Genomic DNA, 72089 nt, shown 5'->3' with positions numbered 1-72089 from the left:
TTTTGGGTAAGAACTATATGGTGGCACATAAATAAATTTGAAGGCACTTTCCTCAGGACCAACATTATGTTGTTGACTTCGTTTAACAATTTTAATAAAAACATGTTAATGGAAAATGACATTGTGTGATATAAAAATTTCTCTAGATATGATACCAATAATAACATAACCTTTGGTTCCTAGTTTAAAACCGACATTACCTTGCTCTATTATAAAGCTTGTTTCTATTACTCTCCGTAGTAGAAGCAAACCAAAGGCACCCAAAAATTTTCAAGTTAAGCAGATTAGAAACATGAGTATATAACACTTAAAAATGAATTTTGTTTTCTAAAATAGAAGAAGACAACCTATTTATTATATATACAATGTGAATAATAGCATAAGAGTGAAAGATTTTTGGAAGATCAAATTGATGCATTATGGAGTGAGTAACATTTAAAATATGTTGATGTTGTCTTCCTACTACGCAATTTTGTTGAGACATTTCTATGCAAGTTGCGTGACATATATGATTCCAAGCTTATTATAAAAGTGTTCCCATCTAAAATTTTGTCTTTTATAAGTTTTTATAATATTGTTTGTTTTATAGAAGCAAATAAACTATTTCTAGTTTCACTTTCTGTTTTTCATAAAGATATATCTAGATATGTCTCTTATGATCATCAACAATGATAAGAAAATTTTTTGTCCATGAATAAATGTTAAACTAAAAGATCTCCTTATATCAACATGAATGAGATAAGTTATTGTTTATTTTGTCTATTTTGTTTACGAGTGATTTAAGCTACAAAAAGATTTAATTTTAAAAAATGAACCCATTTCAATAAATTTAATTAAACACATTTAAAATATACTAACAATATTTACTACATTCTTTTAACAATATATAGTCTGTAAATTTTTTTATTAATATTATAGAATTTAAATCTATTGAATAAACCAATAATAATAATAAATGTAATGCATTTCTTGCCTATAACTATACACATATAAACCAATAATAATAGTTTATATAGAATTTTTTTATAAATTATACACATTTTAACAATTATTGCCTATAACTATCTATATTTTGTAACGCATTTCTTAAAACAAATAGGCACATTTTTGTTATGTTCTCTAGATTTAAGGCAAATAAAACTCAATATATAAGCAACAATAAAAATTGGGGCTTATTCCTATTTCAGACATTGGTTTATTGGTTGCCATGTAAGTGTTGCCTAATATATAGGTGTGAAGGACACTCATAGTGTATAATATAATTGAGAAGGAAACAACACAAACAAGAGACCACAATTTTATTGTTTTGCCCACCTATTGTAAGAGCAACATTTTAAAAAAAATATTGCCTAAATAATCAACTGTTTATAAAATGTGGCCTTTAGTAGTTTTGACTCACCTATATTTCCATGGCATTTTTTATGAGTAATAGTTTTACATGTGAGCTAGTTCAGTATGGTCTAAAGTAAAAATTGTGTAGTGAGTGAACTAAGGACTAATCTTTTGATCCATTATACAGTATGTAACATGCATTTATGTACTTGTATATAATTCTTGAAAAATAAATACTATAAGTTTATCAAATAACATTATGATTATGTAGCTCTCATGTTACTATATACAACATTATTTGTTATCTTGTAGAATTATATATGATTAGTGTAGTCCATAAACATATTAAACATATCTATCACATTATCACATTATCAATATTTCATATACAATACAAATTATAATTGAATCATTTTAAACTAAGATATAAGAATCGCCAACATCTTAATGAAATATTGTAATTTATCATACTCAACATCTTTTAGGAGATTCGTATAAGGTACGTCCAATAAGAGACGATAATACCTAACTCGTCAGAAGCATATTGAAAATTCATTTGAACTTTCTATGTTAGGGTAGTTCATGAACGTACTTGGCTCAATCCACAAACTTCCTTCAATTTCTGAATAGCTAATGTTTTAATATATTTTGTCAAACGATTAGTGAATCATATGACATGTCTTTTTCTTAATGAGCGAAGCATATGATATTTTATCAGACACAAGTAGTTCATGAACGTACTTTACTCGATGCACAAACTTTCTTCAATTTTTGAATAGCCAATGTTTTAACATATTTTGTCAAACGATTAGTGAATCGTATGATATCTCTTTTTCTTCATGAGTAAGGCATGTGATATTTTATCATACACAGGTAGTTCTTGAATGTACTTTGCTTGATACAAAAACACACACACACACACATACACATAAACACACATACACGTCACACACGCACACAAACACAAACACAAACACGCACACACACATACACAAACACACACACACACACACCACACACACATACACAAACACACACAAACACACACACACGGACACACAAACTCACACACACACACATACACACAAACACACACCCATTTTATCACCAAGATTTGAAAATCACATATAAACATCAATGTTATCATTATCAAATTTGTATTGCTTGAGCAAGCTTCTCCCTCTTGAGTGATTATTATTCTTCAACTTAGAAAAACTTTTTTCCTTGCACGATTCATGCTTCTTGAATTAAACAATTTTAGAGATGATAATTGATTTTATCTCTATTTTGGTACTCCATACTTGAGCGTCCTTGTGATGCTTGAGCAATTTTAAACACTAGATTCACCAATTTTATCACTTTTTTACAAGTTATATTCTTTCAATTTTTCATTAATACACACATAATGCATAATCATTCTTCCAATATTTTAATACCATTCATACTAATACGGTTCACTCATATAATCAATCTTATCGAATATATATAATAATCAATTAACATTACTCAAAGGTAAGGTACCTACAAGTAAACCTTTTAATTTTTTTATCTTGAAATATCAAATATTTTGTCAATATCATTTCCCCTCTATAAAAGACCAAAATGAAAAAAGAAAAAAAGAAAAAGAAACAATCCTTAGTCCAACATTGTAAATAGTGATAGTCCCTTATTTCTAATGAGTTAGATGGAGTATAGTATCAACTCCAATCCATTTATCATTCAATCTAATGTTAATATTTGGTGCCACACAAATTAATTTATAAAAGAAGAAACCACTTTATAAAAAGAGGTTTACGAAATTGTATAACTGTATTCAATTTATTTTGATAAATCCTTCTACGTAAAATATTTTGGACGTTCTATATTAACTTATAGACATACAATATGAGAACTTTCAGCATCGATTACGAACGGATATGAAAATAGGACATAGTATAACAATTATCTCACCAATCAATATAATACATCATTTGAAAAAGAAAAAAAAAACTTTCTACATTAATTCTATTCACAACCAATATTAAAAATAAACAAAACTACTAGTGCCATGAATGCATAGAAGAAAAAAAATTGCTTTTAATAATATTTTAAAACAAACACTTAACCAAACAGCTAATGCAAATATAGGTCCATAATGTTTTTGCTAATAAGTTCAATTAAAAAATGATTGCCCATAATAATATTTTATCATTGCAATTATATAATGACCTAACACAACAAAGCATTGGGTTTGCCACTTAAATCACACTCAGAAGGATGACGAAGCTTACCCTTACGCAATCGGATCCTGACCGACACTTATTGCTTACCTCTGCACCTTTCATTTCTCTCTCTTTCTCTCTTTGTTTTCAATTTAAATAAAAATAAAATAAAATAAAATAAATACAAACACAAGAATTTGCTTTTCTTCCCACATACTTTTGTCCATGATGATGTGCTAATAATCATGATTTCTGGGAACTTGCTAGTGGAAAGATGAGTAATGTCTTACTCGGCCACAATTATAATATTAATGATAATACTAACATTCTTCTCAACTTCAATTTGGATTTGTGGAATGAAGATTAATTATAATAATTTTTCAAAAAAGGTGATAACTAATAAGGGCAATTGGGCACACCATTTTATAGTCATGCTTCCCTTTGGTAGAAGAGCCTGTAGTTATCAATTTTTTATTATTTATTAATAATCTAAACGCCCTCCAATGGATTCTACTTATATATTTCTTTATCCAATTAAAAAAAGTCGGTGTTTAAAGTAATAATAAAAATCTGAAAGTCGTATTTGCTTTATCCAATTACCTAAACATGTATTAATTCGTTTGCATATCGATAACCTAATCTTGATTTTTTTTTTTTTATATATTAAGGAATGTTTTAGTGGTAAAAGTTAACTAAGAATAGGGATGGCAACGGGGCGGGGCGGGGACGGGTTTCGCTATCCCATACCCATCCCTGCATAAAAAATTCATCCCCATCCCCATACCCAAACCCAACGGGTATCAAACTTTTTTCCCATCCCCATCCCCACCGGGTAACGGGTATAATCTCGTACCCATACCCGTACCCGTGTTCTAACTACTTCAATATTAATTTTTATAAAAGAAAAAAAATTACGGTAAAAAAAACATAATATTATGAAATATTCAATATTAGGAGGATTTTCTTCGATGCCAAATACCTTAAAATAAATTATAATTGTTTACATTTTATATTAGAATACCAAATAAAATTTCATGTGAACCAAAACATTTGTTAAATTTGCAAACTACAACATTGATGAACTTAGTTGATAAAATTAAAAAATATTTCAAAAAATATAAAAGGAAAACAAATATTTAAATTAAAATATATTTTAAATGTTTGTTTACTTCAATTTTTTAAATTCTAATGAATATCTTTTTTATACACTAATAAAAGTTATAATATATCACTTGATCAAAATGACACAAAGAATAAATAATAAACATAATAATAAAAGGAAAACAAATATTCAAATTAAAATATATTTTAAATGTTTGTTTACTTCAATTTTTTAAATTATAATGAATCTCTTTTTTATACACTAATAAAAGTTATAATACATCACTTGATCAAAATGACACAAAGAACAAATAATAAACATAATAATAAAATTTTGACATAGATTTTGTATCTTTTGAACTTCAATATATGTTGGATAGTGACAAAAAAATATTCATAGCAATTACATTAAATTTTTATATTGTAGTAAATAAAAGTTATTTATACAATTAAAGTGGAAAAAATTACAGTATGATTAATAGTGAGTTATAAAATAACAAATAATTAGATAGAATATATCGAAATATTATTCTACATGATGAAAATAAACAATAAATAAAAATATTAAAAGACTAACAAATGTGTGTTTTAGAAATAATTTGAGAGACTATCGAAAGAAATCGCACAAAGGAAATCAAATGTATAATTAAGGTATGATAAAATGAAAAATACCTTACAGAACTAATTATTAAATTATGTTTGAAGTGGTTAAAATTAAATAGAAATATCATTAGTGACCAAAAAATTTGTCATTAAATTACATATAAATTAGTAATTAAATTGGTCACTAAATCAAGTACAGATTCGATCATTGAATCGGTCACTAATTTAGTCATTGATTCAGACAATAAATCAACTACTACCACCAATGACGAAAAATAGTGACTGATATGGGTTACTGACTAAATCAGTCACCATTTCATGTTTTTCTTGTAGTGAATTATCATATACTATTCCTAAATATCATTATATATATATATATATATATATATATATATATATATATAAAATTTTAACCACTTCAAACAGAATTTAAAGTGAAAAAATTACATTATGATTAATAATGAGTTATAAAATAAAAAATAATTAGATAGAATATATCGAAATATTATTCTACATGATGAAAATAAAAAAAATAAATAAAAATATTAAAAAACTAACAAATGTGTGTTTTAGAAATAATTTGAGAGACTATCGAAAAAAATCACACAAAGGAAATCAAATGTATAACTAAGGTATGATAAGACGAAAAATATCTTAGAGAATTAAGAAAACTTTTCAAATATTAACATATAATTAATGGTTGAAAAATAACGAAAATTATTTTAATGAAACAAAAGAGTTCTTCAAATTAAACAAAAATTAATAATAATAATAAGTAAAGAATTTTTTTTATATTATCTTAAATTGAGAGTATAAACATTCTCATGTGAAAGAAAAATTTATAATAAATAAAAATATTAAAAAATAATATAAATATTCAAATGTGAGGCATAATTTTTTTTTAATTAACATACATCATTTTAACATAATTACATAAAGGTTATGATAAGATAAAAAATATATTGGAGATGAGAATGAGTTTCATGACAAATGAAATAATTAAAAGAAATAAAAAATAGAAAAAAAAATATATATAGGGGTTACTTGATTAATTGTGAATATTTTAATAATTTAAACGAGAATGGAGATATGGCGGGGACGGATATTATGGCGGGTATATGTACATCCCCATACCCATCCCCATACCCAACTGAAAAAGTCGGGGATTCCCCATACCCATACCCATACCCAGTCAATGCGGGGATTCCCCGTCAAAACGGGGACGGGTTCGGGCAATACCCACGGGGACGGGTTTATTTGCCATCTCTAACTAAGAATACCAATAAGATTAATATCTTTTTATGGATGAATAATATCTGTATATATTCTCAAGATTATGAAATATATTTAAGATACTTATAAATAACATTTGTTAGTATAATAATTTATTATTAGATTTTATGATATTTCCGATATATTATAACATAATATTTGATATATAATAATTAATTATTTAGTATACTTAATTACTTACAAATAACTAAATTTTTTGCTCATGGCCTATGAAATCTAAAAATATGTATCTAAAAATATGAAATCTAAAAATATGTATTCATTCTTAACCAACTCTTTAGGACCTTGATCTGATATATATTTAACTGTAAAAGAACTTGTATATGATTAGAGAGAATGAAAAAAGAGGAAAGTTTTCTAAAACTGGAAATTTTAAAATAAATTAAATAAATAAATATATAACTTTTATTAACTTCATTTTTAATTGATTTTAAATTAAAATGTTATGAATCTCACATCAAATCTAAACTCTAAATTTTTTTTTATGGTTGATTCGACCGTGTTAGGCCAAGAAGTTATTTTGCCATGCTTTAAAAAATTACAATTAAAAGTAATTTTAAATAAAAATAAAGAATAAAAAATGTGTTTTTAAAATTTAAGTCATATTAATGAAACTAATTTTAATTTTAAATATAATGATTTGATATATAAATATAAATTATGTACATATCCATGTTTTAATAGAATATTTTTTAAAATAATTTTATTATAATGGTTTTATTTTCTTAAATGTGATTGTTATGTTATAAAATGTATGGGTGCATGAGTTTACGACTGACTCAACCTAAACTTCATCAGACCACATGTTATATAAGTTAGGCAAAAAAAATGACAGATTAATGATTTAGATCACAAATATTCATTGGAGTTTCATCGTACTTTCTTATATGGATTCTTCAGAAACTTCGTGCAGAGTGAGAAGTCTAATGATGAATTAAGCGTCATCTAATATATTTCATTAACTTGATCACTTATGCAAAGTGTTCATTCGTGTCGATTTAAGAGTATTTAAGAGGGTAGATTATTGGGATGATGACCTTATTCAATCTCGTTTGAAGTAATTGAGGATATTAAATGTACTTTTACAATGTCCTCGAATCCGCTCATATTACGGAAGGGTGATGTACCTTTATAATAGCCATGGTAGTGTCACAATGGTTGTGGAAAGCTATGGAGCTACCAAACACACGAAGTTTGGAGGAGGAAATAGGCTTGTGTGGACATTGGAATGAAGTTGGATTCGATCCCAATGATCTTGGATCCAATCCAATGCAACTAGATCGATCCCAATTAGGAATGTCAAAAAAATCTGTACCAGTGGATAAAAAATGGATATTGAAAATGGATACTCGAGGGTAACAGGTATGAGTATTTTTTATACCTGCACCGTTAACAAGCGGGTACAGGTATCATAATATATGTACCCGTGGATACCCGTACCCGCTGTACTATGATTTAAATTAAAAAAATTATTAAAATATTAACACATTGATTTTGAATGGGTTATCTTTTATCAATTGGTTTTAAAAAATGTCCATTTATTTGTAAATTGTCATTCAACACTATTTAAATGGGTCATTTTCACTTTGTGTTGAAATTTATAATTGTTCCTGCGTAAACAAATAAGGAATGTCAGGGAATACATATAACATCTTACCCCAATCCTCGACCTCTCAAACTGGTTTATCCTTGACTTGTACGTGTCGTCTCCTAATATTGGCGGTTCGGACCCTTAAGGGGTTACCTACAGAAATGGCTTCGACGATCAAGTCAGCAAAAGTCAAATATCAATGAATTAATGAAAGCGTATCTTTAATTTTTGGATTCCACGTGTATTTATAGAGTCATTAATTGTGTCTGCTCCCATTTTGTGGGTTGGGCCCCTTCTAGCCATTTTGGGCCAATATTCAGATGATTCGATGGGCCTGGGCTGAGCCCAAGTTTTGAGCATCTGTGAGGGCCTAAGCTTGGAGTTAATGACTTTTTCATTATATTGTATCATTTATAGTAGGCGACCTAGGCTGTCATGTATGTAACCTTATTTGGTTGAATATTTGTCTACTGTTTACACCACTCAAATTCATCCTCTCACTCTCCCTCAAATCCATCTTTTGAAGTGAATAGAGTCTTAGGGTGTGTTCTTATGTGAATGATGATTTGAGGGAGAGGGAGATGATTGATTTGGGTTGATTAGAAGGTGAGGTTTATGTTGTTCTTTTTTAAGGATTTGGGCTGATAGTGGAATGTATTTGAGAGTAATTTTTGTGAAAGTTTGTGAATGATTTGATTGATGCGAATAATAAAAAATTAAATTTAATAGATTAAAATATAAAATGACCTAATTGTCCTTGGTGTTAAAATTAATATAAAGTGGTATTTAAATGAGTTTAGAAATATTTTAGTAAATTTATTTTTTAATAATGAAGTTTAAAAAAATTGTTAATCAATATATATATATATATATATATATATATATATATATATATATATATATATATATATATTTGACATAAAAAATTAAATATTTAAATTTTATACACTAAAAATGAAAAAAATAAAACTATTGGAATCGGTTCCAACCATAATAGAACTGATTCCATCTCCCTTTAACCATAATAGAATTTGTTCCCAAAAAATAGATCTAATTCCACCAGAGCTTTATGTCCACGGTGACTGCATCATTTCATACGTGATAATATGAAAATAAAGCAAGACTATTTATGTAAAATGACTTTGTCCATTCTCAAATCTCTTCAACCTAGTGGGATCCCCTCAAAACATTAATCTCACAATTTCGTGCTTCACATCGCCTCCAAATTGATCTAAAAAAACAAATCTCATATCGCAAATCAATGCTTGATAATTTCTTTGAATAGTAAATGAATGCAAAACAACACGGTCTTAGGCTATGCTCCTTTGTTACAATAGATTTAGGGAGAGTGTGATGATGAATTTGTGTGGATTTGAGTGGATAAATATGTGTATTTTTAGTAGATTTAGAGGGTAAAGTGAGTGGATTTGGAGATGATTTTTGTGAAAGTTAGTGAGTAATTTGAGTGATGTGATATATTAGAAAGAAGTTTTAATAGATAGAATTTGAAGATTACTAAAATATCCTTGATGATAAAAATATATGAAATGATTTTTTGATTAGTTAAAAATATTAAATTTTAAAAATAATATTCAATAAATTTTACTAAAAATTAATAATAAGATAAATTATATTAAATTATTATTATTATTATCATAATAATTACTATTATTTGAAATTATCATTAATAATAATAATTATTAATTATTATATATAGTACTTCTATTATTTATTTTTATATTTAATTACTATATATATATATATATATATTATTTATTATTATTATTATTTAATTACATATACATATTATTTAATATATTCATATTATATATATTTAATTATTAATTATTATATATATATATATTATTAATCTTCAAATTACACACACAACAACGGTTACATAACCGATGTCACACACTCATAACACCGGTTACGTAATCAGTGTCACACACTCACACAACACTGCACCGGTTATGTAATCGATGTGCACACACTCACACACACAACACCGATTATGTAAATGATGCACTCACTCAATCACCACCTTGTTTCACTCTTGACACACACACGAGTTCACTCACACATAGCCAAACATTTTTAGATAGTGCTTCATGTACCATAACACCTCTTTCATGTTCCATAACACCACTACACTCACCTTCAAACTTCACTGTTGTAGTGGTGCAGCACAACTTCGTCAAGAATCTTTGCAGCACATAGCAAGCAAAAATAGTTGTTGAATCTAGAATAAGCATCATGTGATTGCAAAATAACACTCACCTGCAGGTTATATTGGTAAAGTGTGAAGAAACACCTTTAAATCTGTGCTTGATAGGGAGGATGGGATAATCTTGCGATCTTGCAAATCCACACTTCCATTTCTTCGCATATCAACTAAAAAGGACACACGTAATTATCGTAATCCATCCTCGTAAATAACTGTTAACAGTGTCATCACTTCAAATGAACATCACATTAATAAGACTAGAATATATGATTGTTATGAAGTAAATGATAATTGTTCTGTAAGGTGTATTGAGTTTCAACACTCTTTCTCTCTTTGATGATGTTTATACAAAGAGTATATCTTTTCCTTTTATGCAAATACCAACACCATTTTCAAAAATGGTTTCAAATTAAGCTGAAGGATTCTCGAAGAATAACAAATTAAGGATAAGAAAAATTATTCATTTCATTTAAGTTAATTACTATATGATATATAAAGACCTTCAACTAAAACTAATTAGTGTTGGACTTTACTTTATCTGTTCACAAATATAACTTAATTTATTAGATAAATTTACAATTAAAACACTTTTGTCTATATACATCAAAATTAAAGGTATTAACCTTCTTACATTCAACAACTTTCATTTTTCAATTCAATCTTTTTCATGAAATTGATTTCTTTGTCAAGAAAACCAAAGAAAAAGTAAAATAGAAAAAGACTGAAAAATAAGAATATTATCAAAATGTAAGAAAAATAAATGCCACAAGAAGATTTAGAAAAAAATTATTAATACCATTTTTTCAATGAAAAATTGAAACGAATAAATGTTAATTACATAGTATTTTATTTTCCAATTTCATGTAAGTTTAGAATTCCAAATTATCTTATTCTCAATGTAACGCCCCATTTAATCAATAATCTTAATTAAAGAAAGTGTCACACAAGGTAATACAGAAACACTACTCCATATAATCCAAGGCACACAACTATGCCAGAACTAAACTAGATACAATGTTCATCAGCAATCAAAATAGGAATTTAAGAGATAGACTAGTACATGGGCCATAGCCCTAAAATAAAGCCCAAAGCAGAAGAATCCGGCCTAGTGGGGCTACGCAGCGGAACCATCACCTCCATGTTGGCCACACGTGTTTCTCACATATGCTCACATCAATAAATTGATGATCATCACAAAAGGAGAAGAACCACACACAAGCAATCAAACAAGCAAAAGGGTAAGCCAGAGTATAAAAACATTTTGTCATGCAGTCACATAATATTACAGAAACCAAGTAGTACTTATCAACCAATCATGTTATGACTTCTCAAGCAATACACTAGACTCGGACTCGACTCATCCAAATTATCAACCAATCATGCTTGCACTTGTGGTGGATTACCCTGCTCACCCCGAGCTGCTCACCCCCGAGCTAAGTGTTACAAGTGTTACAATGTTTCAATCCCCCACACATAAGGTTAGCCCTTAATGAGTTTCAAGCCTCCTGCTACTCTCACCACAAGAGTCAGTCCGCTCTAAGTGAGACTAACTGACTCCTTAGAGTGTCAGGATGCAACTTTACCTTGAATCCTTACCAAATTATATAGATGGGACACCACCATGAATTCCCACTAACAGGGTCATGGAATTACGTCCCGACCACTGAAGCACGATCCTGAAATCTCAACTAGAGATTTCAAGGAATTACGTACTGACCACATACCAAACATATTCAAACAACCAAGTAATATATATATATATATATATATATATATATATATATATATATATCATGCATAGAAACTTCATGCCAACATCCATAACCAATCCTCATTCATATCACATGTTGAATCAATACCAACTCGTTATTCCCAAACCATGAGTATAAGGCTTCCTCTCATACCAATACCATACCTCTTGATTACTAACCATCTCATTAGTTTCACATGCCAAGACCACACAAGCACATCAATCCAATTCATAACCACAGATTATACCATGCATTTCACAGGCCTCATGCATTAAATAAGGTATATCATAAATTCAAGCAATCCACAACAAAAGTGAAGTAGACAGCGTGGCCTGCAGCGGATCTCGCTCAAGCCAGAAGCCCTGGGAGGTTCGCATACTCGCTTAGGCGAGCCCTCCCTCGTCTGAGCGAGACAACCCCTCGCCCAAAGGTGAGGTTCCTCGCCTGGGCTAAACTGTAGCGACACCCTAAGACTTCCACGCCTTCTCGCTTAGGTGAGAGTCTCTCGCCTGAGCGAGACAGTGCCTTGCTCAAAACAAGAGCACTCTGCCTGAGCGAGAGTTCGTGTGTGTCACCCTGGTCTGCTCCTGCAAGTCTCGCCTGGGCGAGTCGGTCTCGCTTGGGCGAGAGCAGCAAATCTCGCCACTGTCTTTCCTGTAATAGTCATATTTTGCATCCAAAATAATAATACAAGGCATCTCATATATTCACAGCAACGTATAGTCTATACAAGCACCAAGTAAATTCCAAAACAGGCCAAACATAACTTAAACTCGAAACCCTAGCTTCCCTTACCTGGAAAAGGGTTAAAAAGGGGCTTTGGCAGCCAAGCACAGAGAGCACAACAGCTCTAGGAACGAACTGAAGAGCTGAAAGAAATAACGGAACAGACTAAGGAGTGGTTTACCATGAAACCCTAACTGGAGTACGAAGATTGATTAATGGGGACCAGAATGAGCTAGTAAAAATACTTACATGGAGTAGAAAACGGATCTGAGTTAGATTGCAAATGACGGAGCTCAAAACCCTAGCAAAGCTTCTGTTTCAGAAAGGAAAGGGGTCAAGGCTTGTTTTTGGCAAAATGAGAGCAGAATGGAAGTCTAGGCTGCTTTAGGGGCTTTGGCACCCTATGGACCAACCATTAAGCCCATCTGCTTAGGATAACCCCTTAAAACTTAGGGCAGAAAAGGAATAGAAATAAAATGGGTCTTACACTCAACATCCAAAAATAAAAGTTTTATAATAATTAAAATTAAAATTAATTTCATTGTAAGGTTATATATTTATCAACATGTGGGAATGTTTAAAAGGATTACGCCTTCAATAAAACTTTAAACACTAAAGAAAGCCCAAACACTAAACCCAATAAGCAAAGTAAGAATAATTATGCAATTGTATAGAAGTTAGGATGGCAAAAATACATACAGCTATTTATAAATAAAATTTGCGATGGATATTCTTGAATATATATATATATATAAATAATGGATAGTGATATTTTAATATCATTTTATAAATAGGTCAAGTGTGAATATCATACTACTCGTATCTATAGAGATATGTTATTCACATAAAATTAAAATTAAAATTAATTTATATTTAATTTAATTTAAAATCTGTAAATATTTTTGAAACAGATATTGAACAAACCGGTAACGAATGATTATTTTGTTTGCAATGCGTATAACAAGTAGACGTTATCCATGTCTGATCCGACCAACCATTTACCATCTCTCATTTAAGATAACTTTTTAAAATTTCATTAACTTTCAAAAATCATGTTCGGTCAAACTAGTAAAAAATAATAATTAAGTCAAACTTACGTAATATAATTATTAATTTTTTTTGTCTCTTGATTATTATTTAATAATTTTTTTAGTGTATTAATAAGAGTATTTGAGATGTTATACATACAGAAAAAAGAAATACATATATCTGTTTATATAACACCATCTTGTTTATCAAATCCTCCCCTAACACATGTATTTACAAAATACTCTAATACCCACACCACCCTTGATCAATATGTTAATTGTGTTATAGTAAATTACTTTATTAATTGAACCCTGCAAAAGTTGCAGTAAATGATGAATTACTTGTTTTAATTGATCAATATGTTTTTAAATCCTTTTATGTTAATAGATTGTAAATAATACATCATTCATTGACCAAACATAATATCTATAGTTTTTTTTTTTTTTCACTCTTCATACAAGCAAACAAAAGCATAGAACCCTTCTTACTAACACAAACTAAAATATTTTAAAGCAAACTCCTTTATGCTTTATACCATGACATAATAAAGTTCAGCACTAATTGATATATCAAACAACAAAGAATCAAGCCCTAATAAGAAGGGAGAAAAAGGCTTAATATCAAGCTGATGATTTGCGCAACAAACCTAAAAAATTAGGTCTCTTCACTGAACAACAAATTTTATGTTTCAACTTGCGTGCAATTTTTTCTCATGATTGGCCTAGCCTCTGCATAGACTTTCTCCTAGCTGTAGGAAAAGTCAAGTTTGGCAATGTTTTTTTGTTGGTGGTGCCAGTAGTATCTGTAACTGTTTGTTTGCAGAGTCTTTTGCCCTACAATGCTACAAAAATAATAATGAAAAACAAATCCCTAAAAAAAAAAAACAATAGATTTTTAACTTTTTGCATCACCAAAGTAAAATAAAATAACAAAACATTTTTTATATAGATAAGTGGTATCATTCATCATATTCAGATTTACTTAAAGAAGATAAAGCTGCTACACAATAAATTCAGACACAAAAGTCATGTCTTAGACACTTTTATCTTTCAAATATTTCCCTGCCGAAGATACTTCAATATTTAAGTCCGTGTTGGTTTGACTACAAATTATATTGAATGCTGTAGTTATTGTATCCAACTGTTTTATCTGAACCTTCTTTTTATACTACTCATAATAGATTTTTACTTTTCATCGATTTAATTATAGTCCAAACAAACATGTTTTAATGTTGACTATTTCATTGATTCCTGATCTATCTTTTGCTAAGTCACACCGATTTGAGCTTGTCCGACCGATCGAACATCCTCAACATAGACGACCAAACTTTCCGAACGGTTTCAGTTTGTTTGACAGAGAGGTTCATACCATACAGATATTGTAGATGACAAAACATGTTTTTTAATGAGTCATACAAGAACGTTATATGCAACATATATATATAAAAAACTATGAGTCTTTAAATTATGCAGAGGTTGATCTATCACATAGTTAATAGTAAAACAGAGACACATATGATGTTGAATGGATCATAAATCTATGTTTAACTTCATCTAATACTATGGAACCAAATATATACTACAAAACTTTTATGATCAATAATGAAGACATGTAAATTAAAAAGGCAAAAAGAAAAAAAAAATAATAATATCAGGAATTTTCACCTTCGTGGAAGTATCATAAAGAAGAAGAGAGAACCCCTTCTTACTTACACCAAGTAGAATATGTAAAAGGAAGCCCTTTATTCTCGATACCATGACATAATAAAGATCATCAGCACTAATTGATACTATAAAACCAGCAGGAATCAAGAATATAAAAAGGTGATTGATATATAGAATAATAGCTCTTTTTTTCTTTTGTTTTGTTTTCTTTTCTTTGGTTTGTTCCTTGATGGAGCAAGGAAGCATGTAACATCGCAGCAAGTCCTTTTCCCCCGCGACTTGGCTTTCCGAACATTAAATGTGTGGGCCAGTGCCCTCTGGTCCTCTGCTGGGTACACATGCCTCTCTTGTTTCATGTGTATTCGTCAAAAACGACTCTTGCGGCTACCTTTCGTGATAGGGTTACAAGGTTTTTGTCTCTGTGTTTAGACTAACATTTTGAACAAGAAAAGGTCCTAGCACATGTTGCTGCCAATGAAAAATCATTAGGGTATTATAATACTTCTGTGAAATCTTTTATCAGTATCAATCTCTCTGCACAGCTATCAATTCATATCAACTGTACTAGCTAGAAGTTAATGTTGACTATATGTTCTTGTTGTTCGAATCATCATGCCAATAAATAAACATCTCTTCTATATATGTGGTATTGTTTAATGTTGCTTCTACCAATACTTCAAAACTATGCCCGCATTATTGTTGTTCATATGCTACAAATTCTATCACCAATATCATCATCTTGGTTAGAGATACTTCATATCTAAGAAAAAAGAGCTCCTAAAGTTTTAAATTCATTACTCCAACGAAGATATTAGACTATGATTATTTTGAATATTAAACTATGAGAAGATAATATAAAACAAACATTTTAGATTATAATTTTAAACCGTAGTCTGAGTTCTATAATAGCTTAAAATTCACAGGAACCATAGCTTATTTGTAAAGTAGTGGTAATATGAATTGAAGTTATGTTCATTTTTTTTTCTTGGAAGAATCATCCATTATATAACGCATAAATAATATTTATTTGAGATAATTTATATAAAAAACTTTTATTATGTTAATTCAATATTTAAAGAATAAAGAATAATTATTGTTAATTTGGAGAATGTTCCGATACATTCAATATCTCACATCGTTTAGGAGTCAAAGTCAACCGTAATTTAAATATTTTTTTCACTCTTTGATATGTTTTTTAAGGACAAAATTGCGATGAAATTTCACGCTCCAAAACAAATAATACTTCAGGAATGTAGTGGTTGATCATAATGATATTATAACACTTGTAGTTATATTGGTGTCATCTCTGAAAATGCAAACTCCTCTTACCCTCAACTAAGGTCTTGTTTCAGTACACTTAATAGTTTTACATCATTTGAAAGTCGAGGTCAAAAGTAATTTAAATATTATTTTCATCTTCTGATGAGTCTTAAAAATAAAATTATAGCAGAACTTCACACTTTAAAGCGAAAAATACTTCAAAAAATACTTCAAAAATGCAATAATTGATCTAACAATATTACCATATTTGAATACGAAACAAAGAACATGATTAATAAATCAAAATCTATAAAATAAACTGCAAACTTTATAATAAGGAGACTAATTCCAAATTCTGTGCCGAATTGACAGAAATGTATCCAAGTATTCAAATTATACAGAAAAAACAACTTATGCTTATGCAAGATTGTTGACTTAAAGTTAATCATTAATAGTATAGTTTCATCTATACACACTAAACATTGTAAAGATGGTTTTAAGTAACTTTGGGTCTCGTGTCATACATTCTAGGTCAGGTCATTTATTCATGTAGTAGGTTTGGTTAATTAGATCTGACACTAATATAATATGTTTCCAATGTCATTGAAAATGTACACTCATTTATTATTGTTAAAATCATTTACTATATATAATTACTAAACACTTGGTGTAGTTGTCTACAAACTTAAGCATCCAATTGTCTTTCTACAAGTGCCTTTATCATTGACTACACAGGTTTGGATTTGTGGAGTTAAATTAATGCATTAGCACACACTTTAAGAACATTCATTAGTTTTTATAGTCTTGGTTGTCTAATCCCGAGAGGTGGACCACCACACTTATAAATAAACTGTAAGAAATAAATAAATGTACCATTGCCCAACAACTTTATTTTAGTTGAATAATCATTATTGCAATTTGTAAGTGATAAAATTTACTTTTCAAGTAAGATGATGTGATTATTAATTATCTATAATTTAAGTTTATAATTTAAGTTTAAAAGTACTGGTTAAATTAGGACAGGGCCAGTTAATACTGCAACATTCTGTATTTCTTTTATTGAAGATGAATGTCTTTATTTTATGGTGATACACTTGATTAACCTAATTCTGAAAAGAAAAAAAAAAGTTAAATAACGAGGGCGAGTTTTTGTCTAACATCTATATTAAATAAGAGATATAGGTTAGAGTTAAGTATAATTATTTGAGAAAATTATCATCTTTTGTTTACTTTATGTAAATTTTCTTATTTATGGAGATTTAAACTCTTTGCAAAGATGTTACTCGGCTAATATTTTGTTAGCATCTTACAAAAAATTCAATACTTAATATATATACTTAATATTTTGTTAAAGTAAGTCAATCCCTCAGACCAGTTGGCTACTCATTATACTACAAGAACACTTTTAATTAATAACTAATTTTAGTGATCAAAAATATGTTTAGAAACCAATTTAGAGATCAATTTCTTAATTAAAGATCAATTTAGATACCAATTCTTTTGGTAGTCAAAACCTAGATAACAAATATTAGTGACAAATTTAAAAATCAATTCATAATAAAAACTATTTTGCTTATAAGCTAGAGACCAGTTATAACTTTTTGAAATTATTTTATTTATCAATATATTTTAGTTTATAAATTAGTATTTAAATTGGTCACTATAGTAACTAATTATTTTTCATCACTAAAATTAGTCATTATTTAAATATTTTCTTGTAATGAGATAAAAATGATTCACATTAACCCAATTCATTCTTTTGTAAGTTAAAAATTTTATAACTTGATTAAGTGAACTTATTAATGCATAGTAGTATGATAAAAATATGGGTTAAGTATGTTTTTAGTCCTTGAACTTTGGTCCAAAATTGGAATTCGTCCCTGGTCGAAACTTTGATAAATTTCGGTCCCTAAACTTTAAAAATGAATGAATATAGTCCTTTTAACCCAATTTTGTTAACTTTTTTTTTAGGTTTCGAACACATTTCTTAGTAAATATTGGAGTTGTTTACACCATTTGACACATTCTCAACTCAATATTTATTGAGAAATGTATTTGAAACCTAAAAAAAAGTTAACAAAATTGGGTTAAAAGGACTATATTTATTCATTTTTAAAGTTTAGGGACCAAAATTTATCAAAGTTTCGATGAGGGACAAATTCCAATTTTGGATTAAAGTTCAGGGACTAAAAACATACTTAACCCTAAAAATATTTATCTATTTCTCCAAATACTATTATAAAAATAATGCTTATAAATGAAGTGACAACCTATATATTTTAATAAATAAATAAATAAATTATTCAAACATTATTAAATAATATTTTAATTTTGAAAAAGTCAAATTTTAGTAAATAATTATAAAAAAAAACATTTAAAAAAATGGTAAAAGATACTAACAAGGTAATTGGTAAATTACGTATCAACCCAACTAAAATTTATTTAATCCATATATTAAGTGACAGAGATACAATTTGACCCATTTTTCAAAAAAAAAAATGAATCTTTTTTACTCACATGTTTGAACCCTTTTTACATCTGTATATAATAGTTATAAACATGTTAAAAAAGTAAAGGTTGACTCGAACCGAGACTTGGAGATGGGTGAAGAGTGGGAAAGTGTACTTGGTTGGTGGAATTAATTGGAGACCAAGATCGAGTAATCCCTCACGAGATTCACTTGTCGACATGTTCGAACTAAAACAAGCTCGATCATGGGGAAGTTTTTAGTTTTTCTTGTGTCTTTTTTTTTTCATCTTGCTGTTGGAACCAATTTATTTTGTCACTTTTTGTCCGTGTCATCGATTAGGTTTATATATGAAAAAAATTTGGCAGAAAATGATGATGTGATTAATCAATGTCCAAGTGGACCTACCAGTTGTCACCATCAATAGTTGCAGTGCAACCAACTAGTGAAGTTTATAGCAACAACTATGGCGTGGTGTGGGAGCACGAACCAAACCAAGAACAACTTGCATTTTTCTTGACCCTGCTTGAGAGAAGCATCTATAAAGTCAATGAGGTCATAATTATGCAAAAAATAAGAAAATAAATAAATAAATGGAGTGTGAACGTAGGCATCAAAAGGTTGCTAAATAAATAGCATTTGATTAAAATTCCAACGTGGTGGACCAGTTTGGTTTGTGTGTCACTTTGGTACTTACGTTGCTCAACTCGTAGTGGAAATTAAGGTATGTAACAATGTATCACCCTCAACCTCACCAAATTCTTCACCCATGCTTTCACACCAACAACCATGTCTAATATGTAATTACTTCTTTCACCTATTATTTGTTTCTAAAATTATATTTATATTAATTGCACAATATTATGAGAAAAGTATTTTGTTTTTACTGGTATTTTGTTTCTAGGTTTTTCACCGCTTCTGTACTGGAAATGATATTTTAAATTTTGGAAGTGTTAGGAATTCAAGTGTGAGTCTAAGTCCCACATTGACTAGAATTGAAAAAGTAGAGCACTATATAAGAATAAAGACCCATAAACCCATCGCCTTAGGTTTTGGATTGAGAGTGGTGTCAATGTCTTATATGGTTGGGTTCACGTCTCATTGGTGTTGTATTTCCCCATTGAAACCCTTCCTGTAAATCCTAACAAGTGTGGGTCAGATAAAACGTGTAATGATTACCAAAATAAAAATTCGTCCATGGAAAATATAATTGTATTGGGGGGAAGATATTAACGGGGGTAGTATCGGGAAAACTCATTATTTAAAGATCATACATATTTTATAAGAAGTCCAATAAGTCATGTATGAGACAAAGAGTATATTTTTAATATCTATACTGCAAGTGTTTTTTTTTTTTCTTTATTAAAGAAAAGAATATTGTGAGCACTTTCTTTTGGAAAAAATGGATGATAAAAAATCATTGTTATCTGTAAACGGAAGATAAACGTTTTGAAATAATCAACAGGATCAGAAACACTCCTTTAAGCAGATAATATTGAGACATGGAAGGATAGAAAAATATTTTAAAACTTATTTGAAACTAATTTATTTTCCTAAAATTACTTTTACAGAATTCATCTATATCATCGAGACAGATATTTCATGCATAATACTAAATATTTATGAGTAATTTAATAACGATATAATAGTAGTAATAGTAGGTGATATGATAAATTTCATAATCTTATTAGAATTATTATACTTATATTATATTTAGTGATGTGAAATTTCTAATACTATTATTTGTTGTTATTGAAAAACTTGCACAGGAAAAAATATTTTTGTCTTTGAATTAGGTTTTGAAATGTGTGTGACTGGAAAAGAAATAATGTGTGTGTGTGGCTATGGAAGATGAACACAAATTCTTGCAACGGAAAAACAAAAGAACAACATAAAACAAAACTTACAGACATTGAGTCAGCTGAAATTGAGAATCCAGTTCCATTTTTTCTCTTTTCTTGACCACAATCATTTCACATCATGCTGCAAGTTGTAACCATAAGAAAATAATGGTAATCCAAATATTTCTTCTGCAATTTTTATTGTTATAGAAAAACATGTGCACCAAAGTCCAATAAAATATCTATTTTCTAACACCTTTTGGAATTAAATGCAAATATAACATCACGTTTTCTTTAAACAAATTATTTTACATTCTAGAAGAAAATATGCAGGTTGAGATAAGAAAGAACCTAACGATATTTTTTTTTTTTAATTCTCTTTCTCAATTGCTTCCTTGAGAAAGCCTACGATGCCATTGGGATAAGAAAGAATCTAATGATATATGCATATTTTGGGATAGAAAAGAACCTAAAGATATTTTGGAATTAAATGTAGATATATTGTTAGATTCAATTTAGGTTCACTATGCAATTTTACATCTAACTAATGCCCTATAATTTATTTTTCTTTTCATACTTTAATTTCAATATGGCAAACATAAAGGATACGTGTACTTTATGATTTAGCATAATTCTGTGGCTATCTAACAAATTATTAACAATGTGAATGCAAAAAATATATATAAATATAAATATATTTTACAATGCAAAGTTTGAAAAGAATCACAAGAAAACTAAAGTATTTAATATTGATGATAATATATTAATATATTGTAGACAATCATAGAAAGGATAACAGAATATTAAATAGTTTACTTGTAATGAAGTTGGAAGAAATATTTTTGATATGTGAAGTATAACGATGTTAAATAGTAGACAATCATAGAAAAATAACAGAATATTAAATAGTTTACTTGTAATAAAGCTGGAAAAAAAACATTTTTAATATGTAGAGTATAACGATGTTAATTGTAGACAATCATAAAAAAGATAACAGAATATTATATAGTTTATTTGACTGGAAGCATTCTTTTATTGTAGTTTGTAAGGGTCTAGGGTGAAATAGCTTTGAGATCTGAATAAATTTTGAAATATAATTTATAAAAATTTGAGAAGATTTGAAGACTTTACACATCTATAAAAAAAAAAAAAAAAAAGGTGTAATCTATAACAATATATAAAGGGGATTCCCCTCTTTGTGTCCACTTTTCAAAATACCGATTTTACCCCTTTAAATATAATAATTTATTAAATATTTAAAAATTGACCTACTTTTACAAACTTTTTATAAAATCAGATATTTCTATTTTTTCTCTTTTTCTTTATTTATCAATGGTTATTCTTTTATTTGTTCTGATATATTTCACTTTATTTTTAATAAATATAATTTATATATATATATATATATATATATATATATATATATATATTAACTTAATAACATTATAATATTATCACCTATTAATATAATATCATGCATATTTAAAAAATGTAGACACACAGCCGCGATAACGCCTTTACGCTAGTTTAATATAAAGTGGATGGAAAAACAACTATAAAAATGTTAATTAATAAGAGAGTATTCCACACTTTGATAATAGGTAAACCACTAGAATGCAAATTGGGGAGTTAAGAAGATTTTTACTTTTATTTTGAAATATTAATTGTCATTTAAACACATATTATGAAGACAACTACGCTACTTTTAAAGGTAAAACATTCATTTATATAGAAATGCAAATTTATTTTATCCTTTTATGTTCATTATTACTTATTTCTATAAATTATATTAATTAAATGTTATGGTAATGATTTCATTCATTAGGTAAATATTTTTATTTAAAAAATTTAAGAATGATAAAATACATTTTTGTCTATATGCTTAATTGAAAATCAAATTATTTATATTAATATAAGTGCAATAGTTATTTATTTAAATCTAAATATTTATCCGATTTTTCAGAAATAATTATTTGAAAACAATTAAAAAAATGAATCTTAAATTGAAAGTAATAAAACTCAAGTGAGTCATTTCAAGAATCTACTTGTCCCATAAAACAACCTGATACCCAAAACTTATGAACATTTTGTTAAAGAACTACTGCATCACTATCAGTTGAATAAAAATTGCATACCCAATTCTCCTTTAGTAAATTGTATATGTTGTGTTAATTGAAATTGCTATTTGATATTGACAAAAAGAAATATTATATAACAGAAAAATCAAAATTTAAATTATAATAAAAATAGAATCTGTTTCTTTTTCTTTTTCGTAAAGTGTGAATAAAGGGACAAAATTATAAGACTGAAATAGAATCACGCAAGAAATAATACATCCAGTGGAGGAATCTGGGCTTCCATGATCATGAAATTAATTAACAAGGTTTTAAATAGATATTATCCAAGATAGAACATACATTTTGTTACTTTCCTTTTTCACATTCAAACTATAAATGTAAAGTTTTTAGTGTTAAATTAAACATACACTAGTTAGATTATATAAATACATGTAATAGTAATATAAATAATTGTGTATAACATAAATATTAAAGTTGATGTATACCTACGATGTGGTTACTTCTTTTCGTGGTTAAGCATGTTTGAGTGGGTTATTCTTGTACTTTCATACAGGTGCAGATTTATATATAAGATAAATATTAATTTTCATATATAAATATCATATTAGTTTTATTTGGTTTAGTTGTTATTCGATTTGATGAGTGGTTTAGACTAGTTTCACCATTAATTTTTTTTTATTAAACTATATGTCTGAATCGACTTTTAAAATTATACTGTTATAAAATTTGCAGTTTATTTATTATTAATTAAGATCATATATAATATTGTTAGAATTCCGATTTTGCCCAAAAACAAATTGTTGATAGGGTTTGATTAAAAGACTAACCCTTGAAATATTAAAAAACTAATCATGTCTTTGAAATTATCCATATGTCACAACAACAATTAATTACTATTATACATTGAAAATTCAAATTACAATATATAATGAAAACCCAAATGTATGAAAATGCAAAAAACTCCTAATAATGGAAATAGAACAGTGATTTTATAGAGTGTACTTTGGTCAACTCACGTGTCGATTTTAATAATTTAGAATAATAATAATAATAATTATGTCCTTATCTTTCTATCGTTACCTCTTACGGCTTTATCATGATTTTGTTTTCTTTTGATCTTTGTTTTCTTTTGCATTAATTGGTCTTTGCCAATTGGCTCTTTGGTAGAACACCAAATTAATGATGGCTGCATGTGTGTTAAGCAAAATAATCAAACCAAAGAATAATCCAAAGCAAAATTGGAGTAATTTAAACGCAATGAATTCACACTAATTTTGACTTCAATGAATGCATTGGGATCATTCGTTTTAGTTCAAGAGAGCAAAGTGAAGAAAATTTTGGATCAGAAAGTTGGAAAATTCTTATAATGCAAACATTCTAGTCAATAAAGTTTCTACAATGAGACCACATGCATAAGTCTTGGATTAGCAAGTTGGGAAACTTTGGAAATATTTTAATGTAAACAACATTAGTCAATAAAGTTTCCGTGACATAAATGTCGTGCTTATGATGATAGATGTTACTACATTGACTAAATTGAATAAAACAGTTCATATGAAATCATGTGAAATCATGTTATAAATAAATAGTTTTTAGGAAGTTACTCGGAAGATTTTAAATGAATATATATAAATTATTTGATGATATGGGCATTTCTTTTTCAAAGAAGACATGCCACATGGTGGCTGTATTTTGTCATTGTATTATTTCTGTTTTATTTTTTAAACTTATTTTGTTAAGCAATAAAAGGACATTGCATACTATTGAAATTCGTGGATTCAGCTCTTTTTTATGGTAAGTAAATTTATTTTGGAAGATAAAAATAACTTTAATCACAATAAAAATTAACCGTTAATAGTAGGCTATGAATATCAAGTTATGAATGTATTAATAAAAGAATTTGATTAAGGAAAATTTGTAAAAAGATTGTGTAGCTTATTAAAATCGTGTGTACTTTGAGGTTTTTATAAACAAAAATCATTGCTTGTGTAAAGTATTAAAGTATCTATGGAATGAACAATATTTTATATGGGTAAAAGTGTTTTATCTACTTATTCATCAAGAAGGTCTTGATTATTCATTTGATAAAGATTGTTTCATATATGTGTTTAAAACAATGTACTTTGTATGTGGTCATCTTTAAAGTCAATTACATTTAATTATTCCATTTTAAGGTGTCACACGTTCTTTTGAGTGATACATGGTATGATTTTTGTGGAATATGTTACATTCATGTTGTAAATAAAGATATTTTGTGTGAAGTATGATGTTATATTGTCACTTATTAGAGAATTTTAACATGTTTATGTTATAAGTGAGCACTCATTATATTAAAAGAGCAACAATCTGAGTTATTATCTCTAAAGTTGTTTTTGTAAATTCATTTGAGAAAGAACATCCTGGTTATAATAAATTACTTATGAAAGTATATTAGAGTTTAATAATACTCTAAGTTCAATCAAATTAATTCATGTATGTTTTATCCACTCCTTACTTTTTGTTACTATTTTTAGTTTATTTTGTGGTATTTGTTGTGGGTATTTCTTCCTTCCTTCTAATGAACATTTATTAATTCAAAAACAAACTAGTGTTTTGAACATGAAATTGTTTCAATAATGAATTTTGTTAAGCATGAGGAAGAAAAGTTCACTAGTGTGAATAACTTTGAATTGCAGCCATTGAAGATATTTGTAATATTGGTTCAATAAGACCTTCTAAAAGAGTTATGGAAGGTGAAACCAAGCTTGATGTTGCCATGATTGAGACACATAATAAAAAGTTGTTCGAGAACAAACCACTTTTTGGTGCAATGTGGCTATAGAAAGGGGATGAATAGATATTGTAGACATTTTAAACATTTTATGCAGTAATCAAATTATGAATATAAGAGTATAGGAAAGAGATTACACACCCAAATTCATACTTGTTCACCCTTACATATTGAGACTATGTCAAGTCTCTTAAGCAACTTGCTTAAGATATTCTACTAATAAAAAACCTTAATTAGAATGAGAATCACCATCTCTAGATTACAATGAGGATTTTTTATGATATTAACAAGTATATCAAATTGTAGAAGTAATAAAGTAAAATGTCCAAATATCGTTTTTCCAAGAGACTTGTGCAACATTTAACAACTCTCACTACTCTTAATTAATTAGACAACAAAGTTCACAAAAATACAAAGAAACTATTTTTTGTATTTTATCAAATAGTTGGTTTGCAACAAAAAATTAACATAGAATATTTACAATTGTGAGTACTAGATTTCATTCACTTCACTCTCATGTATTTACAAAAATCTCAATTTCAATTTAATGGTAAAATCAATTCAAAAATATTCTGAAATCCTTTTCCTAAAGACTTTGGGCCTATGATAACTCATCAAAGTCTAATGCCTTGGATTCCATAAATTTATGGTTAAAACTTTGACTTTCACAAAAAGGCTTGAAATTTTTTATTTTCATATTTACTTCCTTGATGACCTTTAGATGAGGTAATGGATAAAGGCTTTCTAGTTTGAACTTGGTTATAAAATTTGTGGAAGGTTTTGAAAGAGTCATCATAAACAACTTATATAATAGTCTACTATGACTAAACTATAGCATTGACGACTTACAAATGCACTTCTAGTAAAATCCACAAGGGTCCTAAGCTTATGACTCAAGGGTACCATTTTCTTTTGGGTACGATATTTCTTTAGTAACAATAGTTCTTTAACATCGATATCATAACATTTCTTTGCTATTCGAATAACAAACTTGATGATTTATAGGTTCTTGTAAATTTATTAAATGCTCAAATGCTTTGATAACTTCTATAGTTAACTTTTAATGTTCTTACAAATAGAAAAGAAAAGTTGAACTAGGTCTACCACTAGAATTAGATATATGAAAAGAAAACAAAATATTAAAAAGAAAACAAATCCACATATTTATTTGATAAGTTTTACAGAAACTCATTCTCCCTTTTATTTCTAGACCACATATTCATTAAATAATGTCTATAATTATGTCCATAAATAAATATGTTAAAAATATATATCTTAATTAATAATAAAATAAATAACTATAATGTGATATCTCGATATGAGCTAAGTGAACTTTAAAATATCATTTGCTCTTTTATTTTATTGTTTTTAAATTTGAATTTTTGAATTTTAAATTTGAATTTGAATTTAAGTTTGAATTTTTGACTTTTATACCTTTTGTATTATAAAGTTTTTATAAAATTCCTTTAAGAAAATGTATATTTTGTAATATTTTAAATTTATATATTATTTCTAAATAAAACTTTTTTGAAAGAAATTATATACTTTTTAATATTTTCTTTAAATAATTCTTTTATAAATAAACCTATATGTTTTACATTCATATTACTAATTTTTAACTTTACATTAAATTTCTTTTGAAATATTTATGTCTACAAATCTATAAAACTTAAAAAAAATGTTGCTAAGAATTCGTTCATAAAAAAATAGAATTTCAGCAACAAAACAACCTGTAAAATTAGAAAAAAAAATGATGGAAATTTAGTCTTTTGAAAAAAAAAAATGTACGTGAAAAGGGTCTAGTTTGGAAAAAAGATTATTTTAATGGTCTATTCGTGTCAATAAAATTCTAAAGTTATATATAACCGGAAAAAGGAAAAATTGACAAATGCTGACATTCAACTTAATTCAATACATTTTTTTATTGAATTAATTATCAAGTTTATCTTAAGTATACTCAATTAAACAAGTATACACCACTAATATAAATAAATAATTTAAAATAAATTACACATACAAATATCAAATTGGCAATGTGATACATATCTAAAGACTAAAATGGAAAGAATAAAATATGCCAAATATCTAATCAATGCATTTTACAAGAATAAGAACCATTTAAAAAGTTTCTATTAGTAGCACTAAATATAAAATTTTGTACACATAAAAAGACAAACTATTATGTTTACAACTCTTTGTAATTTAGGTTACACATAAGAAAAAAAAAAAGTATGAAAGGACTCAATGAAAAGAAAGAAAATAATGGTAGGAAGAAAATGACACCACCATTACTAGTAGGTTATTCATTGTCTCTTCTTCATTGATATCATTGTATCTACAACCCTCAAAGTCATATTACCATTGACATCATTGCAATTTTGATCCACTACATTTTCGTACGCTTGTATCCATATATTCATTCCACGATAATCACTCTCCTTATGATTGAATTTCACAATGTTAAATGACACCAACTCATTTTTCCACCATAATAAATATTATATCACTTTCTAATTACATTGCCACGCCCATTACCAACGTTGCGCCACAATTTCATCCATCATCAACAGAACTTTTTTCGTCATGATCATGATCCTCGAATTTTCATTTTATTTCTCCAACAGCTAAAAGGTAGAGAGTATAAAAATTACTTACGCAAAAGACTCAAAATTTTGAATGACGTGTGGATATGCTACTTACTGCATAATGTACTTCTTAATTATGAGACCAACTCTTTGTACACAAGCATGTTCAGATTCATGATCTTGTCCCCATTAATGGAGGAATGCGTCTGAATATTAGGTTTTACACTACACATACGATTGTATCATTTGGATAGGGATTATAGATATGATGGTGTTGCACTGTTGTTGTTTTACCATTGAAGAGTACATTCAATGTATTCTTCAAGAAGAAATTCATTTGCACTTTTTTTTTTCATTACTAACGTACTTTCAAAAGACTTATATGGATAATTCAAGCTATTATGATTGACTCCAATTCTTAAAAATAGCTCTATTAGCGTTATGCTTCAGAGTTAACAATACGTAAATGGGGAAAAAAATAGGATTGATCACAAAATAATTTATTCATTGAAGGTATATATTGTAAACACAAAATAGTCATGTGTTGCTTGCTAAAGGCCTTTGTTAATAAAGATTATAAAAAGATAATTTTATAATGAAAAGTTGAGCCGAGTTGATTCGGGCTAGAGATCGACCCAATTCGGCATGAATCAATGGTCAAGTCGAGTCCGCAAAGGTCGATGGCCGAGCTGAGTCGCCGCAAGCCGAATCGATTTGTATAAAAGGTAGGTATAACCAAGTTGGCCCAGGTCGATGGAGGAGCCTAGTCGGCCCGGACCAAAGGTCGAGCTGAGTCATCCCAAACTAAAGTCTAGCCGAATCAACCTAGGCCGAAGTCGAGTCGAGTTTGCCATTGCCGATGTCGAGCCGAGTTAGTTTGGTCAAAGGTCGAGCCAAGTCATCGCGTGTCAAAAGTTGAGCGGAGTAAGCCCTCGGATGGGTGAGCCAAGTCGGTCCAGGTCGAAGGTCGAGCCGAGTTAACCCGAGTCGAAGGTCGGGCCTAGTTGGCCCTAGTAGAAGATAGAACCAAGTCTGTCCAGGCCAAAGTTCGAGCGGAGTTGACCCGGACCAAAGATAGAGCCGAGTCGATTCAAGCCAAAGGTCGAGCCTAGTCGACCTAGGTCAAAGGTGTAAAACCCGTGAAAATTAATTAATTAAATAAATAATTAATTAATAAATACGGGTAGAAAGCGCCTTTATGACATTAATTATTGTTTGATGTGACGTGGAAAAGTATTAGCTTAAATGGTTAAGAGTATTTTGAATGTGTGAGAGGACTTGGGTTCGAGTCTTATGCATACTAATTATGTGTTGTTGTTTTATTATTGATTTTTAATAATATCTATGAGTATGGAATTTGTAATGTAAACTTATATTGATTAGAGTATATCACCAAATGTGAATTGGCATAGTGGTTGTGCTTTGGCATTATGAGTGGAGGGTCATGAGTTCAAACCTTGGTAGACAGAACTTAACTTTTATTTTTACTAAATTTAGCTCGGTTTTGGCAGTGTGTTGAACTTTCACTGATCAAGGGTCCTGTTGGTCTCAACTTTGATCACTAATTTCAGGTTAGGGGAGCTGTCTTTGTGCATGTAAATTCACTTATGTGTGTGCTATGATTCTGGAATTATTGGCTTTCTCACATGAATTCTGAATGGTGTACATTTTCGTATCCTATGTACTGTGAATGTAAATTGGTTGGTTTGATATTTGGGTGCAAAGTCTTTTGTGCTTATATTGGGTATAATGAGGGTTTTGGTATGGAATTTGGTAAGGATGACTCAATCTCGAATTGGGGTAATATGAATGGATGAAATAACATGATTGATGTTTGCTAGCCATTGTTTTATGCTGGGCAATGATCAAATTCTGTTTTGGTATTGTTTGTGGCGAATTATGTGCGTGAACAGACTTGAAACCCTGCAAGTCTCGCCCAAGCGGGTCCTCCTCGCCTAAGCGAGAGTTGCAGAGTCTCACTTTGAGTTTTAGTTCGTGGTTCTCGCCTAGGCGACTAGGAAAGGGGTTGAGCGACATGGTCTCTCGCTCAGGTGAGAGGCACTCACCTAAGTGAGGTCGCGAGGAGACTTGGGAGTTTTGAGCGCGACATCTCGCCCAGGCGAGATGGTTTTGGAGTTCTGAGCGAAGTGCATGCTCGCTTAGGCGAAAATGGCTCGCCTAAGCGAGATCTCAATATGAATTGAAGTGGGTTGCTTGAATCTTCGTTCAGGCGAGGTGTGGGTTAGTTTGAGTGAAGGTATGGCTCGCCTTAGATCGATAGTCAAGATGAGTCGTTCGAGATCGAAGGATGAGCTAACTCAAGTCATGCTCAAGGATAGAATTGAGTTTGCCTTAAAATAGATATGAAATTGCTTTATCCAAACACAAGAGAAAAGGCGTCTAAGAAAGCTACAAATTGGCCCCTCTAAGTGTTTCACCTCCAATTACTAACATCACAGACTTTATCCATAACACGATCAATGATTTTATTCAACATAAGCTACTATAGACACTTGTACAAATGTTCAAACTTTAACAATGTCAAAATGCAAAGATTGGTCTTGTAGCGTCTATACTTATTACACAATTACAAACATCTATGGAGGTTATTCTAAGAGAAATAACTCAACCTGAGGTAATGGTTAGCCCACCAAATCAACATACAACTCAACCCTTGAAATCTGAAACACCCAACCATCCACCACTACCACAATCACGAAGAATGAACAAGTGATATAAGTAGGAATTTAAAAGAACATTTTAAAATGGAGATAAAGAATAAATAGGAATAAATACAAGAAGAGTTTCTAAAAACCAAACACAAGAAAAGATTACAAAAAGCTTTAAAAGAAGATTCACAAAAGGCAAGCTTAAAGAGATGGAACTAGAAATTAAGATGCATGTAAATTTGTAAGTCTCTTAGAGTATATAATATTCTAAAGGAATCAAAGAATATTCTAGAATCTAAAAGACACGTGTGGATACATATGAGAAGACTTTAAGTTAGTTAGAAGTTACATGAAGAGTTTCTAACTTTCACGTGTCATTAACAAAGTCTATTTGAATGTTATAACTACTTCATCTGCATTTTCCTTTATTTAAGGGTCACTCATGTGCTTCCATGTAATTAACCCTATATGTATCTCCTTAATTCAAGGAAAAACCCATGTGATAATCAAGAGTTAACTAAATGTTAAACAAAAGATTAGTGAAACAAAAGTGTACTCGTTAGCTTAATTTGGCTAATGATCACACAAGGTGTCATCATTATTACACTTAGGATATATTTCTTTTGCTCACATTGCTTGTAACCAACTTATGACCATTCCATTCTCTCTTTAGTTATGACCTTCATGCTATAAAGAAGTGTCAAAGCCTTTTGTAAGCACACTTTTAAGGATTTAATACATATTGAATTTTTGAGACAACTTTGAGAGTCTTAAGAAATTTTACTCTTATTTTGATTTGTGGTTTTTTTTTTCTAAATGGTGAGTCCTCATCGCACTTATCATTTGGGATTTCTTCAAAATTTATTATGATCATCATCCTTCTATGATAAGTATAAAATCAAATAAGGGTATAAGTGAGTGCAATAGACGAATCATGCATGGACAAAGGGAGTAGATGTTTGGTGCAATGACATAGGGAAGGTGATATTTGTTTACACATAATAGACGCTATGTGGTTACACATATTAGACGATAGGTAGCTCAATGTTGTAGACGATATATGAATAAGGAAGGAAGAAATATGATGCATGTGTCAGAGAGATAGAGTCAACGAGTCCAAATAGGCAAGACACATGTGGATGAGAGAATTATGACGTGGAAATTGATTGCCATAATAATACATTTTTTTTTCTTGAGCTATAAAGAGACAAATTTGGTCATCAAGTTTTATTTTACAAACCCTATTCTTTCACCTCAACCATTTCTCTCTCTCTCTCTTACCCTCTCTATTCTCGGATTTTGTATTATTCGGGATTGAGGATCTTAAAGCATCATAGAGGTAGTATCACGAGAAGCAAGCCTTTCGATTGAATAGAACTTAAAATAGTTTTAGTGAAAACCTCAAGAGAAAGCATAAGTCAAATAAGGGAAACTAATTGTTTCATTGATGTTCTTTGTTGTTTACTATTTGCAAGATCACTTTTGTATGCATTGTGGAGTTTGCTAATGTTGTGTTTTTATTGTCACTTCTAATTTCAAAGTCTTGATGTTTGATAAAAATGATTATGGGTGTTTAATGAGAGTGTGTTGTGGTGTTTGTATTAAGTTGCCACTAGAATGATGAGGTATGAAATGGTGAGCCATGTTAAAATATAATGTTTTTGAGTTTTTTACCCTAGTTATAACATTATGATTCTTAAGTATGTCAATTGAATACAGTAGTTGAAATTTAAGAAAAATATTTTATAAACCTCATAAAAAATTTGTTAAGATTTTAAAATAAAAAGGATATTCAAGTAGGTCACCGGGTAAGTTGAAGTAGTCAAGCATAATGCCACTAGTATAGGTAAAATTATAAATGCATTGGCAAGCAAGTGAATTTAGAATTATTTGGCTTAAGGATAAACCCTTTTTATAACCTAAATTAAAATTTACTAAGTTTTTAATAGAGAAATAATTTGAATAAAGTCAATAATACTAAACTGAAATACTTGTCTCTTTCGCCGTATTGAAAAACATCATTCCCACTTATTATTTTTGACATTGAGATTGGTATTCTTCGTCTTCTCTCTTGAACTTGGCCTTTGCATGATGATGTATGAAAATGACAAAACTTTATGCTTTGTTCCCTTTGTATTTTGATTTATGTGTGATGATGAAGCATGTATATATGGGCTGATTTTTTGTATGAGTTTTATATATTTAATATTTTTAATTTGTGAAAAAGAGCAAGAAGGAGAAAGAGAAGAAGTAGAAGAGGAAGAAAAAGAAAAAGGAGAACGAGAAGGAGAAGAAGAAAATAAATGTGAAGAAGGAGAAGACGAAGAAAGAGAAGAATAAAAGATTTGGTGAAGATCTGAAAAAAAATGAATTTATGTCTGTTGTTTTTGTAACAAGTGTAAATTTACGTTTGTTATAAATGCAATAGATGTAAATTTATGTCTCCTACAATTACGTCTGACCTGCAACAAAGTGTTAGTGATTCTAGCAACATTTGAAAATGATATATAAAGGTATAAGTTGTTCTTAAAATCAATTAGGTGCATGAGAAACACCAAAGTAAAATGTGATTAAGATATATTCATACGTCGTGAGTGCATGTATTATTTCAAATTTTATAACTCAAAGACTAAGAAGGAAACTTGACCTTCCATGTGAAGAAAATTATACAAATCAATAATACATTTGTGAAAAGATTTAAATATTTCATTATGAAGTTCACAAATTTTATATCTTATGAAGATCATACAATAACGATCATATTGTATAGACTTATATAAAGTCAAAGTTTCTAGTTGTTCAAAACCACATATAATATAATGCATATATAATTTGGCATAACTTTCAAATATAAGCTATGTGTCTAATCAATTCTCAATGGAAATTTGCAAAATGTTTTTATTTCTCACTTTATGAAGTTGTGCTTTTTGTGAGGAAGTTATCTACATGTCTTATCTTTTAGATTTACCTTCCTTAAAACAACATATTTTATTTTGTAGCCATAAGTGGCAATAAGAATTCTGGGTTCATAATGGTAAGGGAAGATTAAGAAGGGATAACCGAGAGTGTTTTATGTACTCATTATATCTAGAAGTGGTTTGTGTCTCAAGTACTTTGTTAGTTGTCGAACTTCAAGTTTGAAATCAAGTCAACCCTCCTAGAGGAGTAAATAAAGAATCTTTTGATAATCATGTTGGTGAAGATTAAACTAAAACGATAATAGGGCAGGTGGATATGGGTTTGACTATCTCATCCTCATTACTGATGTAAAAATTTATTCACATCCCCATCCTTATACCCAACATCCAAAAAGGACGTATCACCCATGAAGGGAACCCCAAAACAGAGATATGTCGTAAATACATCATTTCATTCACCCCAAACATTATTCATATACATATATAAACAATCTCACATTTTGTACATCATTTCACCCGTATAAACATGTATATGTATATATAAACATGTATAGAAGCATGGAATAGAACACACATAATCGCACTCCTAACACATTGTTGCTTGATAAAGCTCCTCTCGCTTGAGCAACCTTCTCAACATTAATAAGGTTTCAACCATTTCGCTTGAGCTACACATTTGTCTCTTGACAAAATGTAATCCAAGAGTAACACCCTCTCATGGTTCTTCTTGCTTCATTAACCCTCTTGTCGCTTAAGTGTTCATCACTTGGGTATTATGACCAACACTTTAGTGACACTACCTCGATTTAAGAACACAATAAGATTCAAAAGAAACTCCATTGTCATAGGACATTTAAGCATATATTCAATGCTTGAGTATCCAAGTCACATGTTACATACTACCTCATGTTATGATAAAGGTACACCTCATTTACGTCATGATTAAGCATTTAGAACCAATGCTTGAGTCATAAATCATATTGTTGGAGCAGTTAGCATAATGCCTGAGTAATATGCATGTAGCAAAGAGAGCAACATCTAAACATCTATAACACACTAGTTACTAGCGAATAATCGATCTATACTCCACATTGCTTTAGTGGTCATCATATGATAAGTGACTTAACACATTATATGATAACACATCGTTTCAGTGATATCAAATATGAGAACAAGTCAAACAAGCAAAAAAAAGTGTTTTCTCCACATTCACATTCAATTTGTACACTTTCTAAGTTTAACATTGGTGTAAAATAAACACTCAAACGAAATAATACTCAAATTCATACATGAGATCATAAACATCTTCAAATATTGTATTATCCACACAATTTCCACAAGCATACAACTCATATTTTTTGTTTTCATATGCATATCTTACAAAACAATCACTTCATTACAAAATTTGAAATATTAGCTTTCCTTATCTAGATTTATGTTTGACGTTTTGTAATAATAGTTTGTCTATTCTTCTTAGAAAACCCACAATCCATGTAAGCCCTTAAACAATAATACAATCTCTTAACCAACACATTTTACAAGAGAAGAAAAAAAATTATTGAACACTAAGAAAATATGAATATACTCATTAGAATCAAACTTTAATATGATAGAATAAATCGTTGTCAAAATCTCTTATTTACTTAGAAAAGAAATAAAAAGAAAGAAGAAATTTTCTAAATTAAAGATTTTGAAGATTTTATAAATTCTATTTATAGACTTTTTTTATATATTTATTTTAAAATTTATTATTAAAATATTTTAAATCGTTCAAATCACATTAATTATCACTTAATACACTTTCTAAATAAGATCATCTTAAGCATTACTATAAATTTTAACATCTTAGCTATATTAATATCCTAACACTTAATACACTTTCTATTAATTTTTTTTATCTGTTTGTTGCTTTTGATTTTGTAATATTAACTTTAAAAAAAAAAATGTCCCTATAATTGCTTGGTAAGAATGTAAAAATACTAGTTATACATGACCTAAAACAAGTGTATACAAGTTGCTAACATAACAAAATTAGTAAACAACAATAACTATTTTTAAAACTTAGGGCTACCGCTATAAATAAAATTAAAAAATAACAATAAAAATATGAAATCATTAAAGAATAAGATTAGTACTGAAATAAATTAGAATAGAAAATAAATAACACCGCATTCAAGTTAAATTTTAAAATAGAAAAACAAAATTTCCTGGTGATATATATTCAGAGAATATTGCACTGTACAATATGCAGCCAGAAAACCACGTTCAGCCATCATCTGCTACCGTCAATAAGATAAGCAAAAGTAATCAAACACCCACGCGCTGTAATTTAATTATTATTACTATTATTATTATATTATACAAATTAAAAAGGATCCTTATCTAAACAATTTATTCCAACTTTATGAAGTCAAAGTTTGATTGCTTGAATTTATTTCAGATAGTGGGGTGCAATATAGATATACATTTCACATGAAATACACACTTTGAAAATAAACTAAAATCATTGAATATGCATAGTAGTAGTTTAAATCAATCAAAATAAATTATTTAGAGTTATCGTTAACAAGTTCTATAAATTGTTAACATGTATTAAATGTTAATTACATTTAGGCTTGAACATTTTCTTTTATATATATATATATATATATATATATATATATATATATATATATATATCAAGATTAAAGATTCATAAATTTTAATTATTCTGCATATGTCATGAAATTAAAGAGAAACCGATAAAAAGTTAACAAGAAAAAATACTAGATAATAAGTTGATAAAAAATATCAATATTAGTTTTTTTTTCTTGCCTTTTTACCTTAACCTTAAAATTTACTTATTCAGTTCAATAGTGAGTTTGATAAATAAAAAATTAAAAAAAAACAAAAATTATCTCATTTTCTTTTCTGTGTATAAAAGGAGATAAAACGTAATCACTTTTTTTTAAAAAAAATTAAAAGAAAATTCTCTTCCTTCTATTTTTAAGTTTTATTTTTTTCCTGTAAAGATTCTACGAATAAGGTTCTTAATCTTTTGAATAAATACAATTTTTAAAGTGTTAGTGACCGTTTATCTCACATAGAATGATGAAGTGCAAAACAAATAGGCTAAGCCTTTTGGGGAGCAGAAGGAAAAAGCTCCCAAAACGCAATTATTTAAAAGCACGTTTACCAAAGAAGGGATTCCCACAAATCTGAATTCGTCCAATAGAGTTGAGACGTGGTTGGTCTCCTTGTCAGCATTTGTATTGTCAAAATGAAGTTTACGAAAAGTCAACAACTCACGCATCTTCCACAGTCTTCAATTCCTTGTAATCAATCATTAGGAGACACATAGTTTTACAATTTTTAAGAAATTTAAATTTTTTTTATTTTTTATTTTTTCTATTGATTAAATATTTTGTTTCAATTAAACAATTTAAAAGTTGAATGATCTATTAAACCATGTGTTAAAATTGAATATTTTCTTGTAGTAGATTATTACATTAAACACAATTTGCTTCTATTTTTTGTATGTTTTTCCCTTTTTTTTTTGTAATTGTGTGAGAGATCTAGGTTATCTCTTTTATGGAATGAGCTATTTCAAAAAATGTTACTTCCATAAAAATTGAAAGAGAATAAATTAGGTTAACTTTTCAAGTTGAAGAAACCTGTTTTTTTTTTTAATATGGGTTTAACATAGTTCTTTCAAACTAGGATCCATTTCCTAAAAAGGTTTAAAATGTTTCAATTGAAATTTTAGGATAGAGTAACCCGTATCAATTTTAAAATTCACAAAAAACAAAAATCACCTAAAATTGTTGAAATGAAGGAGTCATTGAGTCAATGACCCAACCTATTTCAAACACACAAGAAAATATAGTTAAAAAAACATAAATAAAGCACTATATGAATTGACCAAACTTTATCTCTTAAATTCTAAATGTATGAATTGATGCATCATTCCTCCATAAAATATTTAGTCGTTCATTATGTGATGGATATTTAGTAGATAGAGACTAAAAAGAATTTTGATGATATGGTTGGCAAAAGCACCAAAGTGGTGCAATTTTTTTTGTTTAAATTCTTTAAAATGGTGCAAATTTTTAGAAATGGGTAAGTCATACCAACTTAGTACGATTTCAATGTGAAGAAATTGTGCCAACTTGGTACAATCTTATTGTGAAGAAGTCGTGCCAACTAGATACAACTTCGGCGTACTGTGATATAAAGAAGTTGTGTTCATTTGGTACACTTCAGTACATTACAATTTTTTTATTTATTTTAATTGAAGTTGTGTCAGCTTAGTTCCACTTCAGTACATTGTGATATAAACTGAAGTTGTGTTCATTTGGTACACTTCAGTACATTACAATTTTTTTATTTATTTTAATTGAAGTTGTGTCAGCTTAGTACGACTTCAGTACATTGTGATATAAACTGAAGTCATACTAGCTTGATACAATTTCAATGCGTTATAATTTTTTTTTTACTTTTAATTGAAATCATGCTAGCTTAGTACACTTTAGTAATTCAAAATCATGTCAAATTGACACAATTTCACAATGAAGCAGTACCAAACTGGGATGACTTCTCTATTTTTTAAATTGTACTATTTTATTAATTTTGAAAAAACTAATTGCACAATTTTGATGATTTTTCTAATATGATTTATAAAAAAGGGGCAAAGATTATCAAATTCAAAAAAATTTGAATATTTTTATTTTCTTTTATAAATTATTGAATTTTTTTTAGTTCCATACAAAATTTTTTAACCTTCTTAGTCATATCAATTTTTTTATTTCTCTCAAAATGCACTATTTCATGAATAAAATCAAAATAAAAAAATTAACAAAAAATTATAGACAAAACAATAAAATGATAAATGTTAGCTTCAAATGCTCTTATTTAAAAGTCTATCAACTATATACCTAATCATTAAGCTAAAAATTTTCTTTTGAGACATAAATGAAAACTTATTAATATATATAATATATATAATATATATATATATATATATATATATATATATATATATAAAACATTAATAAAATTTTTATTATTTTTATTTTTATTACCGTGTGTGAAATAAAATTAATAATATAGGTTATTGTATATTAAAATCTGCGTATATAAGGTGATAGCATAATAATAAACCTATTATTCTATATTTTATTAATATTCTTATGAAAACGTATATATTAATATTATCAAAAGAAATAATTAGTATTAATTACTGATAAATATATAACATCCCGATTTCATAATTTTTATACTATAAAACAAAACCTTAAATTTTGATAATTCAGAAGTAGATGATAATAATAGGCTAGTATAAAGTAACAGTATAGTCATCCTCAAAATAACTATACATATACTGTCTAATACATACAGCCCATACAAAGCAAAAAGGGTTACACAACACCCAAAACATCTAAGCGGAACAAAAGGGTGACAACTACCGCTGGAAGCGTCCAAACACCACTTAACTCCTGTCTAGGAGGGGTGTATTCTCACCTGCACCTTTATCTGCTCATGCCATTCAATAAGGACCCATCATTGCAAAAGTGGAAGACACAGAACACATATATACAAGAAGGGTAAGCTAACTTAATTCAGAATAAATAATACAATTTAATAGTTAAGCATCAATCAGGGTTGATCACACAATTATCAGAATCATCCAATTCACCACGACCATAACACAATATCACCATTCTAGACTCGATATCCGGATTATGTAAGTGACATTGGAGGTCTTGGTGGTTTGCACTTGTGACGGTTCCCAAACTCTGCAGAGTTTTAGGCACAAGGGGTATTCACCCAACCACTCCCAAGGTAAGCCCCATTCACGTCTATGATGGGTCCATAGACTAGGACCTCCTGCTACTCCCCCCGACATAATCCATTATACTCTATATGAGTCTTAATGGTTATTAGGAGAAGAGAGTTGGATTGTAGAGAAACTGAGAGAGAGAGGGGTGTTGGGTTTCTGTTTAAGGGAAGAACTGAAAAAGAAGGGTATTACAAAATACACTATCCCATATAATTGAGAAGGATGATTCCAATAATACGAGTAATTGAGATTCATGTTGATTTTGAGCATCTATTAAATATATTTTAGTCATTAAAATTTATATATATATATATATATATATATATATATATATATATATATATATATATATATATATATATATATATATATATATATATATATATATATATATATATATATATATATATATATATTCGAAGTGTGAAAAATGGGATCAAATGACACCCTATATTTTATTACTAATAATAAACACATGTGCGATCTTTTGCAAATAAATTCCTTAAACATTTCTACAACGATCATGGATTTCTTTCCTACACAAATAAAAATGTAATGGTTAATCATGTTTTAGTTTTCTTATTTTTATTTTATTCTATAAATGAAAAAGAAAATTAATTTTATAAGTAATTAATAGAGTTCAAAACATGTTTAAAAAATAGATAGCTTCTAGTATATTTAATTTCTAAGATATAAACGTGCATATTAAAAAGTTATTTGATAAAATTAATTTTCGTAAAACTAGAGTATAAAGGTTGAGAAGGTTAGGTACTTAATAAATATAAAAAACATTTAATATTTATCCAGTTAATTCACATTATCTTGAGTTCCTTTTCAAGCAATTTTGAAATAAAATTAATTTTGATTAGTTGTCAATTCTAATAACTACAAAAAGAAAAGACATTTTAGTGACCATCCACTTTGATCGCTAAAAGATATAAAATCGGTCGCTAAATCATTAGGGACTGAAAATATATAGTTGTGAAAACTTTGATGACAAATCAATTAGCAACCGAATTACAAATTGGTCGCTAATATAGCTACCGAAATCTCAGTCGCAAATCCGTCGCTAAAAGGATTGGTTACCTTCTTCAATTAGACCAATTTAGTCACTGAAATTTTCGGTGACTAACATGGAAAAAATTATTAAATTTAAAAAAAAATCGGTTACTAATTCGATCATAGATGTGATAATACAACAACCATTAATTTTTGGTGACTAATAGATATCTTTTTTATTTTAATTAAAATGAGTTTTAATAGCTAAACTAGTGACAAAAATTACAAACATTTAGTGACTATTATATTTTGTTGGCTAAATGAATAACAAAAATAAAATAGTGACCACTTTTATTACAAATTGTACCTACTTTGATCAACTTGTAAACAATTTTTTAAACTATACTATAAATGCTACTATAAATGCTATTAATGTTATCATAAATATGGATGCCAAAATTTATGATATTAAAACGATTTCAAACATGTAGTTGTGTAAAAATAATATTTAACACTAATAATTCAAGAAAAGAATAAGGAAAAGAAAAGAACACAAAAATAGTGGTGAGCAACAAAAAGGCCTAATTAAAACTAAACAATTGCCTAGGATTTGCTTTGGATCACTTCATGGCATCCTCTAAGGTGCTAGATTCCAACATGGGACTTGCAACGACATTGTTCCACTCAATAATCCAAGACGCTTAAAACTACACAAAAAATCTCCATATTCAATAATGTCACACTTCAATCTCAATCCCGTACTAAAAAAGCAATTTATGAGTATACAACAATCACCAAATACTATTGTGTGGCCAAAGACATTATAAAATCTAACTTATCAATTTGTTCATTTAAAATAAACTTACTTAAAGTCAAGCGGCAAAAAGAAAGAAAATTTTTATCAAAATATCAACTAACACATTGTAAATTATTTCAGTACCTCTATCACTAGCACTATATCTCTATGACAAAAAAATATCCTTTATACACAACTTTCAAAAGAGATAAACAAGGAAATTAGAATAACCTTCTACCTTGGACCTTTCGAATATTCGACCACTTATAACAACACTCCTTCCACCCAACATTGAAATGGTTTCTTCACAAATTTAGGTGCAAGATATTTATTTTAGGTAACATAAATTTTGAAACAAAGCACTACTTTTATAGATAGTGCTTACATGAATACAAAATATCAATTTTGATAAACTCCTTAAGATTTTGTTAAAGATGAAATAAATCAAGAATTTGTTTTAACAATAACATATTTTGTGTCAGAAATTATGGATTGGTTAAGTCAAAAACACAAACACATAAAATATGCTTAACACATCTAGTTCAAGACGAAGGATCTGATTCAAACCGTGTAGTGCTGATGGTCACTACAAGTAAGGAAGATGATGATTCTTGGTTGTATTTGGATATGGGTTGCTAGAATCATATGACAGGAAATAAGGAGTGGTTGATTGATATTGATCCAAGCATCAAGAGCAACATAAGGTTTGCTATCAATAGCACAATAATTGCAGAGGGAATTGGGAGAGTACAACTCAATTGCAAGAATGGAAAGATGGCATACATGAATGATGTTTTATACATTCCTTTAATGAAGAGCAACCTTTTAAACCCGACTTTGATACCACTGTTAGAACTGATAGATTGGTTAAGTAAAAAACACAAACACATATAATGCGCTTAACAGAGAGGAGAACTTTCTCTCTAAATTCTCCTCTCTATTAAGGGCATTGTATGTTTTTGTGATTTTGACTTAACCAATCAATTAATTCTAACAATTTTTACTTTTACAATTAATTCTTTATTTGTCACTCATGACTACAAAAGTATGATCCCCATAGAGAATTGACATTTCATAATGAAAATAATTAAAATGATTCTCTTAGAGATTATATGGTACAACTCATACAACTTTATGCACTTATAATATTTGTGTGAACCTTCTTGGATGCAAGATGTTCTTTTTACTTTTCTTTGTACTACCAATTTCCTTTTATAATGATTTTCAAGCATGTAATCTTTCTAGGTAGTGTCTTATTGGTTTTGTTAGAATTTTTTAGTTTGTATGGCTTGTCATGAAATTCATTCAAATTTTCAAAAAAACAATTTGTCTTATAATAATCTTTGTACAATTATGTTCAAATGATGTATGTCAATTAAATATTTTTTATGTCTCACATTTAAATATTTCTACTCTTTTTTAATATTTTTCATTTATTGTATATTTTCTTTTCACCTGAGAATGTTTAATACTCTCAATTTAAGTGTTCAATAACATAAATCTTTCAGTTACTAGGTAATTTAAAAATTTATCTTTTTATTCTATTATTATTAATTTTTGTTTTATTCGAAGAAGTTTTTTGTCTCGCTCAAACAATTTCCGTTATTTCTCAACCATGGACTAGTTTGATATTCGAAAAAATTTATTATATCTCAAAGGTATTTGTTATCTTATCATACCCTTAATTATACATTTGTTTTTCTTTGTGTGATTTCATTCGATGGTCTCTCAAATAGTTTTTACGACATACATTTGATCATTTTTTAATATTTTTATTTGTTATTTATTTTTTTCATGTAGAATATTATTTTGATATTTTTTATATAATTATTCTTATTTTCTAGCTCATTATTATACGTGTAATTTTATCACTATAATTGTATAAATAAATTTATTTACTACAATATAATAATTTAGTGTAATTGTCATGAATCCTTTTTATCATCATCCAACATACATCGAAGTTTAAAAGATGAACGATATATGTTAAAATCATATTAATATTAGTTTAATCTTTGTTCTTTGTGTGATTTTGATCAAGTGATGTATTTTAACTTTTATTAGTGTATAAATATAAAGATTTCATTAGAATTTAAAAACTAAAGTAAACAGATATTTAAAAAAAAATAATTTTAATTTTTTTTCCTTTTATATTTTTTTTAAATATTTTTACATTTTATCAACTAGGTTTCATTAACGTGTGCAAAATTAATAAATGTTTTGGTTCTTCTGAAATCTTATTTGGTATTCTAATTTGAAATGTATACAATTATAATTATATAATTTCTTTTTAAATATTTGATATTTAAGAAACAATTATCCTTTAAATATTTGATATTTAAGAAAAAAGTATTCTAATTTGAAATGTATACAATTAATTAATATTGAAATAGTAAGAAAACGAATATGAGTACGGGTACGAGTATATACCCGTTACTTGGTGGTGATAAGGATAAGACAAAATTTTGATACCCGTTGGGTTTGGGTGTGGTGATGTATGGGATAGCAAAACTTGTCTCAGTCTCACCTCATTGCCATCCCTAAGTGTAGATACTATAAAGCAATATTCTTATTTGATAAAGGGAAAAATTAAAATTATCAAAATCTAAAATGTATCTAACAAAAGTTACAAAATAATTAGGGTCCCCATTTATAAAAGGTAATAATATTACGTATACTATTAGATTTATTCCTTTATCCCCATCAAGAGAGAAACTAAAAACCAGTATATAAGAACCTCAACATTTGGAAGATCACATACCTTTTGTTCATATCACTATCCACATCATTCTCAATGAAAAATTCAAGTATGCTTCCGCGTTCTATTTTCATCATGACTTATGGTATGGCTTCTTTAAGGATTAACATGTGATTATGCTGTAAGTTTGGATCTATATGAATATCAGCATGTGGTTTGACACAATTATTATTTGTTAGAAAACCCTTATAGATTTTGAGCTTCTCTAGGCTCAAACAAACACTTGTCTTTAACAAAAATGTGACTTTTCACTTCTTCAATACTTTTAGTCACTCTTCATGGAAGTTATACTTAGGGATGTCAAAAAACTTTGTACTTGCGGATATAAAACCCGCAACGGGTAGGAAATGAATATTGTAAATGGATACCTGCGGGTAACGGTTACAACTATTTTTTATACCTGCATGTTAACGGGTGAGTATGGGATCATAATATTTGTACCCGTGGATACTCGTACCGGCTATACTCTAATTTAAATTAAAAAAAATACAAAAACATGATTAAAATATTAAAAATTTGATTTTGAATGGATTTTTTTTATCAATTGGTTTTAAAAAAATCATTTGTTTGTAAACTATCATTCAACATTATTTAAATGGGTTATTTAGACTTTGTTTGAAATTTATGAATATTATATATTGTATTTTATTTGAATTTATGGTCAATATATGTTGTTAAATATTTAATTTTATTTTTAAATACTCTTAGGTACTTGTGGATATCCGTGAAAATTACAAAAATATATAGGTACCCGCATAATGGATACCTGCACGAATATGGGGACGTGTACGAGGTGGATCTTTATCTAGTGGGTAGGGTCCGGGGGAGCTACTACTCATACCCTACTCGTCCCGTTGACATCCCTAGTTATACTGTATGGTTGAATAAAACCATCCTTATAAGTAGTAAAGTCAACTATGCCTAATTATTGAAAGTCAAACAAAACATCTTTTTATACGTTCTATAAGCATAATGTACTATTGCTCTATTAATTTTTCTAGAGTTACAGGATATTAGCATGTTTATACGAGGAGGAGACTATTTGTTATTCGTGAGCATAAAATCTCACATAATGCATGAAGCTCTTATTGTGCTTAATTGAATTTCCTAAATTCCTTGTATTTTAATTATAAGCCGAGTATTATCTTAATGAAGCACTTACTATAAGAGTCGTTAATTACGTATAAAGTTTTAGAGAAAATATTTTAAGAAATATGACATGTGCATTAGAAAAATAGAAAAATGGTTTAAACAAAAAAAAATATATAAGATGACATGTTTTAGACTTCCCTAAGACATATACCTTAAACAAAAATACCATACATAAAAAAAAAATCTATAAAATAAAGGCAAATTAAAATTGTACAAAGAAAGAAAAATTAGTGCTTAAAACTAAACCCTTCTTCGCTTTTTGTTTTCAGCAAAGAGGGTGGAAGGTTGGATATCATGGGTGCTAAGGGGGTGGTGGAGGTTAAGTTGTTGGTGTGTCTTTTGGAGGTAGTGGACTTGGCTCAAAACGGGTTGTTATTGGTGGTGAAGGTAACTCGGTAAAAGCTTTTGGTGAAGGTGGAACTTCTATCATACAAGAGTTTCAACTAATAATATAGGGGTAGTAAAGGTCTATAGGTGTCACACTTTTTAATGGAGGTAGGCAGTAGTAGGGAAACAGTGGTGGTGGTAAAGAAATATTGGATTGGTTGAATTAGTGGTGCGATTGTAGTTTGTTGAGAAATTGTAAAGAGATTTTCACTATAGGATGTTGAATTTGGGCAACAATGGTCGTAGCAAGAACTCTAGATGTTGGTTCATGCAAACTTCCAATGCATGAACATAGTTGAAGATTTTTGTTTCCATTTGTGGATGGCATGTTCAATGAGTGTTTGCATATTATAAATCATGACATAGGATGGTGTGGTTGCATTGACTGTTACGGTAGAAATGTGAGCACTTCCTTGAGAGTATTATAATGTATAAGACCTCAACAAGTTAATTACTTTAAAGTGTGTTTTGTATTAGTCATGATGGAATCCGCCTTGGCTTTGGTCTTTGCATAAACTCTAGCTTAATCTTGAGTTTCAACTATAAGTATTGAAATGGGTAAGTAGCCAAGAAGGGGGGTTGAATTAGCTTTATAAAACTTTGGTTACTTTTGACAACTTAAAACACCTTTAAATTGAATCAGATCAACCACAACATGAGAATGCAATTGCTACTAGACTGCACACTTTCAATCGATTAAAAATAGAGATAACAAGCTAATTTCATTAAACAATTAACAGTCAGTGTAAATCAACATATCAAAATATCAGAACAGTCGATTGAAATACTAAGAATTTTGCAGACTTTTAAAATTACAACTTAACTAAAAAATAACTTGAAAGATTTATCAAGATTGATTCAAATAAGAAATACATATATAAGCCAAACCTTAGGTTGTGCCAAAACACTCAAGAACGGATAAAAGATTGTACAATTCAAATTTCTTGAAACTTTAAAACACAAACCAAAAGAGAAGGGATAAAGACAAGCACACGAACACAAATTTTTTATACTGATTCACTCAAATTTGAGCTACATTTAATTTGTCAAGGCAGCCTGAGCTTGACTTGCACTATTTCAAAAGATTTTCATAATCCACAAGATTACACTTTCAAAATAAGCGAAAATACAACCAAGACTTTTGAATCCTATAAGAGTCTCAACAAGCACAACAAGATCACACTTGTAGACCTGGAAAACCACAAGGCAACACCTAGAAACCTGATAAATATCAAACCTGAATGAAGGCTCTCCCTAGCCAACCAAACCTTTTTCTCCAAGTTCCTAAACCAAGCAAAATTTCTACAAGAAAGATCAAAGATCAATCACCAATAACTGCACTTTTGTATGATCCAAGGAGAGAGAGAGAGAGAGAGAGAAAGAGAGTTTTCTCTAGAATTTAGAATGATTTCACGCTTAAAATGAAAAGTCTTACCTCCTCTTTGAAAAATCAAAACTTATGGCCAATATGTTAGCATATTCAACAGGTTGATTTTTCCATTCAATCTGTTGATTTTACTTAAGTGATATTAGCTGATTCAAAAATAATTCAACTGATTGAATATGTAACAAATAAAACTACTATAACAAATCATTTAACCTGTTAAAAACCCATTCAAGAAGTTAAAAGACACCAATCAGACCCTAGACATTTCTACAATATGAAATGGTCTACACTAAGGGCACCAATCTTCAAGCTTTGTGTTCTTCATGTGAAACCCAGATTCATCACACACTCCAAGCTTGATCAACACGAGAATCTTCAAGTCTTCAAATCTTCATCAATTTATCATAGCTTCATCATGTCCCAATGCAATGCCTTCATATATATCTTCATCAAATCTTCAAGCATCAATACATTTGTGCTAACAATCTCCCCCTGATTTGATAAAGCCAAACTCCATTGAATCTCAATCAATCTCCATTGAACCTCCATTGTATTGATGAAGCACCTCCATTGAATTCGTTGTTAAGCTTGTGAATCTGAAAAATATCCCAAAGCAGTACACACAAGATAACAAACATACACAAAAGCACATGGTCCCCTTATCACTAGTATGGGTTATCGTACAAAATCTAGTTTTTCAATTTCTTAATTCAATTCCTTAATATTTCAATTTCTTAATTCAATCCCATCAATATTTCTCCCCCTTTGAATTCATCAAGCAGAAGCATACTAAGTCATTGAACCTCTCATTGTAAAAGTTATGATGTGCATCTTGAGATACATTGAGTTCATGCAGTTGATGAAGGACCATTCTCTCAAATTGGGAATACACAAGACCTTTGTCTTACTTTTGGTCTAGTGGGGACAATTTCCATTGGTCTAGTAGTGAGTTCTTCTTCTTCCTTTTGATTTTCCCCACTTGGGCCAGCTTCTTGGTCATTGGCACCACCAGCTGCAACTCCACCTATGCCTCCAGTAAACATTTCCAACCTTTGTAAAGCCCATTTTGTGCAGATTGAGATATGAAGCTTGATTCAAAATCCTTGTGGACTCTTCCAATTCATCTTCCACATCTACTTCAAACTATTCCATGAATTTGGACACCAATACCACATAAGGAAGCCTGAAATCCGTTAGCCTTTTAGCCTTCAACATGTGATCATGAATCATGAAAATCCAGTCCACTTGCTTATTGTTTTCGATTATTACGGATATTATGAATTTAAATAATAAAATAAATCAATAATTAATAAACCTCATTTATTAGAATGACATTTCCCAAAAACGCAGGAAATTTAAAACTTATTACAGTAATAATTGTCTCAATTCGCAATTCATAAAAGCAAATAGATGAGAAAACCACATTAGATTAAATCCAGAAGTTTACAAAAATCTTTAAAATACAAAAAATAAAACTCTGGTAAAATCTTCTCCCCAATACTAGCCCTGCTCCAGCTCTACGCCTCACCAAATCCACTTGTAATATCATTTGCTCACATATACCACATATAAGATCATCGCCACACATAAGCAGATAGGGTGAGCTAACAAAATAAACATATATACAATACATTTACATATATATATACAAAATTACACCAAAGGAATTCCATCCTTTAATTCCATACCACATGGCCACAACCATATTAACTGTGTTCTACGTCTTCTAGCGATTACCTCAAGATGTCTTGCTGCCACACCTATCGGCCACAATCGATAGAGCACGTGCGGGAAACTATACTATGGATCACACACCGTAACGCCAGGTGGAGTTCCCTATACGAACATAGTTTGTAACGTCCCAAGACTACCAAACTCGTTAGCTAATTACTGAGGAGGGGAATCTATCTAGACCCATCTGTACTGCCCACAACCAGCACACTCACACCAGCAACACTCACCAACTCGAGCTCAACTAAAGAGTTCCTTGTGTTCATCCACCATCCCGAGCCACAACTCGAGGGATGTCATTCTGAGCCACAACTCAAGGAATGTCACGTGCTTAACTCCTATCTCGAGCCACAACTCAAAGGATACGTTTCGAGCCACAACTCAAGGAATACCAACAAGTCGACCTTTAAGGTATCATAGAAGCCTTGTAGATCACGCACACCAAAGCAAGCAACCACAATTGCTTCACGGTATCGCCTGACGCAGCACTCTAGATGCCATGCGCATCAGGCTTCTAGACTGCCTGGCGGGGGACAGGTGTCGTCAGGTGCCAAGCGCCTCAGACACTCGAAAGTTGCAGACACCGCCTGGCAGGACCCTCCTCATAGCCAAGGACAACCGTTCCAAACCCTCTCTGATTTAGAAACTATCGCCTAGCAGTCTAAAACCACCGCCAGACGTTGTATCAATACCTGCACAGTACTGGTTTCTTTGTAATCCTACACCGATTTGGTTCCTCAATCCATGTATCAAGACTCACGATGTCTTTCACCAATTTAGTTGAATCACTTTTCCAATGGCTAATTTATTATCAAATTTCCTACTGCCATCTAAGTGCAACCACGCAAGTCTACAAAATTTGGCTTTCTTAAAGAGAACCTTATTCATCACTACCATACCATAAAGCACTCATATTACTTATTCCTTAATCATGGTTCTAATCATTACAGTCTTTCCCAACTCATTCTAAGTCACTCCTCCTAGATAGATCACAACTCACTCCCATCCCAATATTAGCTTTGGCTTAAGTTTCCATTCACTACTATCTAATTGTTTACCAACACTTCACTCTTAATCAAAACCCATTCACCAAATAGGTCAAGTTTCTGGACCCCTTGCACACAGCTTATCCAAATCCATAATTCATACTATGTCACAATTTATATAAGCAATTCGTAGAATAGCTAATACCATCACATTCTAAGTTAATTCGACCTCTTTAATTCATGCTCTAGAATTCTATCATCAATTACTCCAAGATATCACTAAACACAGTCTTCCACTTCCAATTAAGAGTATAACAGAACCCAACCCAATGCTTGCCATCATAGCCACGCAGTACCATTGCCCCTGCGTTGGCCAACCCCGTGCTGCCAAGCGGTACTTATAATTCTGGGCAATTTTCCAGAATTTAAGCACCTGCGAAGACTCCCTGAAAATCCCTTTCACCCAGAATTGACCAATTCCTCGCATATTTGTACCCTTATTTGTACTCAAGTGACAATTAACATATAATATTCCAATTCCAGTCCAATTTGAGTCACAATTTATTCCCAACTCACGAATTCTCAAGTTTTCAAACCTTAGAACGAGAGTTTGCTAAATCCTCCAAATTTCCCTTATCATCTCGTGAATTTCACAATTAATCATATTCATTTGATTAGTTAAAGGTTCTCATACCCTTTTCACGGATCCAAAGTAACCCAGAACCCATAAACATCTTGAATCGGTCCAAGACAACTTGCGTCGCCTGGCGGAAATTCATCACCGCCAGGTAGTTCAACCAAAACCCAGAATTCTGGGTTACATACACGCGTCGCTTGGCAGTATGAGTCGGACCGCCAAGCGGTTCTTCATATGGAACCCAAAAATAAGTATAAAATTGATGAGTCACCTGGCGGTGGTTCATCACCCGTTAGGCGATTTCTGGAAAAATTCCAGAAACCTTCAAATTTAACGTGAACAGCAAAGCTCTCATACAATAATAGGATTATTCATCATGCAATTAATCTAAGCATACAAATTAACGAGTATAACCCCCCTAACCTGGTTTCTTTTTGCTTAAAAGTGGATATTAGAGAGTTTCCTTTGATCACCAATGGCCTCCTTTTGGCTCTCCCCAATCCAGTACCCTTGTTGCACTCAATCCTAATAGCACACTCTAATTTTCGTATTCCTCTGCCTATCCAACAATGCCAACCAGAAAACCCCTCTCTTTTTCCCTTAATTGGCCACTAAATGGTGTCTTAATGTGGGTTAAATGATGCAAAACGAAAATAACATTAATCTAAGGTTAATTACCATTAAATGGTTTTCTTATGATGGTTTTTCAACCCTCCCTTGGCTGCTAGGATTTTCTCTAATCCTTCACATTCACGCCAAAACCAATTTTTAGCAAAAAGAAAGTTTAGTTTGGGATCACCAAGGTTCAAACCCATAATCATGCCAATACCAAATCAATGCACAACCATTCAACCAATTCATGTTTCATGATAATTCTTATAATTCTATAATTATATTACCACTCAACATGATCAAACATAATTATAAACTAAAAAACATATAAATAACATACATAAGACTTGAACCCAAGCCCTCTCACATAATAAAGTACTCTCAACCACTTGAGCTAGTACTTTTCCACATCACAAAAGTTAGAATTAAATGTCATAAAGGCTCCCACCATCCGCATTTATTAATTAATTAATTTTCATGGGTCTTGCATCTCCCACATTCAAGGTCGTATGGTTGATTCCATGAGGGACTATGATTTTGGTGATGATCATAGCAAGGAGTCTCTCGTACACCTTGAGACCACCAACATGAAAGGTCTTGATCTCAGCTCCAGGATTCTTCAAACACTGCCATAGTATTGCACTTTGTTGAACTCTTCAATAACACAAGTTTCACCTTTCCTCACTTAAACTCCTTTTTGCCTTAGTCAAGCAACATCCTTCCAAGCCTTCTTGGAAATCTCCATTTGAACCCCTTTGACACTTGACTACAGAGCATCATTTTTAAATTTCAAGTTGGTGAAAAATGCCTTCACCAAGTCAAGGTATATTTTCCCTAAAAGCTCAAGGAATATCTTCAACTTTTGGTGCTTGAGCTATTGAACGAGAGTTTCAAACCCCTAAGTTCTTAGCCATGAATATCTCAGCACCTTAGGAATGTTGATATGCTTTTTGGTAATATCTATGAGGAACACTTAGATGTTATCCTCATTTCCTTCAAACTAATCCTTAATTCTTCCTTGGTGTTCGTGATTTGGAGAGCTAGGAGTGGGAGGAGTGAAGTCTTTTTCCTCAGACTAGACATGGCGTTGTTGGTGACAAGGCATGATGACTGCAGGTGTGACTATATCTAAGAAATGTGGATGCAAATGCATGTTAGCAAGTGTAGTATTTATAGATGAACACATTGAATGCAAAATCAGTTAGTTGAATTGTGTAGAATTATTTCATTTAATTTTGTTTAGGTTATTAAAACAAAGTAAATGCATCATATTTCATAATCAAATTAAAGTATTATGTTTCCAATGAGTTTTCATGAGTATATCAATAAGTTTAGATCATGTGAAGTGCATGCATATTGGAATCACACCACACATATGTTTTATGGTCGATGCATTCAGAAAAGTAGCAAATAACTCATGCAATAGTTGTTAAAAGCAGGTTGTACCTAACCACGTGACCATAGCTTTGACCCAGACAACTTTTGAATCTATTTTATTCAAATATTTGTTATTTAAGTGAAATCAACGCATAGAATAAAAAAATCAACAGACTAAAAGTTCATCAAATCATAATTCTCTACACACTAAATCTGGTTAAGTGAAATTAACACATAGATTTGAAAAATCAACAAACTTAAGATTCGTAAAATTTAATTTGCTATACCTAGATAATGTTTAAGTGAAATAAACACAAAATGATAAAATCAACAGATTAAAAGATGTGCCAGATTATGTTTAATGCATACAATGACTTTTTTAGTGAAATCAATGCATATCAACTGATTAAAAAAATTGACAGATTATATTTTCAACATACGGTGACTTTTTAAGTGAAATCAATGCATAGATTTATAAAATCAACAGACTAACACATGTGAGAAATTATATTTTCTGCATACAATGACGATTTAAGTGAAACTAAGCATAGAATTGCGGAATCAACAGACTAACTATGACAATTCACATTTTATGCACACATTAGCTTATATAAATGAAATCAATACATGGATCAATTGAATTAACATGCTAAAAACACGTCAAACCACATTTTTCATATCTAATATGTCTGGTTTAGTTCTAAGATTGTTAAATCTATCACGAGCTAATGGTTTTGTGAACAAACCAGCCAATTGATTTTTAGTTTTAACAAACTTAATTTCACAATCACCTTTTTGTACATGATATCTAATGTAGTGATGTTTTATCTCAATATGTTTGGTTTTAGCATGTTGTATTGGATTCTTAGTTAGATTGATTGCACTAGTGTTATCACAATACAAGGGTATCTTTACCAATTTCACTCTATAATCCAAGAGTTGATGTTTTAGCCAAATCATTTGAGCACAACCATGACTAGCTGCTATGTATTATGCCTCAATTGTGGAGAGTGTCACGCGAGCTTGTTTCTTGCTATTCCATGCTATCAAGCTTGAGCCGAGTAGATGACATGTTCCACTTGTGTTTTTCCTATCCAATTTGCTTCCTGTATAGTCAGAATCTGAAAAACCACTAAGAGTTATCTTAGAATCACTTGGAAACCATAGTCCAACATTGATTGTCCCTTTTAGATACATAAGAATCCTTTTTGTAGCTTTATAATGTGACTCCTTTGGATTGGATTGAAATCTAGCACACAAGCATACACTGGATTGAATGTCTGGCCTACTTGCTGTTAGATAGAGCAAAGAACCAATCAACCCTCTATATTTGGTTGAGTCAACTTGTTGCCCAACCTCATCTACATCTATAAGGCAGTTTATGGCAATTGGAGTGACAACTTCTTTGCAATTCTCCATTTTAAACTTTTTCAGCAGATCAAAACATTATTTTTTAGGGCTTAAAAATGTCCCTTGCTTGTGTTGTTTGACTTGCAACCCTAGGAAGTAGGTTAGCTCACCCATCATAGACATTTCAAATTCACCCTACATAGCTACAACAAACTCTTCACACATAGAGTTATTATTTGAGTCAAAAATTATATCATCAACATACATTTGAACAAGTATAACATCAATTTCATGTTTTCTAATGAAGAGTGTTTTATCAATAGCATCTTTGGCATAACCTTTTTTAAAAGAACGTTACTTAGCCTTTCATACCACTGTCGTGGTGCTTGTTTCTTTGTTAATGGTTTTTGAAATCACTTTCTACTCGAGTTAAATGACTGTTATGAATAAAAATAAAGTATTAAGAAAAAAAATCTTCACAAAATGGTAAGGTTTATACTCATGACTAAATCAGGATTATTTTCTATCTTAATTCTAAAGTTTAGGGTACACTATGTTTTGATTGATATTTTTATACTATGTATTATTTGATATTAAGTTATACTTTGATTATAGTATAAAATGTTTAATTGTATTAAGTGCTTGTTTGTAGATTTTGAAGTTGACAAAATTTGAGTCGCTTACCTTTAAAATCCAGATATTATCTTTGGGATAAATTAACACTTTGTCAATTACATTCTTATAACTAATGATGAATAATCAATTACATTCTTATAACTAATGATGAATAGAAAATGATATCTCTAAATCATAAGAATATGATATAAATATTTATACATCGAATATATATATATATATATATATATATATATATATATATATATATATAGTATTTTAGATATAATGAGATTTGTACATATCCTTCAGTAGATTTATAAATATAACCACATGCCAGCAACATATCATTCGAGAAAGAAAGTTGATGTCATTTTTAAGATAAGTAGGTGAGAATTATCTATTTTGATTTTTCAAAATTAAGATCGAAACATATTCCGAACTAAATAAACAGAGAATTTATGTATATAAGCTTTTAAAAGAAACTTTATTTGTATTAGTTAATTAGAAAATTAAAGTATATATGAAACCTCAAAGTGGAGAATAAACATATCCAAACTAAAGTTCAAATCCACGTCAGAATAAGATTCCTTTATATAAAAAAAATAAAAATGGATAACAAAGAATGATTGTCAACCTATAATATTATCAGTATCTTAAAGTAGTAAACAATATGTAATTATTCCCTAAAAAAAAGTAATGTGTAATTATAACTCTGCCAATGAGAAATCTTTACACAGTTTGAAAGCAATAACTGAAACGGTTGGGCACGCGTGTTCCTATTTTAAGAAATAAAATACAAAAAGTGTGTGATTATCCTATTTATTTGAGGGAGAAAAAGAATTAAGAAAAATGAATTAGAAATGCCGAAAGAAAAAATAAAATACATATAAAATTTAAAAAGGGAAAGTTGGTGGATAGATAGACCCACCGACACCGTTTTGACTTTGAAGTCCAACTACCACCGACTCCGAAGAAACCGAAGACCGATGATGTTATTTTGCCGCAGATTCATCGCAATGTTACACGTTTTCACATAAAATTTTATAGTTAAATCAGAATAACAAGATTTTCTACATTCACTTTAACTATGATTTTAGATTATATAAATTATAAAGTTCTTTTCTCTTGCAATGGTAAAAATTTCAATGTTTGAAATCTATCTGTGTTAATTACTTCAAACCAAAAAAAAATGATTTTAATCACACAAGTTTCAATTGCACAAATTTAAATGGTTTATCATGCATAATAATAAATTTCTTAATTTTAATTATTCCATGAACTAGAACTAGAATTTATGAGTTGTCTAAGAACTAAAATTGTTTATTGCAACACCTTGTAACATTTAACTTTCAATTGCGACACTTTGTAATATTCAGTAAATTAATATAATTGAAACATGAAAGAGTGAAATAGTATAAGTATAAATGATATTTCATAGATTAAAGATTTAGTTAATCTTATATTATATTTTTTATTGACCTAAAGGATCACTTTTATAAAATTAGATTGTAGTTTGGCATGGCATTGTTCTTTTTAAATAATGATTAATTTACTATTATATACTATTTCCATTTTCAGTTATCCGTTCAATAGGGAACTTCAGTTGACGAAAGAAAAAAAAAAAAAAAAGAAGAGAAGTATATCGAACTACCCTTCTTTTTGTTGTTTTATAGTTGACTGATTATTGGGAGAAAATCTTATTATTTGTTTTGACAAAATTGTGTTTTTTCTTTAAACACAAATAAAGAAAAATTGGATATGATCTAATACATTTAAGTGAACCACATAATGACTTTTGTCAGTAAATATTAATGATGTTAGGTTAATAATAAAAAAGACCAGTGTAGAGAATTTAAAAAAAATAGTATATAATAACTTTTTTCTTTAAATATATCTTTTTATTAAAAATGAATTTTATAAAAGATATATCTTTTTGAGTAGAGTATTCTTACCTTTATGTTATAAAGAGTTATCATATACTATTATTTATTACATCTCCCAAAAGGAAATAAAACACTGAAATGTGTATACAAGACATCTCAGGACAGATTTAAGATTATGTTTGATATTTTCAGCTCCCATTCTTATAATTAAATTTTATTAAATTCAGATGAATGTTGAAGAGTTCATTTTATATTGTTTTTTATTTATTTCTAATATATATATATATATATATATCAACAATACCAATTCTTATTTATACTTTTAATTTAATTTTTATACGTGGTCTCACATTACTTAAATTTCATTTATTATTTTTTAAATCCAAAATATGGACAAAAGAAAAGAATATATATATATATATATATATATATATATATATATATATTAATTAGATTATCTAACAAACTATAAATATTTTAGTAATTTAAATGAGAACGAGGATGAGGGTGGAAATGGACATTAGGACTGGGACGCGTAAACATGTACATACTCATACGGGTGATTGTGTATAGGTTGATTAGGGATGTTCACTTCTTATCAGTTAGTTAGATGTCATGTATGATCAAGTTGGTTAAATTATACATGAGGAAAGAATAAAGTGATGTTAAGTGCTAACTAGCATATTTAGATCGAGACCAAAGATTATCTTTAGATTTTGGTAAAACCCTACAAGAGGTAGTGAAAAGCATATGCAAGATGAGTTCAGTATATCAACCATAAACAATTGGGCAAGAGTAAAGGACGAATCAAGTTGTAGATTTGAGGTTGAGAGTTGCTTTTGGGAGTAATGCCTCGACTAATCTACATTGTTGAACACTATATCATTTATCATAAAGGCAAGGTTTTCAGTTAATTAAGGTGTTGAGAACGGTAAGTCGTGCAATCTAGGTGGTTGTTATAAGAGAAAATGAGGAGAGTATGTCCTTATGTTCTACCTAATGAGTGAACTTTCGAGGACGAAAATTTTTCTTGTTGAGGAGAATGTGAGGACCTATAAAATGGTATTTTAGAATTGATAGTGGTTTTAAAATAGTGAGACTCAATTATTTTAATATTAAAAGGATTTATACAAATAGGAGGTTTTATAAACAAGTTTCATTGTTTTAAACACATACAATCTCTCTAGAAATCATTTTTCTAGAGTTCTTTGATTTCTCTATAAGAGTTCTCACACTTTGTTTGTCTGATTGAAGATTTGAGATCGTAGGAGTAATCCTTGTGACAAGCTATTTAAGTTGTATCGATCAATTTCATCAATCGAGTAAGTTGTTATTTCCCCCCTTTTCATATGACCAATTTTTTTTCTTTTTCCAAGTAAACTTTTATTGCTTACATGTGCTTTTTGAATCATCAATATGACTCTCTACTGATCAATGATCCTTATGGTAGGTCCTGATTATTCTTGTGATGTCTCTATGTGTAGTTAAAACATCTTGTGGAGTAGAAAGTGTTTTAGAAGGTTATAGTTCTTGGGGTTGTTTTCATAGGTGAGGGAAGCTAATTATACTTGTTTTAAGTTGAACTATTTGGTTGGTTATATATATCTATGTTGAAATGTGTTATGGACTTTGATTTAATATGTTTTATATGTGTGTTATTCGTGTGTACTATGATATGTTGAAAGCATAAATTTTATGGTTTGTTTTTTAGTCGTAATGCCATTTTGAGATTCTTTAATTGAGTAATGTGGCCTAGCTTGAGTTAAAAACATGAAATTTTAAGTGTTTGAAAGTGTACTAAGTGCAAATTAACTTAAGAAGAGTCAAATTGCTCAATCAAAACTCTAAAAGGGAAGTTGTCGATATAGATACATTGTTGTGCGACGTTGTAGTGCCATTAAGACAATGGCAAATGACTTTGGAGCATTGGACATTACTTTTGGGCCGTCAGCCGCTCTTAAATCAGTGGGTTGTAGGGGTTGTAGCACCCGACACTACTTTTCCAACATCGAACATCACCTTGTTTCTTTGGTATGCGTCATCTTGGAAAAATGTGATTACCACTTTTAATCGTCGGATCGAGCTACAATTTTGATAGCAGGTCATGGACATATTCATATTTAATTTGACTGTTGCGATGTTTGATTTGAGATTTGTGGTTAAGGAAATGTTGTTCACTATTTTTGATGTACTTAATAGAAAATACATGATGTAATTTTTAATGTTTCCTTTGAGTTAAAAGATATTTGGTGAGTTTGGAGGGAATTCAGATATATTTAATTGAATTTTTATCCCTGAATAAATTGTTATGCAATATACTTATGTATATGAATGAATGATAATGATATAGGTTGTTGAATGTGATGTTATGATGATGGAAATGGTGATGTATAGTGATTTTCCCAAGGAGGGAATCTTATCATGTGTGATTTACTAGGGTGTGCCTTGAGGTAAGGACTACTCTTTTTTGTGTAACTATCATGAGCTCTACTAATCATTGATACTTATGTAGAGAAGAATGATTAGGTGGTGAAAGTGGCAAGAGGTCTTGTCGTAAGGACAACTCTAGGGTTCTTATGACCGGCGAGGAACTAACCTTGTGTGGTAGCTTGGTAGAGTAGTTATTTCCACCACATGTGCAAGGCTTCACAAGTCTGACTCAATTGCACGTATCCATATAATTGAGTTTAGAAGAGTCTATGATTATATAGTTTATGTTTGTATGATTAGAAGGAGTGCATTGTATTATGATACAACATGTTTCATTAATATATGATATTATTTTTTGTAAATTAGCTTATCCTCTCTTGTTTGTTTGTGTGTTATGTGTTATATTCTTCTTTTTGCAATGATCATCTTATTGTTGTGAGCAAATGGAGATGTAGGTGTAGAGGCACCTTTTATGGTTGAGGAACCAACTGCCTGGGTGCTTAAGCATTGTTATATCATGTTATGTATAGTCTTGTAATAGAACTATTATATAGTAGCTTGAGAATGTATGTGGGTGAATATACGATATACATTAGATTATTTGTCTTCTGAATATGCATAATGAAATGTTTCATTTTAGTAGTATTATGCTATCAAAATGGGATGTTACATTTACAACCATTATGTTATGCAATGGATATTGTGAAATTTATTATTTTTTCTTTTGCTAATTTTACATAATTCACCTATTGGACCAACACTCACCTAAGAAAATTTAACCCTGGAAGGATAATGGAACAAAATAAGTGTCAATTTGATTATGCTCGTCTGAATCCCTAATGTAAAAATATATACAGATCCTTATCTTGATAATTAATGGGTGTGAAATTTGTGTCATATCCTTATCCATGTTGAGTAATAGATATACTCATACTTTAGTTCAAACACTCTAATATTCATTAAATACTATTAAAAAATCACATCAAATAAAACATTATCGAGAATTCAATGTAAAAAAGATACACATTTCCTTCTCTTCAATGTTAAATAAGAAGGAAAGTGTTATAATTGCATAGACTTCAAAATAGAGTATGGAATAATTGAAGATGTTTCAGTAATTTAAAATGAAGGTGTGTATGAGAATGAAACATATATCTACATACTTATCCTCATCCCCGTAACGAAATTAAAAATTTGGATATTGTTTCAATCTCAATTCATTTGTCATTTGATTTCTTGACCAAAACCATGTTTTCAACCATCTTATGCACATGATCTCTTTGTTGAAATTTACTTCTAAGAGCTTCTCTACTTCTTCATCAACTGGTACACATCTTTCATCCTTTATCTTAGTTTTCTCTAGGCCATGGGCTTGACTTGGGGGAGGGTGGCAAGCTTGTGGCACAGAAACTCTATATCAATATTTGGCATATTAGTTGGGCATCATGCAAAGAGGTAACCATTTTTGCCAATACCCTTTCTATCTCACTTTGTAGGAGATGATTAATTGTATTCTTGACCTTTGTACATTGACTTTATTGGTGACCTACCTAAAGGTTGATCTCGTTGACAGAAGGAGCAAGATCTCACTTGTTGGCTAAATAGGGATGTGAGGATATCTCCGTAACAAGCAGGCATTGCTCATTTTGGATCTTTTGTTGAACCTTGATGATTTCACAAAACTCTAAGACCTTATATATTTAAATAGTTTTGTTAGTGGTAGAGGTCTTCAAGAAGTAAGGGGTGATTTTAGGATGAGTGCGTAGCATTTATAAGCTCTCTTAGGATCGACCTTTATAATATTGATGGTGTCTTCCTCAACTAAAAATTTGATAGCCATGTGGGGTGGACATGATCACTTTCATATATTAAGAGTCCTTCACTCTATGAGGGCATTATAGAAGGTATCCACATCCACCAGAATATACCAAATTATCAATGTCCGATATAGTTTAGGTGTCCTAAACATCATGAGCAGATCGACACAACCTCAAGTATAGAGTCTATCCCCCATAGATCCCAACAATGGATTCAGGTAGGATTGAATAAGAGTTGATGGGACATCAAAGTTATAAAAGATTGACTAGAATTGAACATTAGTTGAGCTTCATTAATCAATGAGGACTTTGTGCACCTGCTAGTTGGCTATAGTGGTGATTACAAAAAACGAATCATCTTATTTTGGGTCATTAATATTGAAGTGCTCGTGAATAGAGAAGATAGGTGGTAAGGATTGAGATAGGAATTGGCTCACCAAGTTGATACTTCAACAATATCACTTTATGTCGATTTTGAATTACCAGCTCCCACAAGTCCTCCAACAATAGTGTTAATGCTTCCTTGGATATCAAAAGTATTTTGTTGTGATTCCCTTTATGTGTTCTTGGGCTGAGGGAGGGCAAATTCTTCTGGTTGCTACCCCCGACCTCTTCCATGCAATCCATCGTGAAAACCTTTGTTCCTAACTCTACAACCTCCACCTTGTCCTCGACTGTGTTTAGCTTAGAAATTTTGAACAAAACAATCCAAGGCATCGAACTAAATGAGTTATTTGATAAGATCCTTAACTTAATTTTGTAACATATCTTAGTCATTTGACATGGGTTTTGGTGGTAGTTGCACATATTACTTGGACTAGCAAATGATAAACTAGGGCATTTGTTTAGGCTAAGGAAATATGATGAAGAGATCCCCATTAACTATGAAAATTAAGAAGAAAAACAAGTTATTATGGAGTTGATGGATGCAAATGAAGGAATGGTGACAATTACATATCAAATATATGAACTACAAGCACTCAAAAGAAATGGTGTATGTGTATCTTAACTGACTACATTGATAACAATGAAACCTTACAAAATACTATTTTTAGGTATAATTTTTTTATTTATAGTTTTTCCAATAATTTTTGTTCATGTACCTCTAGAAAGGCTATATCTAATAAAATATTGCTTAATTTATATATTCATTTATTTTCCTACACCTCACACAATTGTTATACTTTGAAATGTATTAGTTGAGTATTTGTTAGACTAGATATTCATATAGAATTGTTCACTATCACATTAGACAATTGTAGCACAAAAGATAACATGATTTAGAGTTTAAGGATAACTTATAGTTGGGCACCCTTATGAAAAAGGATTTTTGCTTCATATGCATTGTTCAACACATATCCTTAATTTTATTGTGAAATAAGGGTTAACAATTGTAGAAAAGAGGGTGGGAAAAATTCAAAAAGGTGTAGAATATTGGACAACACCTAAAAGGATGAAAAAAATTAAGGAAAAAATTAAATAGTTGAGAATTTCTTTCACTAAAAGTTAAGCCCAAGTAGATGGAATTTCACTTATAACATGTTTGACATTTCCATATGTGATAAGGATATGTTTTTGGTTAAAGCAATGTGAAGCTTAATACATTTCTTTGCTAGTTGATTTTGCAGTTTGAATTTGCAAAAAGAAAAATTGTCAAAGACTATGACTATTTAATGACATCACAAAATATATTTGTAGTTCCAATTACCTAACTACCGATATCTTTTTTCCAAAGATTTGTAAGGTTAAGCATGCAATAGATGATTGGATTAAATCTTATAATACAATCATTCAAAATATGGTAGAACAATATTATATAATTTTAAAAGTTATTGGAGTGTTATTATTCATGATATATTAGGAATTGCTTCGATTTTGGATTTGAGGTACAAGATGGACTTGCTAGAATATTTTTTTATATAAAATTGCATGATATTGATTATGATATAGAACTTGGTAGAATTTGTCAAGTGCGCTATGATTGGGTTTTGAATATTAATAAAAAAGATGAAACTTCTTATAAATCTACATTATGAGAGGATTGGAAGGAGATGATGATGTGTGTGATTTTTTAGAGTTTATGGCCAAAAAGAAAAAAATAGAAATGCATTTATAAAAACAGAGTTGGATTATTACTTGAAAGATGAAAATTTGCCAATTACACCATACTTTAGTATCTTATCTCGATGGAAAGTAAATGGATTAAATTATTCAACCCTTCAATTGTAAGGGATGTTTTAGCTATTTTGATAGTAATTGTAGCTTTTGAATATGCTTTAAGCATTGCTGATCAAATATTAAATTCTCATCATAGTTGAATTCATCATATATATTACTATATAGGCTTTGCTATGTATTAGAAACCGTTGTTGTACTCAAATTATCTGGATAAGTTACTCAAGTTTATTAATATTTATTGTTAGTTAGTGATTTTTAATGAATTCTCACTTATTATTCTATATTTCATGTTTGTAGGTATTAAAGAATCTAAAGAAATAATGTTGTAATGACTGAAAACGAATCTAATGATGAAATTATAATATATTTTAATAACTAAATGTTTCAATTTCATTTATCATATCTAATTTTTCTCCTTTGTCTTCATGTAGTATATTGAACGCAAGTGAAAATTCTCAATGTTTGCAAATTGTAGAATTAATAGATATTCTTTATTATCATAGAATTTTAGTTATTTGTAATTATTTACTACTTTGTATAGTTATTTGACTTTTACCCAATTGCTATTCGGTATTCTAATTTAATTTTTATAGAATTATAATTATTTCTTAATATTTAACATCGAGAAAGAGAGCATTTATTCTCATTAACATAGTGTATGATATTAAACAGTTGCATATTATACTAACTTTCGTTCCTTTTTTATTAGTAAAGGAACTAAATTAAAACATGAAATTACGAGACATATCTACATTTTAAAAAAAGACAAATAAGAAAAAAATGTGGTTATATATATATATATATATATATATATATATATATATATATATATATATATATATATATATATATATATATATATATAATTATATTGTGACTTAAATATTAAATAATCATTGAGATTTAACATTTGAGCGCATGGAGGGATAAAAAAAATTGTATCTATCGATATTTGTAGTTAAAATTTGTGATGAAGATTAAATGAATATTCTTAATGTATACTTGCGAGCGAATAATGGATTTGGATGTTTAATGACTTGATTGATAATAAGATGGGTATTAATATTATATATCTGAACCACGAATATCCATTATCAGTTAATGATTATTAATAAATTTTATTTGAAGTTTTTTATTTAAATTCAAACGATCAAAATAAAAGTATTAATGAAAGAAATATTAATCATGAAATAATCATTTAAACTTTGATTTCACATTTTTTTTATTCTTTTATTTAGACCTGTGAATTTAAAGTTATTTTCCAAAAGATTATTTTTTTAAAATTTATATTTTGACGCAATTAATTTTAATTTTTTTTCTTAAAAAATCAAATTTATTTGAATTAATATTTCATTGAGCAATTTGATTTTAATTTTACTTAAAAATTATTTTTTATCTGAATTTATATTCTAAATATTTGTTCTTAAATAATTTTATTTAAAACTAAAAAAATGTATAAAAATATTTGTTGGTACTGTAATTTGATTTAAAGTTTACTTACAAATTATTTTTTATCCGTATTTACATATTAAATATTTTTTTTAAAATAATTTTATTTATAATTAAAAAATAAAATATAAAAATATTTATGGTTAATCAGGATATCCACATATATAAAATAAATCTACATGTAATTCTTCATGGACATTTAGCATATCAGGAGACAAGTTTTTTTAAAAGAGGCGAATAGTATGTAAATACTACATGTATCCAACTTATCCGTTGTCATCTTATTCTGAGTTATTTTTTCAAATACTATTTTATTTTGCTTTAACAATTTTTTTTCTTCAAGTGAATGTTCACCTCTCATATTTATAAACATGAACCTTAGATATTTTAATTATTCCCTCAATCACACATTTATCCTAATGAGAAAAATAAAATAAAAGGCAACATCATAGACAATTCAAGAGTTTGAGATAATTATAAAACAAATTTAAGAATGAGACCTTTTTTTCTGGGGGACCTAAAACAATTAATACTATAAATATTTTTTTGAGACCACTTTTCCTTGGAAGCCTAAAACAATTACTACTAAAAATTGTTTTTTAAAAGCTAAAGCATTTAATACTAAAAGAAATTTCTGAAGCTTTTTTTTTCTTGGAGGCTAAAGTAATTAATACTAAATGTTTTTAAGACCTTTTTTCTTAGAAACTTAAAACAAGATAAAACAATAATAAATTTGAGTTCGGTTTAGTTTGGATTAGTTCTAAAATATATCAATTTGGACCATTAAATTTTGAAAAAACAAATATCCACATCAATCTAAAAAATTTCAATTTTAATTCATTATCAAATATTTTAAATCGATTTTCTGTTAGTTTTATTTTTAATCAGTTCAATTACGAACACTCATCCCCCTATAGTATATACTAATACATGTTTTACAAAACTTATACTATTTTAAATCTCTCATACTTATTATATATTCTAATAATCATTTGTTATATTTGGTGTTACATTATATGGATCTATTGGATGTTTACAAACTACATCTACATCTACATCTACATCGATACTATGATTGATATTACTACTATCACTTTATAGATGTTAAAGATAACATTTGTCCTTTTTTTAAGAAGTTTGTCTTAAATCAATATACCCAAAGTTTTTGGTTTTGAGGTTAGATTACACAATTTTTTTGCTTAGATCCTTCACCTTGAAATATGCTGACAAATTTAAATTTGTACTGAACATTAATTCGTCATAAACTTCTAATGGAAAGTAAATTACAATTTTCTTATGAAGAAAAAATTTCCTTAGATAAATAAAAAAATATCTAGAAGCTATTTAAAGTTATATATTATTATGTTGGCATGGAGGGCAAAAATTATGTTATGTTATTTATTAATTTTTAAATCAATAAACTTTTTTCAATCGAATAAAATATAATATATATTTGCTTAAGTCCACATTAATTTAAGTTTGTATCTCACTTAAATTTGCATTTGAGAAAAAAATAATTCTTGGATCAAGTTTTGAATGACTTTTTCATCAAATTTGTATTGTGGAGCAATACATTGCAAGAATGTGGTCTCGATTGCTCTAACAAAACAATAATCTTCAAGTGCTGACCATCATTCAGATAAACCTTGGTCTTTGTATTTTGTGCTTCTAAATCCATTGTACAATACCGTAGGACAACTTGCTTTTTCATAAAATATAACATTTATTATATGACTTATTATTGAGAATATTTACGAATTTTTTTATTTAAATTAATTTTAAAAAATATTTTCATTTTTAAAATTATCTTTCAATTTTAAAATTAATTACGATTTTAAAATTAAAAAATTAAGATTGAAATATCATAAATATATTATATTCGATTATATTTTGTTATATATATATATATATATATATATATATTATAGAAATAAAATAATAAATTTATTTAAATAAAATATCTTTTATATTTATCATATATCTTATATCTTTCCTATTTTTATAACTTTTAAAATATTTTAATATCTATAATATTTTATATTTATAATTATATAATTTTTAATATTTTATATTATAATACGACTATTAAAATTCTTTATGAATTTCCATTCTAACATCAAAAGTCCCACGATCAAGATCAAAATGCTTTAAGCAAACGAAAATGTATAATGCAAAGTATTTTTTAAGTGGAAACTTATAAATTGATTTTACTGTTTCAAGATTAATCTGTTATATTATCTTCCCAAAAATATCTGAAAAAGCAAATCATAAATCACAGTCGTTCACATGCATCCACGCCACAGCTAATAATCAGAATCGATTTTGGTGTTCCCTTTTCCCACTGGTGTATGAATCCTGATTCCTCATATCATTATTAGTATTTAATTTATTATTTTATATATAAAAATTAAACTAGTATTATTTTACTCAATCTTACAACCTGAAACTCTTCTTTTTATGTTATTTTTCTTATGGCATGGTAAAAGACAAAAATCATGCATTGTACGTAAGCCCTCCTCCAGTCCGTGTTCATGCCAGGAGGTCTATTTTTGTCTTTATCCTCATTTTTCAAAGCCCTCTCTGCTGTTAATAGTAATAAACTCTCATTATATTGGTTGCTAAAATCACCCCACTCTTATTTTAACAGTCACAAGATTGCTCAATCAACTCATGGATCGCTCTGTGCACCCCTGTCTCTATTTATACTCTGTCCTATCCATTAACTCATATAGCAGAACCCTAATTAATATATAGATATTGTATAATATATACACCTACTTGACTTTTTTTTTTAATTTTCTTAAACTCTACCATATATTATATTTACACTTTTTTCCTTCTTCTTTATTTTTTTAGCGGTGTAATTACAGAGAAGTCATGTTGCAGAATTTTTCTTACACCTAAAGATTCTTCATGTAACAGTGAGCCGAAATTCATGCATCGAAGGGGTAATAAGATAAGATAAAAGATAAAAGTAAAATCACAGCAATTCGAGGAAGAAGCTGAGAATACTAGGACCCATTGGACTTTGAACCCTTTCTCTCTCTCTCTCTCTCTCTGTATCTCTGTACAAAATAACATATGAGCAGAAAAAGGGATAAACTTAATTATCCATTATGAATTATGAAAAATATATCCACACACATTAAGCTACATTTCACTGTCTAAATTTAGTTGAATCCTTTCTCCCCACGCTATAAAATCCCACACTCCCTCTTTCCTTCCACACACAACACATCTTCTCTTGTTCTTCCTCTTGTGAGAAAACAAAACACGCTGAGAGACAAACAAGGTTTCTCTCTTTCGAGCAAATTTCTTCACCATGGAGGCACCATCTCCGACCAAACCCATTGACCCAACAAAGCCTTCCATCACCACCCTCAGTGTGGAGGCCAGCCAGGCCGAGGCCAGCCCACTCCGAAAAATGTTTGCGGTGGCGTCCATAGCCGCGGGCATACAGTTCGGGTGGGCTCTTCAGCTCTCTCTGCTCACCCCTTACGTTCAGCTCTTGGGAGTTCCACACGCCGCAGCCTCCTTCATCTGGCTCTGCGGCCCCATCTCCGGGCTTGTGGTGCAGCCCATTGTGGGCTACTACAGCGACAGAAGCACTTCTCGCTTCGGTCGCAGACGCCCCTTTATTCTCGGCGGTGCAGTGGCTGTCGCCATAGCTGTGTTTCTTATCGGTTATGCAGCCGATATAGGGTACGCAGCCGGCGACGACATAACCAAAAAAACCCGTCCTCGGGCCGTTGGGGTGTTCGTCATAGGATTTTGGATCCTAGATGTCGCTAACAACATGTTACAAGGTCCTTGCCGTGCCTTTCTGGCTGACTTAGCCGCCGGCGACCAGAGAAAAACGAGAATGGCAAATGGGTTTTTCTCGTTCTTCATGGCGGTCGGCAACGTGTTGGGATACGCAGCGGGGTCTTTTAGTGCTCTGCACAAGATCTTCCCCTTCACGGAGACCAAGGCCTGCGATGTTTTCTGCGCCAATCTCAAAAGCTGTTTCTTTTTCTCGATCTTGCTGCTACTGTTCTTGTCCACGGTGGCTCTCATTTACGTAAAGGACAAGCCCGTGCCGCCACGGGCGGTGCAAGAGGACGCGCAGCCCTCGTGTTTCTTTCAGCTCTTCGGAGCGTTGAAGGAGCTGAAGAGACCCATGTGGATGCTCATGTTGGTGACAGCTATCAACTGGGTCGGCTGGTTCCCCTACTTCCTCTTCGACACCGACTGGATGGGTCGCGAGGTGTACGGCGGATCGGTGGGCGAGGACGCTTACGCGAAGGGGGTGCGCGTGGGGTCTCTGGGACTCCTGTTAAACGCCGTCGTTTTGGGGTTCATGTCGCTGGCTGTTGAACCGTTGGGGAAAATGGTTGGCGGAGTGAAGAGGCTTTGGGGCATCGTCAACTTCATTCTAGCGATTGGCTTCGGAATGACCATCGTCATAACCAAGGTGGCGGAGCACGAGCGCCACTTGAACCCCGCCGCCGTGGGCCACCCCTCCACCGGCGTCACAGTTGGGTCCATGGTTTTCTTCGCCGTTCTCGGAGTTCCCCTTGCGGTAACGTTTTCTCTCTGTTCTCGACGTGTTAAAAACGACTGCGTTTGGTTTACTGATTTTGGGTTACAAATTTACAAATTTCGACTTTTCTTTCTAAATTGATTAAATCATTAACCCATCGTTTCGGTAATTAAATTATTCATTCAACTTTATGTTTTAATCCCTACATCTTAAAAAAAATCGTTTTTTTCATACATATTAAATATTTGTTCACATGCATATTAATCCCTACATCATTTTATTTATATTTATTCAAAAATAATTATGGACAAGCGTGGTGTTGGACAGCGGTTGGGCCGTACCTAGTTGTCATACATACATAAATTCTCTCACAATATTTTTTAAGGCTATTTTTTTTATTACAAAATAAGTTTATTAAAAAAATGCAAACAGATAAACATCTAAGAGTGTTTCTTCTTGGAAAAGAATTAATGCAAGTTTGTAATTTTTGATCACTAATCTTATAAAGAATCTTGAAAAGTCTAAAAAAGTGGACTCTTTTGACTGGTGGAGTTTTGGTTTGGACTTCTTGTCAGTCTAATATTTTTGGCAGGGATTACCTAATCTGTGGCAGACACTGTTCATAATAATTCATTCACAGATTGAAAAAAAACATGTTAAAAGAAAACATACCCTTTATTCTTTATGTAACAGCGAAGTGAAGAAGCTACATTAAAAACGAGGTTTATTGAATCATTAAAAAACAAAGTACGAGAAAAAGCTGAACAAATGAAAAGCTTAAAAATGATCTACTTGCCTTAAACTAATCATGTGTCTTAATTAAAACTAATTCTGTATTTTCTATGTGTTCAGATTACTTTCAGTGTTCCGTTTGCTCTTGCATCAATATACTCAAGTGCTTCAGGAGCAGGACAAGGTACAAATCAATTCAAAACCTGTCTCAATTAGATCATTTTATTTATTTATATTATAATCATACTTTGGTCCATTAATTTATTCAATGGGGTTTCACTAATTAATTTTGGTTAATTCAGGTTTATCATTGGGAGTCCTGAATCTGGCAATTGTGGTACCACAGGTAAGAATTGAGATACTGACATTTTTTTTTTCTGATTGAAGCAGAAAGATTCTTTGAATACGAGCATAAATTATTAGTGAATTATTTGAGTATGTATTTACACACACATGTGAATGTACAAACAGATGGTGGTGTCTGCACTGAGTGGTCCTTGGGATGCTTTGTTTGGCGGCGGCAACTTGCCGGCTTTCATGGTGGGGGCGGCGGCGGCGGCGCTGAGCGCTATAATGGCGATTGTGTTGCTGCCAACTCCAAAACCAGCTGATGAAGCGAAGGCTGCAAGCATGGTTGGAGGGGGCTTTCACTAGTTGATGGAGTTTTTCAATGTTTCAGTTTTGTCCCCTGCTTTGTTAGGAAAAAAGAAGACCAAAAAGAAAGTAATAATTAATAATAATAAGAAGGAAAAAAAATTTGGAGCTGGTGTGTAATTAATTAATTAATTATGTATTAGATCCAGCAAGTGGTACTACATATGTTGTTTTTGTAGCACCCACTGAACATAGTAATTGTAGAGTTTGGTGTGACTGTACAGAATTGCAGTGCTTGGAGAGGACCTTCCTAATCTATAAACATAGTCTGCTAAGTTAAGTGTTCAGAGGAATGTGGTGACTCCAGAGTCAACTCCAACACTTCATATCCTTCGATAATATTAATAATAACAATAAGGAAAATGCAATGTTCCTTTTGCAATCTTTTCTTTATTACTTACACTTTTATCTCTTCCTTTCTTCTTCTTCTTCTTCTTTCTTATAAATGTTGTTTTAACATAACACTAGTTTTCGTTTCATTTTTCTTATTCCCTTCCTATTTAATGTATCAAAACATTCTACTATTATTCTCTTTGTTCATCTATTTTGATCAATAATTTTAGAATAAAAAATTAATATTTATCTAAATTAAGTTTTATTTTTTAAAAATCAATTTTAATTTTAGAGATTAAAAATATATTTAACACTTAATTCTGATATATAACCTTCTTACAAATAGAGTTTATTATACATACTTAGTAAAATAGTTTGGAGAGTGTTTTTTTTTTTATATATGTAAGTGTACTTATTTCATTACTCTTATTTCTTTAATTACCAATAATATTGATTAATTAAATCATTAATAATACTAATTTCTCATTTTACTCTAAAAAAATTAGAAATATGGACTTTACTTTAAAAAAAAATTAAAAAGTAATATATCTAATCTTTAAGAATATTAACCTCCAACTCTATCATTAAAAAGAAAAACATTATAAATGGTTCACGGAGTTAAAGATTTAAACTAATTACCCGTCAGGACAAGAAATTTTTTGAATAATGATATATATTATTGAAGTGACATTTAAAAAACTAATAATTTATATAATCTAAATTTTTATTTTGTAGTGCGCTTGTATTGATTGTATTTACATTTAAAAAGCTAATAATATTACAATTTAAAATCATTAATTGCAATATAACGAAAAATCTCTATTCAATCATGAAAACTCATAAAGTAGAATACCAATCATACTACCGTTAGAATTTTATTTGGAATTGTGTAGATACAACAGTGAAAAGTTGAAGGTATAAAAAAGCTGGAAGAAAATAAATAAAATAAATAATTACTGTGTTGAATGTTGATGCACGAGCACGACACTGTGTGGTAAGGGTGCGATATGCGAATGAGACACAACTGTCATGATGAGCCATATTCCGTGTATCTCTCACATTATTTGCAGCATTAAATATGGAACAAGTTACTAAAGCTAAATTTCAATGTTTTTACTAAAAATATTATTATCAATACCACATTTAAATAATTTTTGGTCGACCTACAGTTTTTACTTTCTCTAAAATTATTTATAAATTTATTTTTTAATAATTATTTATAGGCCTTATTATTAGTTTTAGTTCATTTAATATTAAAGAAATGAAATTGCTAATTAATATAATTCAAATAAAAAAGATATTTTAAAACTAAGATATAGTTAGATTGTTTTAAGTAACTGTAAACCCCTTTTGATTTCTTTTGTTTCTATTTTATGA

The 72089-nt window shown here is 29.7% G+C and overlaps 2 protein-coding genes across 2 annotated transcripts; one reads left to right on the top strand and one right to left on the bottom strand.

Annotated features, from left to right (window-relative positions):
• Positions 1-53736: 53736 nt before the first annotated feature.
• Positions 53737-54165, bottom strand: LOC114180720 (uncharacterized mitochondrial protein AtMg00810-like). The gene has a single exon (XM_028067019.1). It carries the CDS (start codon positions 54163-54165, stop codon positions 53737-53739), a length of 429 nt encoding a protein of 142 aa, XP_027922820.1.
• A 13510-nt stretch (positions 54166-67675) lies between these two features.
• LOC114181834 (sucrose transport protein SUC8-like) lies at positions 67676-70779 on the top strand. The gene is made up of 4 exons (XM_028068429.1): positions 67676-69032; positions 69846-69909; positions 70028-70071; positions 70197-70779. The coding sequence occupies exons 1-4, from the start codon at positions 67794-67796 to the stop codon at positions 70377-70379; spliced, it is 1530 nt and encodes a 509-aa protein (XP_027924230.1). The 5' UTR covers positions 67676-67793; the 3' UTR covers positions 70380-70779.
• The last annotated feature ends 1310 nt before the right edge of the window (positions 70780-72089 follow it).

Source organism: Vigna unguiculata, chromosome 4 (assembly GCF_004118075.2).
Source record: "Vigna unguiculata cultivar IT97K-499-35 chromosome 4, ASM411807v1, whole genome shotgun sequence".
Taxonomy (NCBI): Eukaryota; Viridiplantae; Streptophyta; class Magnoliopsida; order Fabales; family Fabaceae; genus Vigna; species Vigna unguiculata.
Note: the sequence above shows the minus strand (reverse complement) of the source record. Positions and strands in the feature narration are given on the sequence as shown.

Coding starts and splice junctions, on each gene's coding strand:
- LOC114180720 (XM_028067019.1), bottom strand. CDS start 54,165: ATGGAGAATTGCAAAGAAGTTGTCACTCCAATTGCCATAAACTGCCTT.
- LOC114181834 (XM_028068429.1), top strand. CDS start 67,794: ATGGAGGCACCATCTCCGACCAAACCCATTGACCCAACAAAGCCTTCC. Junction 69,033..69,845: donor TTCTCGGAGTTCCCCTTGCG/GTAACGTTTTCT, acceptor CTATGTGTTCAG/ATTACTTTCAGTGTTCCGTT. Junction 70,072..70,196: donor TGGCAATTGTGGTACCACAG/GTAAGAATTGAG, acceptor ATGTACAAACAG/ATGGTGGTGTCTGCACTGAG.